Here is a 72,089-nt window from a genome sequence, read left to right as displayed (position 1 = left end):
TTGGGCATGCTGTCAAGATCATCTATTTGAACTACTGTCAGCCACTGTTAGAAGCTACACAGTACGCCAGTTGTTTCCACTCCATAGTTTGCAGTGTACGATAAATAAGAATGCACAAAGGAAGTAAAGATGCAATTGTGTCTCATCTTGCACAGTTAAATGGAATTCATTGTTTCTGGTTTTAGTTTTCTCCTTACCCTTCTTCTATCATGGAATTATTTATCTCAAAGCTTTCCATCAAAATACATAGGGCCAAAATCACAGTTGTCATAAATCAGAATTGCTGTACTTTGTGGAGTTCTGTTTATTTGTACAGCTGATAATTTACTCACACAGTTACTGTGTATACACATAAGCATCCATAGCTAGATGCTATTAAAATATTCTGTGGCCAGTGCATATAAGGAAGATTACAAAACACTGTGACATTTTGACTTGATATTTTTCCAGTGGCAACACAAGTGTTTCGACACAGAAGGTAATCTCTCTACTTCTGGGGTGTACAACGACATTTTGTAAAAAAAAACCTTCATTACACTACAAACTCATTTGCTTTATTATGGTGACGTGTAGATCTACTGTTTTACTATTTCTATTGTTTTACTTGTTAGATTCTATGTAATCTTATATTTCAGCTTCCTTCACTGAGGTACTATTTCAACCAATTTCCCTGTCACATAGGTTAGGTAGGACTCATTTCTCCTAGCTCTTATCTGAAAAGTGGAATAATCTAGACTAGTCATGTAGTTTCCTTTGTAATCAGTGTAAATGGAGTGATAAATCTAGAGGGTGACTCATCTAATCCTAAAATGGTTGAACACAACAGGAGACAAATTGCCTTTCAGAAGTGTCTATCTTTCCTATTTCTTATTAAGGAGGTAACACTGACCAGATAATTTACTTAGATTAGAAATCTAATTTCTAGATAGCAAAGATCAGAAGAAACAAGTTCTTCATTAGTGTTGGTTGGGTGGAGTTTGGAGATATCAGATCACTGTGGCAGAAGAGATATCAGCATGAACTGTAAACCTATTCTTGGCGAAGAGAAGGTTACCATGTGGCAAGCTCCATGGTGCTTTCTCTGGACGCCTATGATCCCAAGAACAGGTCACAGAACTAGCCGTGTGCTGCTGCAACTTCTAGTGGGTCACCAAGGAATAGAGGTCAGAGAGAATGAGCACCACTCGTTACTGATCTCCACCTGGACATTGAGCCATTGATGACAACTCTTTGAGTGTGACCATCCAGTCAATTCCTTACCCACCGAGTGATCCATCCATCAAATCCCTGTATCTCCAATTTAGAGACGAGGATATCAGAGGGGACAGTCCCAAATGCTTTGCACAAGGCCAGGCCGATGACATCAGTTGCTTTTCCCCTATGCACCAATGCTGTAATCCCTTCGTAGAAGGCCACCAGATTTGTCAGGCACGATCTGCCCTTAATGAAGCCATGTTGGCTGTTATCAGCCATTTCCTTATTTTCCATGTGCCTTAGGATAGTTTCTAGGAGGGTCTGCTCCATGATCTTGACAAGCACAGAGGTAAGACTGACTGGCCTGTAGTTCCCTGGTCTTCCTTTTTCCCTTTTTAAAAATGTGGATTGTTTCTTCTCTTCTAGTCAGTGGGAATAAACAAAATCTATTGTACATCAGGTTTAACTGAACTGTGTACATCTAGCTTTTATTGTTCTGGGGGAATTTGAGGATTCCTTTTATTTGTCTATATACAGGATTCTACAATGCATGTTCACATCAGCTACATGTCAATATGAGAAACTTTGAGTAATATTTCCTCTTGATACTTCCAGTACTGAAATGAAGACGTTAGCAGTTATAATCCTTCCAATTTCTTTCTTCGTAACCTATCACACCCACTTGCTTTCTTCCACCAAGAAACAAGTTGTTGGGTGAACACTATTTGTTGGATCTGGTCATGTCAGCATATTACTTCCCTCAACAGTCTCTACGGTTTCTTTGCAAGAGGTTTATCCATCTGCAGTAGTAGGAATAAAAGTTAGTATATGTCAGCTTCTCAGCTGCCAGATAGCCACCTTTGATTAGACAGAAACTAGGAGACAACAGGGAGAAAAATGGGCCAGAGGCAAATTTCTCGCCATAGCTCTGCCAGTTGTATTTGCAAATAATTAAACTATTTCTATTATTTTACAGAAGAGTAATGAGGCACCCAAATGAACTCAGAGAACCCGGGCTATGACCTAATGAGAAGGATAAACTCATTTCCTACAAATAACAGCAAAAGTTGACAAAGCCATCATGCTGATTAGCTACAGTTTGGATGAGCAACCAGGACTGAAGAGATGCGTGGAATCTGGGGCTCTGGGAAAAAATACTCAGAAACCCATCAACCTGTCTATCTTCCCCTCCTATCAAAAATAGCCTCCTGCTGTCCTGGGACATGAGATGTGGCCGGTGACAGTAAAAAACAGGTCATGAATCCTAAGGAAGTCGGCATAAAACTCCACAAGTTCTCCACTACAAGCCATTTGATTAAAAAGGCAAAAGTCACTAAAGGAAAAGTGTTTATGATCCAGCTCTGCAATGAAAGATGTGAAGCCAGGTCAGGTACAAAGAAAGGTATCTGAGGTATTTTCCTTTCCCATCATCAAATTATTCCTGCTGTTCAGTAGTAAATAATATACTATGGTAAGGAGCTGTACACAGAATAGAGATACAGGAACAAAAAGCAGATTACACTTCTGTTATGTTCAAATCTAATTGACAGAAGAACAATGATAGCCATTTCTCCAGTATTTCATAACTTTTTGAGAAGCAGAACTAATGAGGTTTTCTGGAATCAATAGCGGCACTCAGCAGCACTGGTCCATTTGGGGCATGTTTTTCACACTAACCATGGTAACGGTGTCAAGTGTTTCTGTTAATATAACTCTATGTCACTTGCCATACCATGTAATATTTAATGACCTTTCTCAAACATACAATTGCTCTTTAAACTCAGCAGGTGATTTGTGGAATTGTTTGATTGTATCCCTTGGAGCTGGCCCGTCATACCAGCCTAGCTCTTTGCCATTTTCAATAGCACAGGAAGAAACGAACTGGATAAATAGATGGCAAGTGTTCACACAATGCCCAGGCAGTAAACCTAGTGGGATTTCACAGTAAACTGATGCTCAGAAAGTGCAATAATATAAATGACCAATTCATAGCCATAGAAACAGCTGTAGGTTAGCAAAAGGTCTTATGATTGTCAGTAAGTGTATCATTTTAAGCAGTAGATCATTTCCTGATGTTTTTTCCCTGATTGATTCAATGGCTTTATCAGTTTTTAGTGACAATATTTGATTTCTACATCCTTTTGGAAGTTTCAATACAAAATCAGAAGCTTTTTGTAAGACTTGGTTGTCATCCCTCATTCTTTCTTTTCATCTGTGACTGTTTATTTATTGAATTTATTCCACCTACCTTCCAGCTATTAGCTATGTATTGTCTCCATAGCAATCCCTCTCTTCTCCTCAGTACAGAAGCAAAAGGAGAGGCTTGGTAATTGTGATTTTAGATGCAAGGTGCCATTTGAATGTTTTCAGGAGTGCAAACAGCAGGGGATGTGGCATTTCTGACACTTTATGATAACATCACTGTGTGAATTCTTTTTTCCATATTCATGTTTCATCAACCATTTGGAAATTCTCATTTTACTTGACTTAGTTTAACAGTGGTTCTGCTCACACTTTATAAACATTAACAATATCAGCTTAATTATACAATGTTCCTCTCTTCAGGCTGCTTTCCTTGTGCAATTTTACATTTACACCACAAGTCTTAAGACTTTATGAATTATCTTTCCCATAATGTGAGGCAAAATCACTTGATTAAGCTCCCAGGATAACAGATGAATAGGAGTCTCCCTCCCCAAAACACGTGTCATGTCCTTGCTATAATTCTGGCTTTTTTACAACAAACATGGTATTGTCGATATGAAGGAGGTCCACTTAGAAATTTTCTCTCCAGAAATAACAACAGTTAGTACATGTCTTTTTTCCTTGGACAACTCACAGCTAACCCCATACTCATGAGAAAGAATACATTCTCTTTGTGCGTATGTGTTAAGAACCTTATCCCAGGGATTATAGATTCAGCTTCCATGTTCAAGCAGTCTTTGTATCATGACAAAAACGGCACACAACATTTATAGCTTATTATAACAGAGTAAGCTGAGTAACATACACATTTACTACTGACTTCAACGTTGCTAGATAGCAGCTGAAATACAGTACTGACATTATGTCACCATGAAGGTGGTTGTTATTATTATTATTTATTATTTCCAGAATTAATTAAGTGTGGATGGCTCTTTGAAACACAGAAAGCTTTAGGCTATACCTTGGATAGCTTTCAGTCTGGCATGAGCCTTAACTAGAAACTATGGCAGCAGGGGCAGACACGTTTATATATAACAGTGGTGAGGAGCATCTAAGCCAACAAGGATTGATAGAAATTTGATAGAAAAGGCAGTTACTTCTAATATGGAAAAAGCAAGCTATGCCCTATAACTTCTAATATGGAAAAAGCAAGCTATGCCCTATACCCCCCCATAAATAAATAAATAAATAAATAAACAAACAAACAAATAAATAAATAAAAGGACAGTGAAATATAACATTTTCCAACTAGAAAGAACTGCAGGGGAAATTAATTAGAGACTATGAGCCAAACTGAAGTTCAGTCAGCATCATAAGACCTACTTTTAAAAAATACAGCAAAGGGTACTGTGTTATTAAACACTATACTTATTTCTCAAAGTCTATACAGTTTTGTACAGTCAAACTAAATGAAAAGGAATATTTACCAGTAAGCTTGTATTTTCTTTGCTTTGAGGTAAATAAAGTCCATTATCAGATACTCTGTAACTAAAGAGTTTGCTGAATTTCACTGAAATTCTTTAAATGCTCCTTATAAATTCAGTGAATTCAGTGGGATCAAGATAAGGGTCCAAATAAGATCTTTTTATCTTCTTTGTTGAAAAGTACTAAAGTGTGGGGGAAACCTTTTTTTTTTTTTTCCCCCCCGCTATCCCTCTATCTTTCAGTTTATTCTTCTGCAAGTTCCACCAATTTTTATGTGTTTTTGCTATACTGTGGTTGGAGAGGTCTCTATCAATCAATGAGTATATTAAAAAATAAAAATAAAAAAAAAAAAAGGAATTATTAATCTGTCAGGTTCCTGTCTGATTATTTATTGTCAAAGAGTTGTTGATTGCTTTATGACTTCTTTGTCTGTTTTTGGCAATGAACTGATTCAACAGCACTTTCATAACAAACACACTTCCTACTATCAGGGACCCGTCACTCCACAACTCTGCACGTATATGAGGAGTTGATAAGCTTCTTCCGCTGAGGACCACATACCAGGGTTCTGCAAGAAGATGTAGCTCATTTATTTATGTTCTCGCCCTAGCAGTCTCTCCACACAAGAGCTCAAGAGGAGGGAATGCACCTGGAAGAGCAGAGCATTTGGAAGCAAGCCACTTTTAACAAGCAGATTTAACTATCATTTATCTTTGCTGTTATTTAACAGTAAGAAAGGCTCCATATAAAGCTTTAATCTCCTGTGTACTTACTGTGTTAAGAGACAGAAGTATTTTGGGATAAATCTCAGATTAGTTTTATTAGGCTTAGGAAAAAAAAAAAAAAAAAGAAAAACCCACAAACTGACAAATAGCAGCCCCAAGAGATCAACAAATATCAAATTCAGGAAAACCATGCTGGTAACAGACATTGGTGGACAATTTAAGTTATAAAAAACATTTCTTATTAAGCAATACCTGTTCAATGTTCAGTATTGTTTTGAAACATATTTATTTTTTACTGTTCTCAGACTGTTTTTTGTATACTTGTTCCACAGATTGACAACATAAATCTTGGTAAAAAGAAAGAGTAACCAAAACTAGCTATCCTCAAAGCAGAACAGACTGCATGACCGCCTTTTTCATGATTCAAGCACTAAAAAAAAAACAAAAAAACTTCATGATAAAATTAACGACTATAATTCAGTTTATACATATTAAATACAGGAACCTGAGGGCAGGAAAATCTTATTCTTAACACAATTTATAATTAATTTCTTAGTAACACTACCATTTGTGGATACAGAAATGTTTAAGGAAAAAAAATCAGCGTGAATAATAAAATATTGTCTTTAGTCACACAAAATCAAGAACCTAATATCTGCAACACTGATTTGTATAAATAAACCGTTTACTAGCCTCAGTTACTAAAAATAAGTTTCCTCGTTGATGTGTTTTAACATGACTGTCCACAACAATATTTGTTAATATTTATTGGGGAACATAAGGGGCCTATTATTCTCAAAGGAGGAATACCATAAAAGGATCATTCATCTGAAATGATGGTATGTCAGCAATTAACATTCTTGTTCTTATCTTGGAAGTGAAAGAGCAAATGTAAAGAAAGACAGTGAAAAATAATAGAAAAGTTAGCAAGCAGGCTTGTGACATAGCTCCTCTGTACCAGATTAAAAAATATGTATCTGTTTGTAAAGTCTTAGCCGCTTACAGTATAAATTCAGTTCAGTGAAATGCCACACATAGTTTAAGACCTTATTACCATTTGGAGTAGAGAAAATTCACACTGCTGCGATGAAGTGTTTACTGATGCAAGTGTATTTTTTCAGATAGATTGTTGATGTTTTTCAGTGAAATTACTGCTTTAGCTTAAAGAAGAACAAATAAGCATTAACTTAAAGTACTAAGCAACAATTTTGCAGTTGAAAAAGCAGAAAAAAAACACAGAGGTGGCAGCACGCTAGCACAGAGCTAAATAATTGGGATTAGTGGATTCTGGAATTCAGTTCTGTACCTAAGTTATTCTATAGCTATTTTAGAGGCACAGTAAAATATTTCTCAATGAAAATATGCATATTCCATATAGATCAATAGCATATCTTATCACCAATCGGTTGATTCATTAAACATTTACAATGCATTGCAGGTTTTTTACACAAACAGGTGTCAAAGTTTGAAGAAGTCCCAGATTCATACTTCAGCCTAATTCAGTCTTCTTATTAGTATTTAGCTTTCAGACTGAAATAAAGATTTCTAAATTTGAGTAATAGAAAAGTAGATGAATTAGAAAATTTATCAGCATACTGAAAATAAAAGATTTTTTTTGTCATTGTTTTTGTTTTTTTGTTTCAACTCAGCTAAATATGATTCTCATTTTGCACAATGCCGAACGCTTCTGTGTTGGCTGATCGTGGCCCATCTGCATCATATAACTGTCAAAAGCCTGTCTTGGCCTTGGATCATGTTGAAAGCAACTATTGTACAATGGGTCAGTTGCCATTTTTATGTAATTTTCAGAAAATGTCCGAGTCCACATTTAAATGACTCTATGATACAAAATTTCTCCCAGCATTCAATCAGGCTTTTGTATTGCTTTGAATAGGCCCTATTAAAAAGCAAAAATATATGAATAGAGATACCCCACTGCCTGCTTCAACCCACTGGAAACTGTAACATTCTTGTGAATAAACATTACATATACACATATATAAAGAGGAAGTAAATATGAAAGAGTACAGTATGAAAAATAGCATTCATATTCTAGTAGTCTAGGCTGGTTTGGCCATGGCAGTACTGCAATACCTATTCCTAAGAAAAGTGAAATCTTTGCATGATACCTTTATTGTTCCTCACCCCTGAAATCCACGTTGTTTGGTCTCTTATTATGGCCTTAAATAGGGCATAGCAGACTATGAATGTTTATAAGTTTCTCAAAGTGTGGACACTGTTAGAGGCAGATACTCAGACACAGACCTTTCAAACTGTGCTGAGGAGCCAGTTAGCCAATTCTGCAATCTAAGCATGGCACTGCTCACAAGCCTTCCTTGAAGCATGGGAATGCAAAGGTTTTTTTCTATGGCTCTGTCAACCCAGAAATTGCCATGCTTTTGACCACTGCACACTGTGGGCATTCCCTGCATAAAACCAAAGCACTGGTAGTGCTGGTAATCGTGTCCTTTGTCTCTGAAATCTCCACAGATTTGCATCAGGTGTTCACCCGTGATGCCAAAACGGGAAAGTGCCCAGTTGTAGGCCCCATTATCGCCCAGTTATTGTCTCCATGGTTCTCACTGTCATATTTATCAGTTATGTGTACTAGCCTCTTTGGGCATCAGGTCACAGACTGAAGAGTTGGCCTACTCTGCACAACAATATAACTGCAATATTTGTTAATGCCAATGCCAGCCTCTGTTCTCTGTCAGTCACTGACATTTGAAACTTCAGTAAGAATCAAAATTCAGGCGCCAGATCCGGTTAAAGGCTTGGTAAACAACCCTGTATTGTGTGCTCGCACACTCATACTTCTCTTTTTCAGCTGCATTTAGGTGGCTTTTAACCAATAATGTAAATCAGGCTTTGAACTATAACTGTAAGACCCAGCAGCTGTTAAGCTAGTAACGAGCTTAGGAGGAGCTCAAAGGAAAGATGAAAGTTGCTGGGTACCTCCACCATGTTTCATAATGAATAAAAAAGTCCCTTTTATTGAAATCACAGATTTCTGTATCACAGCTATCTGTAGCAAGTCACACAGCTTCAGTTTAACTAAGGGACCACTGTGCTGTACCAGGAGTCAGCTTCCCTTATGGGATCTTTCACAAGATCACATTGAGGCGATTTGTAGTCTCTAATTAGAAGATTTGCTACAGCTCATTTCCAAACTATTTTATCACGGATATGCTTACATTAAGGGGTTATAAAAAAAAAAAAAAAAAAAAAAAAAGAGTACCTAGTTTGATGTTCTATATATCACTTACCCTTAAATTGTACACTTGTCATTTGAGATAACTAAGTTTCAGTGGCCTCCTCAGTGCACCGCCTGGTATGAGAGGACTGCTCTGAATCTGTGGCGTCCCCTCTGTAAAATACAGCTGGGCGATGCCTTCTGAAGGGGCTGTCCAAGGCACAGCGAGGCACAGGGCAGCCAGCTTCTTCTGTTGCCTCTCAAATTCCTTACCCTTTTTATTAGAGAATTCTCCCCAGTCATTTTTATGACTATTTTTACATTTGACTATTTTTACACTGACTAGATTTTCAGTTTCCTCTTTTGGTAGGTCCACACTAGCTTTTTATTTGGTATTTCATTATCAGTCTAACCAAAACTTCAAGAAGAGGTAAAACACCTGTTCATAAACTTATTGTTTAGTTATGTAAATATCATATATATATATTTTTTTTTTCCCTCAGCTGCATACTTTTCATTAGTTTCTGATCTACTCTGAACCCAGTCTTTCCTGGAGTCATAACATACCACAACACAATGAATCCTACCTTATATTCTTAAACATAAAGTTTTGTGAATGGCTGGATTAAAGCCTATCTTCTCACAACTGGCCCAGCATTATGATTATCTAGGTCATTCTATACAGCTTCCCTAGACTCATTATTAGTTAATGTTTTGCCAGTCTGTGTGTCATGTGGCGAGCTTTATCAGATATGGTATGATACTGAATTCAAAGCTATCAAGCACACTGTTGAACAGAACCGAAATTAGTCCTGTTTTCTACAGAACGCTTCTACAAATCCTATACATCAGTGAGAATCTGGACATAATATTTATACAAATGTCACGGATGACAAAAATACTTATCTATATAAAGATTATATATTATATATATATATACATTTTAAAAATCTGTCAGCTCACTTCTAAATATCTCTAAGGTCTGAATCATGGATAAGGCATATTGCTGCAATTTCAATTTGAATGTCATGGAATACTTCCTCAAAAACCTTACGGATTTTCAAAAAAAAAAAAAAGATTTATTTTTGGAAATAAAATGCAGTAAAATGTTGATTGCAATTGGTTTTATTCCTAATTTTTTGTTCATAAGAAAGTGAATTACGTATGTCTTCTGTCATTTTGTCCAGGATGTTTTCAGGCTAACTAGCTTACAACACTGGGGCTATCCTGGCCCTGCTGAGCTGATAAGTCAGACATTCATGAGCTGCCACTGTTTCATAAGTAGCTGATAGTGGGTCTGAGTATGTTGGAAAATGGTCAGAAAAGTGCAGCACATAACCTCAGGTGTTGACATTGGTGTTTAAGGATCTCAAATTAGAAAATGGCAACATCTATTTAGGCCCTACTATTTTAGTGTTAATATCAGATTTATTTCTTATAATATTTCCTTATGTATGAAATAATTGCTACTTTTTAGTATAACTAAAAAGGTACTACTAATAAGTACTTACTAGTACTGTGTATTGTACTAACATATAGTACAATAGCATCAGATTCAGTTCTGTAGGAACTGAAATTTGTAGAGATGTACTATTTATACATTAATTCAACTTGGTTCAGAATCTCTCCTGAAGTACAGAAGCAAACTATAGCCCAAACATATGCCTATTTTTTCTATCAAATCAAGTGTTGTGATGGGACTTACTCTTAGTTTGCTCCAATATACAAAGGAAGCTTAGATAAGTGATAGAGAAGGCTTCCTTGTGCTGAAGGAAACCCACCAAATGGGTCAGTTTAGAACTTAAAATTATGAGCACAAGGCTTTGCTTGTTTGTTTTTGTTTTGGGGTGTGCACGTGTGTAAAAATACAGTTTGTGGATTCCAAACCGTTTTGCACACTGTGTATCTGGTTTCAGTCCTAGACAAAGTTCAGGGGAACGCTGCCCATTGCTGGCAAGCCTGCTCTGAAAGCAGAGCCCCAGGCTACAGCCTGGGAGACCAGGATGTGCTGAGAGGCTCCGGAGGTGGAAACTTGTGAATTGCCAAGCTGACATTTGCAGCTATTCACCGAGATAGCAATTCTTATCCATTAGCCAAGGAGCTGCTAAGAATTGTAATGGTTTCTTTCCTGAAATCCTTTGAGCAGTGAGCCCTGCAAGCCTGATAAGGAGCACTGCAAGCCCAAAGCCCTAGCAAGTGACTTTTTGCAGCCCTGCACTGCCCCCGGGAAGGGCAGCTGCTCAGTTACACCATAAAGAATAATATCACGGCGGCATTTAAACCTCAGATTGTCTTGTCGCATCTTCCTGTTTTTTTTCCAAGGCTTTCTGTTCTGCAGCTGATGACCCACTCTGCTGCTGGAACGTACTTGCTTGGGCCTCCCCTGGGGACCAGCTCCTGCCGCCTGCTCCAGCTGCAGCTCACTGCTCGCTCTGGCTTCACAGCTCGCCTCCGGCCTCTCAGACCCTTTGCCATCTTTACAGAGATCTAGATCTTCCGTCCCTAATTCCTGTTTGCAATGCGGTCCTCCTGATTTAGGGGGATTGTTTGAGTTCCGACTTTCTTGTTCAAGTTTCTGCTTTTTTAACCTGCTGCGTGCCTTGCGGACCACTTTGTGCTGCTGCTGGCCTGTCTGACCCCGGGCTGACTTTCGTTCCAGGGCTGATCAGTAGGGCAATGGTCATCCCGCACACAGCGCGAGCCTCCTGCAGTAACAAACAGTACTCAGTCCTTCCTGTTTAAATTCCTAATAGCTCTTTCTCATATAAAAATATTTCCTGTTTTTGTTCCCTTAGATACTTCTATCAATACGTAGTCTTCTTAATTTGGGTTCCTCAAATTCTTTCAGCAGAGGCTCACAACTCAGTTTCATAGTTCTGCTTCAATTAGGGAAGTATCTGGGTCTTCCAAATGCCTCTCATGAGGGAAGCCGAAAACAGCATCCATTTTCCTGCGAATAAAGCCTAGATACTGGCCCAAACTCAACATGACGGAATAAACTGCGTAGAATGGTTTGTCAGATTATTCCATCAAGTGATCTCATGTCACAAACGAGGAAAAATTATTTTTGCATGCGGGGGAAGGGAAGATATTATTTTGCTAAGCAAGGCTTTTATTTCTAGATTCTATTAGCACTTTCTTCAACACTGCGGAAATCACAGTTAGCAACCAAATTTTACCTGTATTGATGACAACATTCTTCTTTCACTAGAGTGGATCGAGGATTTGGAATTATGAATACTGTTGACAGTGTTTGGGTAATATATATTAATATATTATGTCCACTGCTAGCCATAGTGTTTTTAAAACAAAATATCACTAAAGTATTTTCTCATTTTGGAAATAGATTTTATTCCTCTTTCAACATTACATTTTTATGTTTGTGTTACTTGATTTTATTCTCTTAATGCACTTGATTCTGCAAATTTTATTCTTGAAAAAAAAAAACTCTGCCACAAACCTACTATATTTTGTTTTCCTTTTTTTTGTGCGTGTGAAATTTAAATGACGGAAAAGACAATGGATCAACAGAATGCTCCAACAGAAAACTTCTTAGCTTTCAAAAGAATGATTACATTCAAAATATAATTTATAATACCAGACACCATTAGATATAATGTATTATTCAGCTAAACACCATAATGGTATTCAGTTCATGATGAAAATTAAAAATTAATAACTTTGCAACCATTGATTTTCTGTATTCTGCACGTATTGAAAAAAAAAAAAGTGAACCAGTTACTTGAAAAGAAGTAGCAGTTCATTATTGCTATCAGATTTAAGGACATTAAACATGTAAACAAACAAAATAATGAATAGCATAACCCTCGCAACTTGGACTAATACGATATTAACACAAAAGTGGAGCAACTTGCAAGGCAAACAAAGGAACACCAAAATGTAACCCACTAAGGGGTGAGTTTGCTTGTTACTGATCAGAAGGTGAAGGAAGAAGTATTAGAAACCTTTATTTCCTCTAATGAGGAAATGTGTTTTGCTCTAGGTAATAATTTCATATGAATAAACAAAATGCAACCTATCTTGCCACAGAATATCCTGCATACTTATTTGCATTTCTGTCATGACAGGAAGTATTCTGGTTTTGTTTTATTTATTTATTTATTTATTTTTATTATTGTTGTTGTTATTTATTATTTTTTTAGGTCATTCAAAGAGAAACTGAAGTGAGAAGATTACTCAGTCAACAGAAACACAAAATTTTAAATAAAGATGGCATTTACCTTAGGTGTTCTAATTTCAAGTCCTAAACTCAGAGAATCTCTCTTTCCTCTGAAGCTGTTTAGAAGCAGATTTTTAACAAAAAGTTATAATGCCTTTCTGAATTTATATAGTAAAATCAATGTTTTTGCAGTAAAAACAATATAGTGAGCGTCAGCATAAACTATTTAGATATGCAAGATTCCATTTTCCAAGATGTCAAGCACCCTGGCTGTAGATCAGGAATGCACTTAGACACATGTATAACTTGAAGCATTTGAGAATGCAAAGTAGAAAGCCTGGCTGTAGTGATGGACAGTACTGATAAATTAATAGTACGTAAAGATAAAATTTCCAATGACTTCAGTGTAACCATGATTTGAACCACGTTTCTACTAATAAACTGCTTAAAACAAAAGTTTGTTGGTAGCAGTAATATCTTTATTTATATTAGCTGGCGTATCTGGGAAACAAAAATGACAAGCTCTAGGGCTCACAAGCCCTTCTTCCGAAGCAACAGATTTCAAAGTTAAGTACAGGAGTAAAAGTAAGCACAGATGCAAAAGCAGCTCTGGATTGAATCTGGGACCTTGTATGAACACAAACAGCATGAACATTTTGAAGATTCAGCATATATGTAAGCACAAAACCATGGCAAAGGCCTTCCTTCTGACTTGCTTGATATTACCGTTAAGTAATAGTTATCAAAAAGAGATGGGCAGTTTTATGACTTTGTTCCTTCTCCATCTTTTGTAATCAAGAGTTGTTGTAATCATAGTTATAAAATGCCAAGTTCTAGTACTGAGCTTTTTGTCATCATGCCTGGAGAACAGCAGTACAACCCCCCCTTTACATATATTCCAAAGTTATTTTACTTGGCATTTCCGTGGAAAGGCTACTGCCATAACCTGCACTTAAAGTGGCTGAAAAAAAAAAGGAGGACCGTTTACTAAAAAAATGAAAATAAAAATCTTATTTACATGCAAATGTCATGTACCTTTCATGTGCAAGAAATGACAGAACGGCCGAGGTCAGAAGGGACCTTTGAAGATCATCTAGTCCAGCCCCCCTGTCAAGCAGGATCACCTAGATCGCATTGCTCAGGATGGCATCCAGGCGGGTTTTCAAAATACACTCTGATCAATAAGCTTTACCAGCTATTTATTTTAAATTTGCAATTATTGAAAAAGTCACTTAAACTCCCTAGGTTATCATTCCTATTCTTTATTTTGTTGTTTACATGCTTTGTCGCCAAAATGGCTGCTGCATTTATACTATATTTTTAACTAGGAACTAAAACCTTGTATTAATATTTTATAGAATCTATTTATCACAATAAGTGATGTTCATATGCAATTTTCAAATGCAGTAAAAGGAGACAGATTATTCAAGCTACCTACTCATAAGAGCAGTCTGTTATAGTACATGTGGAGACATTAGATACCTCAGCCCAAAAGCTGTTTTATTTTTGTGTAGTTACTTTGTGCTTGCATGAGAGAAAAATGAAACATTACTGCAGTAATCTTCCTGAATGTGTCATCTACTATAACATCTTACATAGTTGTTTCACTCACTGTACTCTCACAGATCTTGAACAAAGACATCTTAAATTCATTAAAAAACATCTCATTATTTTATGAACTAGGATTATAAGAACAAACATTATACTAATATTTTTACATTAAGGCTGGTGTACTTCCTACAATTCAAAAATCAAAACAGTCACTCCAAAAAAGATTTACTATAGCTTTACACAAATAGGTTGTTATCTACTGTGTAATTTTTGCTGATGCAACAACTACACTTGGATATACACATTCATATATAAGGCATGCATCTAATTCTTGCTCACATGAAATAGCATTTATAAACACAACACTTCGTGGTTCAAAGTGCTGTTTCATACTTGCTGTTTCATACTTGCTGTAAACAAATTTAAAGTTATCCAGACCTATAAAGAAACAAAGAATAATATAACAACCCAGTCAACATCCCAGAGGCACATATTTCATAGCATTACACGTTTAGCTGATTTTTATTTTATTATTTATTTTTTTAACGTATGGTTTGTTTCTCCTACAAGTATGCTAAAGACATAATGTTCTAAACTACTACAGAATTTTTGTACAGGCCTCAGTAGTACAGAATCAAATGTGTATCTGTATGTGCATCTCTCTCTCTCTCTTTTACATTTATTATTACTACAAACATTTATTATTAACATACTCAATTGTTCATTGGGTTCTTTTGTTTGTTTATACTATAAAGTCTATATCTTGATTACTTCATTTGCAGCTCAGAGTTTGGACAGTAGCTTATGTAGCTTCTTGAGCCAGAAATATTCAGACTTATGTCTAACAAGATGATCTTTCAAAAGCATGCAGATGGCACAAAAAGAAATCCATCTTACTAAACGTCTTCTTCTGGCTCTCACTTACTCTTGTAAAGGACTTAATTATAGTATTTTGAATATTAAAATCATCAACTTACAGGTAACTCACACAACTAGTTAGAAACCTGATCTTGTGGAAAGGTTAACATAACATGAATTAAATGTCAAATGCCCCTCTGCCTCATTGCTGAGTCTTCTGGCAAAACACATGCAAGTCCACCTTCAAAGACCTCTGGATTACACTGTATGCATACACAAAGCTGATTCTCCTCGCACATTAGTATAATTAGCCTTGACTTCATTAAAATTAACAGAAGCCCTGTGTATTTCAGGGCAGCTGTGAGTACTAGGTCATGCATTGTATCTAATAGCCTACATGGCATATGTCTCTCTCCATTCCAGCCGCACCACCATAGCACAAAAAAAAAAACGCCTTAGAATTTTCTTGCAGTATCCCAAGGAACTGGGAGTAATTACTTGCATCCATTGCCTCCATATTAATGAGCAGTATTGGTGTTAGCATACTAATGAGTTCTCGCTTAATCAATTCAGCATTGTTTAGCTATGGCATCCAAGATCATCTGGTCCAACCATCCCCCTACCACCAATGTCACCCAATAAACCATGTCCCCAGGCACCAAGCCCAGCCATTCCTCGAACACCCCCAGGGACGGTGACTCCACCACCTCCCTGGGCACCCCGTCCCAGTGCCTGACTGCTCTTTCTGAGAAGAAATGTCTCCTCATTTCCAAACTAAACCTCCCCTGGAGTAACTTGAGGCCATTCCTTCCAGTCCTGTCACTAGTTATATTGTGAGAAGAGGCTGACCCCAGCTTCCCACACCTTCCTTTCAGGTAGTTGTAAAGAGCAATAGGGTCTCCTCTGATTAGAATATGGTGCCATGTGGGATCACATCATTACATGGGATACCCCTAGTAACCTGGAAAAAAAAGGGGGTTAGTAGAATTGTAAATTTAAAGTCAAGAAATTGGCAAAAACCAAAACTGCAATATAAACATTTAAAGTGACACAGTAGTATGGAAGAGGATAGCTTGCACTTAATGTTGGTAATATTTTGTTTTCTTAGTACAAAAAGAAACTAAATAAATTAGATTAAAAAAATAGATTAGGCATTGAGCTTTAATTAAACATATAGTTACTTTTATTTTTTATTATTTTTTTTTTCCAGAAACGATCTTACTTTGGTCTTTCCACTTTTCTAAAGATAGCAATTCAGACTCTTCCCCTTTTTCCTCTATTTCTTCTACAATAACTGTATTTAATTTCTCAGATGTGATTTTGCATATTCTGTCTGGGTAAAGACAAGAGAACTAAAAGGTGTAAGGTGGCTGAATCAGATGATTTAAATTAAAATCTGAAAAATAGCAAAATAGAAGTCTGGAAGCTTCTGAATTATTATCCCCATAACACAACATATACACTCTACCAAACACAAGAAATTCTATCTATTAAGCACATGCAGTAGCAGCTGAAGATAATCTTACAGAAAAAATGAGCCTAAGAGCAGGTGATGGGGACTCAAAAGGAGGTCATAACAAACCACAGCTATTTGCAAGCAAAACAACAAAATCTCTTGAAATAATCCTCTCTCAGGAATGAGGCTGCAAAACAAACGTGGCTTCTGAGTATTCTACCAACTTGCCAGATGAAGGGAAAAAAGCTGTATAATTCTAAATATAGGGATGACATATACTATTTCATGTAACTGTACTGCTGTGAAACAACTCTAATCAATGTGCTAGAGCAGTTTCCTGACATTTTGAAATAAAACTGATAGATGGTGTATTGCCCAAATTCAGACTATATTTAACTACAGTTTCTTTTACTTATACAGCAGATTATTTTAGATTAAAGGAAGATACTTGAAAATCACCACAAGTGAGCCTCTGCCACTAAAGACCTATGCTAGCTCCAGATGTAGATTCAGGCCTGCACTGCCCTACAAGTTAACATTATGTAAGATGTTATTTGTGGAAAGTATTGCAGTAACAAACTTTATTCTGAATATTGGCCAAAACAGTACAATTACTGTTCAACTTTCTTGGGCTCTCCAAAAAGAGTACATATTATTCCATGATCCTGAGAGTTTCTACTGATGCAAAGCAGCTCTGGAATATAAACGGGTATCAGTTGAAGCATTACTTCATAACTAGAACTAAAAACTGAGATTGGTGAACATGGCTGAAAAGATCTATTTTTTTTTCTTTTATCTTTTTTTCTTTTATCTTCTATTAAGAAATAATATTTGTGAATCATACGTAGGCTGTAATGAGTACTACTTCTGTTCCTGTAAAATTAAAAATCAGTACAAATTGGCTGCAAATTTCAACACAAGTAGCACACACGTCACAGAGAACATATGCAAGCTTCAGCAGTAGTTCTAGTTTTGGGAATGTTAATAAACAAAAAGGTACATCCTATCCACAGGATTGTTATAGGAAAAGGTAGTAGAAAAGTCCCCAGTTATGAAATACAGTGTTTTTAAGATCAATAGGGCCAAAAAGAGAATTAAGTCTGTTTATACTTAAGACTAGTTAAGAGTGTAAAAAAAGTGGATACCATACAGTTCTGTTTTCTTGCTAATGGGTGATAAAAAAAGACGAACTTGGGCCTATTAAAGTGCTAAATGGGCAAGAAGGGTACAGAAAGATCTGTAACAGATACCCATAGTAAAAAAATATAAAAATATGTGCAGTAGGCGTGATTAAATGAAATAAAATCCGTGCAAAGTTGGCGTGTCCTACTTGTAGTATCTCCATCCTTATAACATCTTCTTCTCTCATTGTCACATATTTCTATTTACCAAAGTCTTTCCTCACTACTTTTTTTTTTTGTTGTTATCCCTTAATCTGCCTGCTTTCACTTGCCAGTATCCCAACCACGTGTTGTTTATTTCAGAAATAATTCTTTATCCTTTATTCCTAAATCAGGAAACTACCCCCGAGCTTATTAATTTTCCTTACTTAATTCTTTCCTGACCAGCAGTTTTCATCTGTCACTTTGCCACACGAGGAACCCTAAGCTAAGACTAGCTTATCATATATAAGAGCTGACCTGTTATATGAAAACCCTGTGGTACCATTGTGGAAACTTGCACAGGAGAACACAAAATGGGCTGTAGCAGGCAGCTTTTTGCTCTGCCCAGCAGCTACCACTGTCTCATGTGAGTCTGCCTGAGTCTGCCAACCGCTGATCTGTCTTCAGAAAGTACTTTGCTATGACCAAGGCTGTAGGCCCTGGTAAATGCAATTTTATGAACTCCTTTGGTACAGGCAGCCTTATACTTTTCTATATCCTTTTTCCCTTCTTCTTGGCATAAATATAATTTCATTACCTTACTATTTTTTTCCATTCTCATGTCACTCAGTGCCCTCCCCCCACACCCCTTTTACATCACATTTTGTCTCAGCAGACAGGCCACTAACCAGCATTACACTCTACCCATTAGTGCAGGAGGTGTTCCTACACACTGCTGTTGCCTTTTAGCTGTGTCTGACTGTTCTGTCGCATGCATGAACCATTCAGGAGGGCAACTGGTTGGTGGCAGAGAAAATACTTGAGAAAATGCAGAGAAAATCCACCTCTTGGCTGCCCAGACACTCTTCAGAGAAGTAGCACAACCAAGAACAACCAGATAAAATGTTTCAGAGGTCTTTCGAAGCCATAATAATTAATGTTGTTCAGGGTCTCTTTAAGAAAGGGTTGCATACATGCTTTTAACAAGAAAATGTTAAACATATTTAATTCACAGCTTAACTGATGAGCCTTATGTACTTCATTTTGTGTCACTACTTATGGTATAACCAGGGCCAACATTCAAAGATCTGTATAAAGAAAAAAATCCAACACACCCAGGAACAACTGTACACTTGATACACATTTTCATCAAGGCTAAGCATTATAAGGGAAAAAACTAGTTTAACTAGTGTAGTAAAAGCTGAGCCTAACTTAGTCTTTGCATTCTCCTGCTAAAACATAACCTGTGCTGACAAAATTATTTTCTTTTTGAGCCCATTCTGTGAGCAGAAAGCGTTGAGATCCTATAGAAAGAAACAAACCTAAACACTCACTGGAGAAGATGAACCTTAATTTATCATGCTTGTTTTATAGACTTGTACGTTATGAGTCTTGAGCACATTACTTGTACGTTATGAGTATGAGGCCGCACCTCGAGTACTGTGCTCAGCTTTGGGCCCCTCAGTACAAGAAGGACACTGACGCCCTGGAACGTGCGCTGAGAAGGGCTATGAAGCTGGTGAAGGGCCTGGAGCACGAGTCCTGTGAGGAGCGGCTGAGGGAACTGAGGGGTTGTTGTGTCTGGAGCAGAGGAGGCTCAGGGGAGGCCTTATTGCTCTCTACAGCTACCTGAAAGGAAGGTGTGGGGAGCTGGTGGTTGGCCTCTTCTCACAGGTAACCAGTGACAGAACTACAAGGAATGGCCTCAAATTGCGCCAGGGGAGTTTCAGGTTGGAAATGAGGAGACATTTCTTCTCAGAAAGAGCAGTCAGGCACTGGGACGGGTTGCCCAGGGAGGTGGTGGAGTCACCGTCCCTGGGGGTGTTCAAGGAAAGGTTGGACGTGGTGCTTAGGGACAGGGTTTAGTGGGTGACATTGGTGGTAGGGGGATGGTTGGACCAGATGATCTTAAGGGCTTTTCCAACCTTAATGATTCTGTGATTCTAAGAGCCAGTTCCAGCCAGCTCCAAAAGGGACCTACTGGTGGCCAAAGCTGAGCCATCAAAAAGACTGGTTGCCCAAGCACCAGCACACTGCTTCTCCCTCCCCCTCTTCAACAGAAGAGGGGGCAAAAATATGACGAAAAAAAAACTTATGTGCTAACATACAGACAGGGGGATCACTCACTGGTTACCATCATAGACAAAAAAAAAAAAAGACTCAGTTTAAGGAACATTAACGTAGTTTATTGCATGTTGCCAAGGTACGTAGAGCAGCCTCCGCAGACCACATCCCCCTACCCCACCGGGGGCTCCTCCACGGGCTGCAGCGTGGAGATCTGCCGCGTGTGGGACCCACGGGCTGCGGGGGGACAGCCTGCTCCACCAGGGGCCTCTCCACAGGCTGCGGGTGAACGGCTTCGAGGCCGCCCCTGCGCGCAGAGGGGGGGGCTGGTCCGCCGGGACGGGCGGCGAAGCGCTGTGAGGCGACCTAACGCAGGGCGGGACATAGGCCACCGAGGCCGTGCCCGATGACAGCGGGCTCCCCGCTACAAGGCGACCCTCAGCCTCCGGAGCCCCTGCGTCGGGCGGTGGCACGACCCAGTCTCCCCCCCCCCTTTCAGCACAATGGAACCTCCCGCTCAGCACCACCACATCCCCACCCTCAACCGCTCCCCCCCGCCGCCGCGGGCAGGTGAGCGGGGCCGCGCGGTGACGCCACAGAGGCGCGGCACGACGCGGCCTCTCCTCCCCGCCCCGTCACTCATCCCTCTCTCCACCAATCAGCGCCGCGCCCCGCCGCGCTCGCCCCGCCCTCCTCCGCGTGCACGCGCGCGCTCCCCCCTCCCACCGCCCTGTGGGCGGCGCGCGCGCGGCCGGGCGCCTCCGGAGGGGCGGGGGCGGGGGCGCGGCAGCTCCGCGGCGGGAGGGATCCGGCGGTACCCGGTGCCCGGCCTCCAGCCTCCGGGAGCCCCGCTGCCTTCTCCGCGTTTCCCCGGGAAACGGCTTCGGGGAAGCCCACCCCAGCCCCTCGTTGTTTTTTTTTTTTTTTTTTGAAATTAGTTGATTTTTTATTTTGTCCTCTGTTTTTATATTTTTCTTTCTTTTTATTTTTTCATTATTTTTTTCTCTTTTTTCTTTATTTTTAATCCTTATTTATTTATTTTATATATATATATATATATATATTTTTCTCTTCCTACTCTTAAACGTGCCAGGTGAACGCTTCCGTGCGCTGTAGCGAGGGAGGGGGGGAAGGAGATCGACATCGCCCCCCTCCCCCCTTTTTCTTCTTCTTCTTTTTTTTTTTTTCTTTAATTTCCCTTCCCCGTCGAAATCGAGCAGCAGCAGCAGCAGCCCCCATCCCAAAATGGGCTGCACGCTGAGCGCCGAGGACAAGGCGGCGGTGGAGAGGAGCAAGATGATCGACAGGAACCTGCGGGAGGACGGCGAGAAGGCGGCCCGGGAGGTGAAGCTGCTCCTCCTGGGTAAGGGCAGGGCGGGGAGCAGCCCCCCCCTTTGTTGTAGGGTTTGGGGAAGGGGGGGGCACCCCTTTGGGGACCCCCCCCGTGGACCTGAGGTGGGCGAGGACACCCCCCTCCCCCCCCGAGGGATGCCCCCGGGGGCGCTTTGGGGTGGGGGGAAAGGGTTCAGGGCTTGTTGTTTGCTCAGAGGAGGCCCTAAATCCGTCACAAAGGGGCTACCTGCTTAAATTCGGGCGGGGGGCTCCGTGTGCATCAGCTGGGAGGGGTTCAGAAGGCTGTGGGGTGGGGGGCGTTTGGTCTGGACGCTTCCTGAAGACCTTACCTGGTATCAAGGGGGAGGAAGGCAAGGCGTCCTGCAGCTTCTTGCATCCTTTTGGGAGTTGTTTATGTTGCTGGAACCCGACAACGTAAAGTAAAACCGTGATGGGGATTATAAAACGTGTAAAGTAGCGAATCGCGTTATACACCATCATGTGTTTTGGGGTTTTGCTCATCTGTACTTGGAGCTACTTGTTTTGTGTGTTTTGACTGGTATGGTGATGTGGAGAGCTAGAAGTAAGATTGCTTCTTCAAATTGCTATAAAAGAAACAAGGAAGCAAGGTTTAATTAGAAATATCTTTGTGCAGGACCCAAACTGTTGTGCAGCTTGTGGATGTCTGAGTGCTGCAAGACTAGTATTGTACTGATGTTATAAGGAGATAAGGAGTCCTGTGTGATGTGCTTTATGGTTAAACCAGACTGAGTTGTAGCCTGGAGCTAAAAAGCTGTGGAGTTTTTTTGTTTTTTGTTTTTTTTTTTTAAGGTGCCCTTTTCCTCCTGAAGCTACAGTTTTCTTAAAGTACTACTCAATTTCTCACTGCTCTTGAAACTTATTTTCCTACAGTGTTCATCTACAGTGGTCTATTTACTACCAATGCCATGTACCACGTACAGTTTTTAAGTAACTTCGTTCTTCTGCAAACTTCTAAAATAGCCCCAGGCAGGTACAGGAAACTGAGGCACTTTCATGCGTACATGCAGAGGTGAGGCAAGCCTAGTCTGGGAAAAGCAAGCATCCTCAAACGTATGTATAGTTTTAAAATCTTGCTTTTGACGGAAACAAGGCTTTTCTCTCCAGTTTGCTTTCTAAGCTGTTGGTCGGTAGTGTGCCTCTTCCTGTGCAACTTTGGAAGCCTCAGACTGTTGCATGGAGAGGTTGTTGTCCTCTGTTTGATCAGTAGTAGTAGTGCAGAAAGTGTCTTGAAGGTGCCAAAGTAATTATTTGTATGTGCTCTGGCAAGGCGTTTAAAATGTTTTTCAGATTTTCACTGTTCTGTTTTTAGAACTTTAAGTACATGTAGTTTGGTAGTCATTAAAATATTCTGTGGATGTAGATAAAGTCTCTTTTTATAGGAAGATGCTTTAAATTCGAGAATTAATTTTGTAACGGGTTTTAGTAGTTTGATGCTCTTGTGTATAAAGTTATGGTTTTGTTTTCTAAAATCTTTCTGATACAAAAAAGCTTCTGAGGAAGTTTTTTTTTTTTTTTTCCAGAATCTCAGAAAATCATAGGATATGAGTCAAATGCATGTATTTCCCCACAGCTCAGTTCGTATAATGTTTCCCCCTCCCCTATTAAAATGAGGTGTGAAAACTAACAGGTTAACTTCTTCTAGGACCAGTGTTCAAATCATTCTTTAAACACAAAATTCCATAAATGTTTACTGAGAGTGAGGTTTTGTGTATACACCCATGGATACGTCTGTGTGTTTCAGTTTTCTTGGAATGAAAGTTTTCCTGTTAAATTTCCTTGCAACCGTGTCAGATGTCTTAAATGTTATGCAAATGCTTTATGTGATGGTAAAACTATTTTAAGTTACTTCCACTAGAGTCAGTCTCTTCTCACCACTCGCTTTCCGAATTGCTTGCTCTGCCCATATGTCATAGTTGATCATCAACTTGGTTGTATTCCTGCATCTATTTATGGGCTTGTTCTGCTAAAAAGATACCGGAATAAAAGGAAAAGTACAAGTTGTGGTCTGCTGGCAGGAAAATACGTGGTGTGAGAAGCATCTAAAATACCTTTCTTATGTAGAAAAAGAATGTGTAGCTATAAACGTATTGGCCCAAGGAGAAGTTTTACTCCAGCATCTGTAAAAGCTGTACTTTTGTATGGTCATTAGAGAATCCTACTGAGACTTGAATTAGTATGTTCAACTGGAAGATATGGTTATAATTATAATCAGTCTATTTCTGGCATATAATGGAGTAAAACTAAATTTAGAAGCTTTTCTAAAGGTTTCTCTGAAATTTCAATGATTTGAGAGAGGTATAACATTGCTGTGCATAAACCATGAGTTTATGAATAATATCACTGATCTATGTTAGATTTGTATTTTGTTGTCTTGTCTCTAGGAAGAAGCAGCCAGACTTACTCTGTTCAAAGTCCTATTGCTTTGGATTATCTAACTTCTTTCGTCCTGTCTATAAATTGGTACCTCATTTGGTACAAATTTGACTGTAGGTCATGCATCAGTTCTTGGAATAAAAATACTAATTTTGAAACACTATCCATGTAAAATAATATTGTAACCTCGTAATTCTGTGAGCTTTAATGTGATATGCTAACAGCAGGAGAACCTTTTCTGTAAAATTTGAGAGTCATCCTCGTTATTAGAAGCTGAACATGAGCACATAATTTGTAAGCCAGCTGGCAAATGTGTTTGTACATGGAGCTTGGTGATTTTATTTTACTTTTAAATCATTAAATACACAAGCTTGTTTCATTTAAATTCATCTTGGATCAATGTATCTCCTATTTGTGATGAAGAAACTTACATTTTTAGACTTCCCATGAAATTTAAGTGCAGTCTAATATGGTGTCCACTGCTAAAAATTTAATACACAAAGCACTTTTTCTTAAGCACTTAACATTTGTATCAAGTTGACCATTCATATACCTGTTTCCTGATTGAAGTAATATTACTTTTATTGTGTTTTTGTTGTTGTAGTTTCTTACAGATAAACATGTATATACTGCTTTTCAGAGAAGTAGTTCACACTAGGTATATCTTCTATCTTGGCTGGCTTCCAAGGGAGGGAGGCAATTGAACCATGTTCTTCCTGTCTTCTGATTCCCCATCTTTCTAACTCTTGGTGTTCAGAAGAAAAAAAAAAAAAGCCTACAATGATGCTTGCAGAACAAATGTAATTCTACTCATGTTAGGAGATGGTGGCTCTCTGTGACTGGTCTGTGTGCTGCATTAATATACATGTGATCCAGATCAGGTGTGGATTTGCAAGTGCATTTCTGTTGAATTAGCCAGAGCACATAAGACTGAATTTATGCCAACTGCAGGAGAACAGGCAGTACCTCATTTAGAAGAAAGCCTTCTGGTATGAGGTTAACTCATCAAGTTTTATGAATGCATTCAAACTGGCAGTATGAGTTTATAGGATTAGCACATCTGATTTGTGGATTATCACATTTCTCACCTAATACAGCAAATCAAGTGTTCAGGCTCATTGAAGAAGGCATTCAGGAAGGTATTTCTTGCACATTCTTTAGGAGTGGATCCTGGGAACCAGGAAGCAACGGATCACATTTGACAACTGCAGTTCTGTGTCCTCTTTCTAGATAATCATGCGTCCAGATTTTAGTTCACCAGATACTTCTGTACTGGTGACCAGCTCAGCTACTTCTCCATTCCTGAACAGATACTCGTGATTCATACTGGAACAATGTTGTCATGTTCTTAACCTATTTTTCAGTTTAAGGCAGAGTACTGCTCTTAATCTTTTTCACTGCAGTTCTCCCTGATGCTTAAGGCATTAACTAGAATTACATTCAGTTCTAAACCTTCACGTCTCAAGCATTTTTTCTAGCTGCTTTTCTATTGTTCCAGACCTGCATGTCTCTTAGTCGATTGACTCCCACTGCATACTCATCTTTCCAGCAGCAGCATCCTCACAGTCTTTGCTTTCCTCCAGACCTGGCTGCACCATGGGGAAGAAAGAAGTGCTTTTTGTATCATTCCTTTTCTTGCCTTTCCTCCAGTGTATTCTTTCTCCACACTTGAAAACCTAAAAGAATTTAGAAGTCTCCATTTACAGAAGCTCTCAAGCCCTGTTTTCACAAACATATGTTGCACCTTTCAGAGGTGTTGACCGCATCTTTGTTAAATTATGCCAGCTTTGATTGTACTGGTCTAAAACATTCCTGACAATATCACCCATCTTATCTTCAAAGGCAGCTGTCTATCTATAGGATATTTACGAAGGATACCTTCGTAAGTGGTTAATGTTACTTTTTGTTTAAAATGGAATATTTCAATTGGAAGGGATCTACACAGAACATCAAGTCCAACTGCCTGATCAAAAAAACCCAAAAGTTAAAGCATATTGTTACCCAAATACCTTTTGAATGCTGGCAGGCATGGAGCATCAGCCACCTCTCTAGGAAGCCTGTTCCAGTGTTTGACCACACTCACAGTAAATAAACTTTTCCTGGTGTCTAACCTGTAGCTCCCCTGGCCCAGCTTTGTGCCATTCCCATGTGTCTTATCATTGCTTATCGTGGAGGAGAGATTGGCTTCTCCTTTTTTTCTTCCTCAGGGCACTGCAGAAGTCAAAGAGGTTACCTCTCAGCCTCCTTTTCTGCAGGTGAGACAACCCAAGTGTCCTCAGGCTCTCTTCACAGGACATGCCTTCCTGCCCTTTTACCAGCTTTGGGAGAATATATAGTGGGAGAGTCACTTATTTTTGACTGGCTGGCTATGCTGTGTTTAATGAACCCCCAAAATGCCCTTTGTTCTCTTGGCTTCCAGGGCACACTGATGGGTCATGCTGACCCTGCTGTCACCAGCACCCCATGTCCCTTCCTGCAGGGCTGCTCCCCAGCCATTCGTCTCCCACTCTATGCCTGTGGCCAGTGTTACTCTGTCCCAGGTGCAGTACCCGGCATTTACCTTTGATGAATTTAATGCTGTTGCTGATTGCTCAGTGCTCCAATCTATCTAGAGCCCTTTGTAAGGCCTCTTGTAACTTCAGGGAGTCAACAGCAAGTCCCAGATTGGTATCATCATCAGCCTTGCAAAAAATGCACTCCACTCCCGCATCCAGATCATTGATAAAAATGTTCAACAGGACTGGCCCTAGAAATGAGCCCTGGGAAACATCTCTAGTGACTGCCCACCAGCCAGCTGTAGCCCCCATACAGCCCTTTGAGGTCTGCCATACAGCCAGTTCATCACCCAGCATAGCATCACCCTCTTTATCTCACAGATGGACAGTTTGTCCAGAAGGATACTGTGAGGGATGGTATCAAAGGCCTTACTGAAATCCAAAAAGATTATATCCGCTGCCTTCCCTTCAGCCACTAAGTGGGAGGCCTTGTCATAGAAGGAGACCAAATTACTAAGGCAGGACTTTCCCTTCATGACCTCATGTTGACTATGCCAGATAATAGCTTTGTTCTTTAAGTGCTTTTCAACATCCCCCAGGACAATCTTCTCCATAACTTTCCCAAGTACTGAAGTTAAACTAACAGTTAGTGCTTTCCTTTCCTTTTTGATTTTGTTTTGCAGACTTTCTGCTATCTAATCTGCTTAGATTTAGGTGCTTTCTAGGAGGAGCTCTGAAACAGCAGCTCTCTTGAATTTTAATATGATATGGCTGGACTATGGCATCAGGATGTTATTTATGTGGACCTTTATATCTGACTTGTAATTAAATTGATGTAATCCTCAAGCCTTAGTACTGAGTATAACAATTTCAAAGGATAAAGTCAAAATTACTATATTTCTCATAGTGTAATAATTCCCCTTGTTTTTGTGTAAGGAGGCTCATGCATGTGCAGAAAACACAGCCATTCAGTCGTGTTTGTATAATTACAGTTTGGGTTTTTATACTCGTCTCTTTCTATTTTAATGCTGGTGTAATAATTTGCAACATCATAATATTGGTCTTTGATGTGCATATAGACTTCTTTACTACAATGCAAATTATTTTCACTGTGAAAGTTTCTTTATAAAATCACCATTTATGATTGCATTGTGATTTTAATTCTTTAACATCCTGATGAAAAATTCACTTCAGTACAGCATACGCTGAAAGAAATGGCTTGCACTGAAAGAAATGATTTTAGAAATGCCTGAAGAGAAACTGTGTATTTTGTACTGTGCCATGATACCAGCAGTGGTGACTGTCCTTTTTTCTCTCTTGATTAAAAGGTGTAGTTTATAGACTATATAAAAATTAATTTAACTTTTGTATCAACCATTAAATATTTCTTGAGGGGGGTTTTAAGAGTTACGCAACAATTATTTCCAGTGTTTATGCTTAAGATTATTTTCCCCTTAGTTGTCTTTTAAAAACAGCACAGTGGTTTTTTTTTTTTTTTCTTGATGTTTTTTCCCCCTCTTGAATCAGAAACCAAAAAAGCTCCAGTAAGGTATTTTTTAGTAAAGCAGTTCACTCCCTGCATGAACGCTGCCTCAAGACAACACAAATTCTGTATTGCACTACCTTAATTGGTTTCTTTTCACCTTTTCTGGCAGCACAGTTTATTGTACCATCATTGTGCTGATATGACAGCTTACTTCAGTCCTATAGATTCTCTTACTGAAATGATCTTGTATTGAAGCTCACCCCCTTTATGAAGAGCCATTTTTAACTAACTGCACGTTACAGTACAACTTCTTGCACAGTTGTGTTGGCACTTGAACTCAAGCTTTTCCTGTAGAGTTAGGCCATGCTGATTTATGTAATCGTATCCCTGAAGTACCTTGTTCTACTGCTGCTGTATTTTACCCTGTAGTTGTCTTGCTACTCTCAGAAGGAAGAAATGAGTAGCGGGCATATCCTAAAATCTGGCCAAATATATTGAAAGCAAGCCATCAGTCTGCTTCAGAGGGCATGAAATTCTGAAGTAAGTTTTGCTGCTGGGTTTGATGGATGTCTGCAGTGTTTCCTGTAATGTGCTTTCTGGCAAATGTCAAGGTAGAAAGCTGGAAGTAGAGAAGAGAGATTTAAGATGTTCTGTTAAGTGTGAAAATTTTTCTGCCATGGAAACACTGCCATAAAGATCTGAACTGACTTGATAATTAGCTATTACAAGGCTTTTTCCAAAATGTGTATAGGAGAGCCTGTATTGATGGAAAACTTGCTATTCTGAGGCTGACTCTTAGTCACTGACCAGCTTTACTGAGCTCAGCTGTTCTATTTATTGCTCTTGTTTGTTCAGTGTCCTACTGTTGTCTCAGGCTTTGTGTAAATTACTGTTTTGTTATTCTCTAAATGGAGTTCGGTTGGCTTCACCTGAGAGATTCTGTATGCAAAAAAAAAAAAAAGAAATATTTAAGCTCATAGTGTGTATAAAGGGTAGTTTGAAAACTTGGGACTTTAAACTTGTGAGAGCAGGAACTACCATGGGAAAAAATGCAGTTTTTGAAGTGGCTCAACTTAGAGGCATTTCTGAGTTGAAGGATAGTTAAGATACTGCAATCTATAAGAAAACAGAGACAAAATAACTTTTTTTTTTTTTCTGAGACAATTTTGCCTACTAGGAATGTGTGCTTGTGCAATAAATAGAAAGGCTGAGGCTGACAGGGCCCTCTGGGTCCATCTGGCCCAGGACCATGTCCAGGAGGCTTCTGAAGATCTCCAAGGAGGAGACCCCACAGCCTCTGGGCAACCTGTGCCAGTGCTCAGTCACCCACACAGCACAGAAATGCTTTCTGATGTTCAAATGGAACCTCCTGTGCTCCATTTTGTGTCCATTGCTTCTTGTCCTGTCAGTGGGCACCACCGAAAAGAGCCTGGCTGTCCTATTGAAGTGAGGCTGACTGGCCTGTAAAAAGACTTATATTAAACATGCTTTGTTTTCCTTGTCCATTGAGTTGGTTTGGTAGGAGCAGGCAGGACAAAGTAAATGAGAATCAGAATGGGAAATGGAGGAATGATATAATGTCATGCTCTGTCTTCATGTTTGTACCTGTCTGCTCATAACCCTTTCACAGTGTAGTTGTAAGCAGTATTAGAGTCGGGAATTTGAAAGATGTTTCACAGTATCATGACTTTGTCATTGGAATTTGCAAAGCTGCAGAGCCAGCTTGAAGATCTCTGGAACTGTCTATAGCTTGAATATGTTACAAGAGGTAAAGTATTATGTATCTGTGTATGCTGTCCCAGCAAAATGTCCTAAAAATCATCTAGTGTCACAGATACCCTCATGGATTATTCCTAGCAGGTCAAGAGAGGTGATCCTTCCCATCTACTCAGCATTGGTGAGGCTGCACCTGGAGTGCTGCATCCAGTTCTGGACCCCTCAGTACAAGAGAGACATGGGCATACTGGAAAAGGCCCTGTGAAGGGCTGCAAAGATAACCAAGGGACACGAGCACCTCTCCTGTGAGGAGAGGCTGAGAGAGCTGGGACTGTTCAGCCTCAGAAGAGGAGGCTCAGGGGGATCTCATCAGTGTGGATAAATGCCTGAAGGGAGGAGGCAAAGAAAACGGAGCTGGGTTCTTTTCAGTGGTGCCCACTGACAGGACAAGAAGCAATGGACACAAAATGGAGCACAGGAGGTTCCATTTGAATGTCAGGAAGCACTTCTGTGCTGTGTGGGTGACTGAGCACTGGCACAGGCTGCCCAGAGAGGCTGATTTTTTTTAAAAAAAAATTCTCATAATATCATTCTTTCAATATCTGAACCATTGGGGTACTTCACTTATAGCATATAAAAAACAGTTCTTTAAAAAGACTTGTTAACAAATGTTTACATTAAACATAACTTAAAGCACATGAATTGCCTTCCTTCCCTGGCTTTAGTAATTGAAGGACCATTGAACCTCTGAGTAACCCCATTTCTTCTCTATTTAGGTATTAACTTGATAAATCAAGTAGAGGTGTTGATGTACATCTGTATGTTTATATGAGAGCTATGCATTTGTATTAAGAGATGCACGTAAACTGCAGTATTTGATACACCTACATAAATTGATACTGAAATTAGAAAATCCATTTTATATAACTACTCATTTAAAGGAATCAACGTTTGAATATATAGTGCTTCAATTTATGAAATAAACTGTACATTGTTACTTTTCCATACATGCTTTTTAGAAATGTGTTATTGCGTTTGAAATGTATAATATGCTTAGCAAAGGTACCTGATTGCATTTTTTGGTGAAATGTAACTGTATCTAGGCAACCAAAGTGGACAGGAAGTCCCTACAATCATTGCTCTAAACTGATTGCTTTTAAAGAAGAAATCAATGTACTGTAATGAAAATTCCTGTTGAAACTGTGCAGCAGGTTTATAATTCTCAGTATCTTTTAGAACTTAATATGGTCTGGGATTTGACATGAAAACACTGATTAGAGGCACAGCTGTTGGAGTTAAATGACAACCTGTACCCCATCATTCTTTTGCAAGGTTTTAAAAATAATTTATCTCATACATCTATCTATCTATCTAATTTTCTTATGTAGATGGAGCTGATGAAATTTGTTTTGCTCATAATATGAATTGTTGTGCATCTTGATGGAGAGGAAATTCTGAATCTCTGTGTTTTTAATAGGTTCCAGGAAAACTAATGATGTTCTTGCCTAGTTTCTAAATCCATATTGGAATGCTGCAAATAAGCAGGGTATGTTGTATAATAATGTAGTGACACAAGCAATTGTGCCAGTCTAAAAACTCAGTGTTGCTAACAGGAGAGAGCTCTTGCAGCATCTGGCTGAATGGTTTTACCCTCTCCCTGGCACTTTTGAATGTTCAATTCAGTTTTATGCTGGTTTAATAGTCAAATTGGCTATCCTGTTTTGACTTAGTTTGCTGCTGGAGTGGTCAATTTAACTGATAATAATAACATAACGGTCTGCCGAGCACCTGGATCAGTAACTGCAGAGTGAGCAGCAGAGGTACGTGCCTGATGCAAATGGAGCACTGGAAATGAGCAGCAGTGGTTGTAGGGGCAAATGGGTACTGAAGGAGATTCTTTCAGTTTCTGCATTTCTCTGTCACAGTTTACTGTACAATTCAATTAACAATCATGTGAAATTGTGTTCACCTGCCAGGTCCAGTTGATGGACATGTTGAGCTCATTCAAAACCCACTTTTATTTTAGAACATTGCTGGAGTAGAAGATAGTGCCAGTCTTTTTCAAGAAGTGTGTTGATAAGAGCACTTGATTGGAAAACGGAGGTGTGAGTTTTGGTTTCCTTCCAAGTCTAAGGAGAGTCAAACCTATGTTTCCTTATTCTTCTGAATGCTGTTTTAACTTAGAGGTTGTAGTCTTGATTAGGAAGAGTCATTTTCTGCCCAGTGCTTCCTGCAGAAGCCAGATGGTAGTGGGTAAGAACCATAATTACCAGCTCTGTGTCCAAACAGTGGAGTACACAGAAGAATGGAGATAGTAGTCTCCAGTTAAAACAGTAAAGTCGTACCAACATTATAAACTGGGTACAATGTGATTGGAGTATTGAAATGTAATTTTAAAATTGGCTGTGATTGGAGGTAAAATGGCTTGCAATAACAGAACTGGGAGTAAAAGAGACAACTGTCTGGATTACTTACAGATTCTGGTCAATTAAATGTAATTTTGAATTCCCATTCATTTCAGAATCTATCAGTGATGTACAGTACGAGAGTGACTGCAAGTAGGCTGCTAAAGCTCGTTTAAGTATTGTCTGCATTTTTGATGCATTAGATATTTCTTTAAGCATTTTGAAAGTGGATTTCTCATCTGTATGCTGATTCAGTTACTGATCCTTATTAAATCCGGTAGACTCTTAGCAAAACCATTAAATGCCTTCTAAAGCTCTTAAAGACATTAACAAAGATTCCTTCTAATATGTTTTAGTGCCTCAGTGTTTGCTAGCAAATGCTGTCATTTTATTTCCTAGATGAGAAGCTACTTAGATTATTTTCTGTCTGCTGTTCTGAAACATAGGGCCTTTTGGTGTTAGAATAGATCTAACCTTGACAAAATACTTGTTTGAGGCTAACAAACTGTTATTTATGTAGGTATCTTATTTCTCACTTCTGGTCTTGTTGGGCGTGACTGCCTGTTCAAATGGGTTGAAATTTGATAAACTGCAAAGCTTTCTCAGCTTTATTTGAGACCAGTTGTTTAATTCAAAGTCCATTTAAAAAATAGATTTTTCTTTCAGTAGCGTTAACCAAAAATAATATTCTGCTTGTAGGGAGCTTTGTGTGAAAAATACATGTGTATGCAATCTTTATTTCTTCTGGTTCAAATACAAATAGGAGTTCTGAATGTGTTTTTTGAAAAATATCTGTCTGGATAGCTAGACCTTTTCATTTAGTATTTCATTCTGTGTTGCTTGTAAGTCCCTACAACTTTTTGGTAGAGACCTTTCGGTCATGAATTTAGATTGATGGTCCATGTGTTTATTCTCCTCATTTTTATGGATCTCATAGTCCTCAAGCTATACAAGATGAAAACCTCTGTAGACATGGGTGAAGACTAAGAATTTGTGTGAACTAAGATTTATTACGCTACTTTTAAAATAATGGGGTGACCTTTAGTATAACTGCATTTGCCCTGGTATAAACTTTGGCAATACCCATTTATCTCATTTGCAAATGATGCCTTGGTGTCGCATGACAAATAGAGCTTTAAAAAAACAACAAAGAAAAACAGTTCATAGTTACATGAGAGATCTCTTTCTGTTTTGTTATGAATGTAACCACCTTGCTTTCTGATTTTCCCCAACTGTTTGTATCATTACACGGTAATCTGAGGTAGCAGGGACAATTGGAACTGTCACAACTGTAGGTATTACAATAGCGTTGTTCTGAATCGCAAGTGGAGCATGAGATGTGAATTCCAGGTTCTTTTGTTATATGTCTCCACCAGAATAACTGGCATAATGTATACCTCTGTAGCAGTTGTGATTTTTTTGTAAAGTTTCTTTGGTTGTGATTAATGATTGTCTTCTTAATAACAGGCATTCTCTCTGGTATCTCAGTCACTGAACTTCCCATCTTTGCACGTGTTTATAGCTCAGTGAACTGTAAAAGACCATGAAGGCCAACCACACTGTCAAGAAAAAAGGTCAGCGTGGACTTCAATATGTTTAATGATATGTATTAGGCGTGCTGTACTCTGCTGGCTGAATTTGACAGTAGCCGTCTTGATAAACGTAAGACCAGAAGGGGTGTTTTTTTCTGTTGGAGCACTTGGCATGTAGTGGGGTCATACAACACCCACTCAAACTCACACTCTAGAATATCTTTAATCATATCCTTTCATAACATGACTTCAAACTATATAGTGATTATTGTTTCTGAGCATACCAATATGTACACTCAGAAGATAACCACTTTTAGTTATGCTTTTTAACTAACGAACAAAAGTCTTTAATTTTGAAGAGTAGATCAGTTATTTGCTATTCCATTGAAAACACCAAATGTCTGGGCTTTGAATTTTTAGGAGATTGCCAATTCTTTCAGAAGATAGTAGCATGGAGGCCGGCCTTTGATGCATTTAAGTAGTCAACTAATAGTCTTATCGAGCTGCTCTTGGCATTGCCATGTTAGATAAACTTGGAGCTACGAGTCTTTCACCTGTTGGTGGTGTGGCATTTAGCGATCGTGTGCTGTTTGATAACTGTTTTAATTTCAATTATTTTGGTACTAAACTAATGAATATGGTCTTTATAACTCATATTTTTAAGGTAGTAGTAGCCTACGTATCTAAGGAAGTTAAGGAAGTTTTAGATTATTGGAGGTATTTAGATTATTGGAGGTTTGGATAAACATACAGGATGGTGACATGAGTTACTATGCAATTGCTTCTTGACATAACATTTCATAATATCAATTTTCTTAAGTATACATATATACATATTATAGTGACTGTTTTGCTTTGTATCATTGATTTCAAAGATCCTACTAAGTGTGGTACTGAAGGTCTAGGGAAGAAATAACCAGTTCTGTAAAGGCACTTTTTAGAAAAGAGATAGTGGATTGTAGGTTTAAATAGTTATTCTGCTCTAGAAATAAACCAGCATGTGGCTACTGAAACTTTGAGAATTTTGTCAGTTCTTTCATCTGAGTCAGTGTCACAATTTTAGAATCTGTCACTCTTACGGCTTCAACCAGTGATGTAATCTGGGATTCACACTCCATTACTGCATTGTTAAGTTACTGAAATATTTTCTTCCAGATAACACTCACACAGCTTCATTCTTAATTCATTCAAAATCTGCTGACATATTCAAATTCCAGTAGCTGCAGAAATTTCCAGACTAATGCCACTTCATAAGTAATGAGTACCCTTTAAGAGAAGACCTTTGGTTGACTCCATTGAGATAGTTAGGAAGGGGGAAAAGGAGCACAAATTGTCAGCAGTTGTAGCTGCCACAGAATTAGAAGAAAGCAAGATGGTAGTGGATAAGAAGCTGGCAAAAACAAGGACCAGCAGGAGGGAGAGACTTTCTCCAAAGCCTGAGATGCCCTTACAGAACTGTTTCAACACTCAGATGTCTCTATGCTAACACGCATAGCATGGGGAATAAACAAGGAGAGTTAGAGATGCATGTATACCTACAGCGCTATGACCCCATTGGCATTACGGAGACATGGTGGGATGGCTTCCATGACTGGAGCATTGGAATGGAAGGATACAGGCTCTAGGAAGGACAGGCAGGGGAGACAAGGAGGGGGCATTGCCCTCTGTGTCAGTGAGCAGCTGGAGGGCATGGAGCTCTGCCTGGGGATGGATGAGGAGCTGGCAGAGAGCTGATGGGTCAGGATTAGAGGTAGGGCAGGGATAGGTGACATTATAGTGGTGATCTGCTACAGGCCACCTGATCAGGAAGACCAAGCAGATGAGGCTTTCAATAGACAGACAGAAGCAGCCTAACATCCACAAGCCCTGGTCCTCATGTGGGACTTCAGCCACTCTGTTATCTGTTGGAAGGACCTCACAGCAGGGCTGGAATGCGTTAATGATAACTTCCTTTTCCAAGCGATAGAAGAGCCAGCAAGGAGACGTGCTGTGCGAGAGCTCATTCTTACCAACAAAGAGGGGCCGGTGGGGAATGTGAAGCTCAAGGGCAGCCTTGGCTGCAGTGACCATGAAATGGTGCAGTTTAGGATCCTGAGGGCAGGAAGGAGGCGGCACAGCAAGCTCACTACCCTGGACTTTGTGAGAGCTGACTTTGTCCTCTTCAGGGATCTGCTTGGTAGAGTACCATGGTACAAAGCCCTGGAGGGAAGAGGTGCCCAAGAAAGCTGGTTAGTGTTCAACGATGCATCCCAACAAAGAAGTCAGGCAAAAATGCCAGGAGTCCTGCATGGATGAACAAGGAGCTTCTGGACAAATTCAAAACAGAAAAAGGAGGCCTACAGAGAGTGTAAGCAAGAACAGGTAGCCTGGGAAAGATACAGAGACATTGTCTGGGCAGCCAGGGATCAGGGTAGGAAAGCCTGTTAGAATTAAAATTGGCCAGGGATGTCAAGGACAAGAAAGGCCTCTATAGTTACCTCAGTGATAAAAGGAAGGCTAAGAAAGTTGTGGGCCCTTTCCAAAAGGAAATAGGAGACCTGGTCACCGGGAGTATGGAGAAGGCTGAGGTAGTAAATGACTTTTTTGTCTCAGTCTACCGGCAAGAGCTCCAGCCACATAGCCAAGGCCCCAGAAGGCAAAGGCAGGGACTGGGAGGATGGTGAACTGCCCGCTGTAGGAGAAGATAAGTTTGAGACCAGCTAAGGAACCTGAAGGTGCACAAGTCCATGGGACCTGATAAGATACATCCACAGTCCTAAGGGAACTGGTGGATGTAGTTGCTAAGCCGCTATCCATCATATTTGGGAAGTCATGGCAGTCCAGTGAAGTTCCTGCTGACTGGAAGAGGGGAAACAACCCTGTTTTTAAAAAAGGAAAAAAAAAAAAAGACCTGGGGACCAACAGCCCAGTCAGTCTCACCTCTGTGCCCTGCAAGATCATGGAGCAGATCCTCCTGGAAACTATGCTAAGGCACATGGACCTAGAGGTTTTGGTTGATGAGAAGCTCAGCATGAGCCAGCAATGTGTGCTTGCAGCCCAGAAAGCCAACCACATCCTGAGCTGCATCAACAGAAGTGTGGCCAGCAGGGTGAGGGAGGTGATTGTTCCCCTCTGCTCTGCTCTCGTGAGACTCCTCCTGAGGCCTTGCATTCAGCTCTGGGGCCCCCAGCACAAGAAGGACATGGACGTATTAGAATGAGTCCAGAGGAGGGACACGAGGATGATCAGAGGGCTGGAGCACCTCTCCTATGGAGACAGGCTGAGGGAGTTGGGGTTGTTCAGCCTGGAGAAGAGAAGGCTCCGGGGAGACCTTCCAGCGGCCTTGCAGTACCTAAAGGGGGCCTACAGGAAATCTGGGGAGGGACTCTTTGTCAGGGGGTGTAGTGATAGGACAAGGGGGAATGGCTTTAAACTAAAAGAGGGTAGATTTAGATTACGAAGAAATTAATGGCGGGGGGTTGGAACTGGGTGATCTTTAGGGTCCCTTCTAACCCAAACCATTCTATGATTAAGAAGCATAACTGTCAATGTGGTTTCAGAAAGGGTGAAGGGGGAGCACAAGACAAAAATAAACTCTTGTGGGGAGTATAGAGAGACCAGAGACCAGTATATTTGTGTAGACGCTGGTGTGGGAGAATGTTTCAGTTAGTGGTCAGCTTGTCTAGTGGATACGTAGAAACAAGTTTTCACAGTGTTTTTCTTGTACTAGCTGGCACGTAGGTGTTTTTGAATATAGTAACAATGATTAACAGCTTGAGTTCTAATAGAAGTCTCATTTCTGGTAATGTTTCATGAAGTGATAAATTCAAGAGGTGATATTTGCAAGCTGTCTGGCAACTCTGTGATGTTGTAAGAGGTTACTGTCCCCATAGCAGAAGCAGCAGAAATCACTGGGCATTCTGCTTGTGCTGTCCTCAGGGACAGCTGAGGAGCAAGCACCATTCACCTTGTATCTGCTGCTGTAAAGTGGTAATATCTGGTGGAAGACTGGGTAGGAGAGTTGTGGGGAAAAGGCTTTACAGTGGATTAATCCAACAATTTATTTATTTAATATAAACTTTGCCTGTCTATTTAAGTTGGTCTGGTGCAAGTCTTTTGCTTTACATTCTGAAGAGCTGACAAGCACGCGTTGAAAGTTTTATATTAATTACTCGTGTCCATACTTGAACTCTTCTCTGGAAACATACAAGACTATTCTACTTGTTTGTAGGTTCTGTTCCTTTTCAGACTGATTTGGTAGTTCAAAGCCAGCCTTGTTCTACTCTTCAGTTTTTATCTAACTCTACCAAGTATTTCTTTCACTCAAATTTAATCCACATTTATTTTTGTGTTACGTTGCCAGGAATATCTTTATATGATTAGAAATGGTTGCACTTAACAGTTGGTTTCTTCCAAAGAGGGATACTATGTACTTGAAATAGTTTGGACTGCTATTTATTTTGGTATACGAGTAGCTTCTTCAGTAAGCAATTATCAAGTCCTTCACAAGTTAGAAATGTTACTGTCAAGATCTTAGAGCTTAAAACCATCAGTTTGTATGCTTGAGTTCATAAAACATTTGTTTGTGAAATCTGCAGTTCTGGAATACTTATTATGTGGGCAGTGTGGGGGATAATAAATCATGAGATACTGAGAGTAGTTTAAAGTAACATTTTTGCTGACCTGTTATTTATAGTCAAATTACAAAAATACTTTTTAAAATTATTTTTGAATACAGACATGCTCCATTTAGAAAGCAAATGAGTATTAAACCTGCTTATAATGATGTTTGCTAAAATTTCACATAGTTGTCTTAATATTTTGAGTAAGTTATTGTGTAATTGGCCCGATAGCAGCTTGGAGAGCCAAACACTGCTTTAGCTGTCTCTTAGATTTGAGTGTTGGTAGCCCTACTCAGTTCATTCAGAATGCTATACGTGCAATTGGTCTGTTAAATACTTTTTTTTAAAAGATATTTCCACACAAAGAAACCTCATTTTTTTTCTCTCCCCTCTGTTTCCAAAGCTGAAAGTTGGCTTCAAAAGAAAAATGACAATTTAGTGTCTATATAGTAGGGTTTATGCACGAAACGTGGTTCCGTTTCCTATGTTCAGTTGTTCTGATGGAGGTGGACATACTTTGTTTCCACACTGTCAGTTTGCATAATGAAGCATAAGGATCTATCTGCCTTCTGGCAAACAGGTATAATAAGAGTACTAGACATAGGTGATGTACTGGATTATGTCAATAAAAGCTCTGAAGACAACTCTGTGCTTTAAACGGGATTTTCATAGGATATGTGTTGCCCTCTGACTTGTCTTACTGAGGAGCTCCTATGATGTATTACAGAGGACACCAAGTGCGCAAGAGAGATGAAAATACTCATCAGTTCCTAAAGCCTTCTTTTGTCAAAGTGGAGATGACCTGACAGTTAACATACTTTCATTCAAAACCAAGCAAACAAAAAATCCCCACCATTCTTTCAAGTTTGGAACTGATAGACTGCTGCTTTTCTAGTCAGAGCAGCACTGCCATCTCCTTTTATCAATCATTTTCTCTTATATTATTACTATTCTAATAATATTTTTATATTACTGTCTGAACCAATAAGGCTCTCAGTGTTAAACTTATTGGCAATAGTGAAGCTGAAATCAAATATGCCAGTACCAGAAGTGATAAATAGTATCCTTTACTAGATGATTGAGGAATATACATTCAAGTTTGTCTAAATTTGGATAGGGTTTCATTGTGACAGTATGGCCATCTCTGACATTTTATGTGCAGCTGTCACATGCAATATTTAATTCTTCTTGCTCCTGTGTAATACTTCCCACAACAGTTCTCATTTTGCTGTACAGAACACACTGAGATAAAGGAAAGGATATTTTATATCAGTGCAGCTCTGCATCTATCTGAAAGCCTGGCTGAGCTCTGCTTTCTGGAATGCAAAAATAGCGAATCTCCTTTCAGTATGGGACAGTGAGTAAGGTGTCATTTTCTGACATATTTTAGAAAGGTCATTAGTAAAACTGCAGGCAATTTAGCATGAAGCTTTTAAAAAAAAAAAACAAAAAAACAAAACTCCACACCCAAGATAAAAACAAGAACAGCAGGAAAACAAACAAACAAAAAACACTATTTCTATTTTACGGTAAAGTAGGAGAGTGCATTTTCCAAGAGCTCATTATTAATGTTAGGTGCTTTGTAGTAAGTTGCTTAATTTTTTTTCATATGTATTATGGGTGTTTGTGGTTATGTCTTGAGGTTACAGTCTGTCTTGGGACCAGTACTGTTTAATGTCTTTATTAGAGACTTAGACCATGGGTTTGAGTGCACCCTCAGCAAGTTTTCAGATGACACCAAGCTGAGAGGGGCAGTTGATACACCAGAAGGAAGGGATGCCATCCAAAGGGACCTGGATAAGCTCGAGAAGTGGGCCCACGTGAACTGCATGAGGTTCAACAAGGCAAAGTGCAAGGTGCTGCACCTGGGTCGGGGCAATCCCAGACATGAGCACAGACTGGGAGAAGACCTCATTGAGATGAGGATTTGGCGGTTCTGGTTGGCAAAAAGCTCAACATAAGCCAGCAGTGTGCGCTTGCAGCCCAGAAGGCCAACTACATCTTGGGCTGCATCAACGGAGGCGTGGCCACTAGGTCGAGGGAGGTGATTGTTCCCCTCTGCTCTGCCCTTGTGAGGCCCCACCTGGAGCCATGCATCCAGGTCTGGGGCCCCCAGTACAAGGAAGGATGTGGACCTGTTAGAGCAAGTCCAGAGGAGGGCTACAAAGATGCTCAAAGGCCTGGAGCACCTCTCCTGTGAAGAAAGGCTGAGAGAGCTGGGGCTGTTCAGCCTGGAGAGGAGAAGGCTCTGGGGAGACCTCACTGTGGCCTTTCACTACTTAAAGTGGGCGTATAAAAAGGGTGGAGAGGAACTCTATACTTGGGTAGATAATGACAGAACAAGGGGAATGTTTTTAAACTTAGAAGGAAGATTTAGGTTAGATGTTAGAAGGGAATTCTTCACTCGCTGGGAGGTGAGGCACTGGCACAGGCTACCCAGAGAAGCTGTGGATGCCCCATCCCTGGAGGTGTTCAAGGCCAGGTTTGATGCAGCCCTGGGCAACCTGGTCTAGTGGGGGTTGTTCCTGCTCATGGCAGGGGGTTGGAACTAGGTGGTCTTTAGGGTCCCTTCTAATCCAAGCCATTCTATGATTCTATGTTATTTAATGGGCTTTTACAAGAACTCTAGGTATTTGGTACAATTTGATGCTGACACTGTAGAGAAAGAAGGGTAATCAACTTGAGAAAAACTGAGTAGAAGGCGTTATAAAATAACTTATGATTTTATGACCGGTCCTGACAGTGAGCTGCTCAGTTAATCAAATATGATAAATTTTTAACAGAAAGCATTTCACAAGGTAATGTAATTTAAATGCTGTAGTAACATTTATCTCCAAAATTTTTCTTGAATACAGAGATATAAAAGGGAGATTTGCTTTTTTCACATGATCTGAATAAAGGTATTAAACCAAAGCGAAACAAAAATCAGTTTTATTCATGAAATTAAACCATTGACACCTATTTGTGCTGAAGTGCACAATTAATTATTTATAGATTAAGTATTAATTTAGTTTATAAATGCTTCCGGTGTCACAGTAACGAATAACTTTCATAATTGTATCTTTGCGAGTGTAACGTTGGTTAAGAGGCCTTGTCTTCTAGTTGGTAGCTGTTACAAGTGTTGATGTTGTCATGATGCCCCCTGGTTCTTGGAAGGTATGCATCAATTTTTGCCTACTCCAATAAAACTACTGTTCCTGAATCTGTCTTGTTGTCAAAATGTGTGGTATTTATCAGTAACTTGTGGAGGTTAGTGTTTGTTGTTCTTGCCTACATTTCTGTAAAGTGCTGTTTTCTGTTTACATGAATATCCTGGTACTGAACTTCTGTGGCAGTTCAGAATCTGAGAACTGTTGCTACTCTTTATAGAGTAGTATGTATGTCAAAACCAAGCCTTTTACATGGACATTAGAAGTTTGTGTAGTGATAGGGCAAGGGGGAATGGTTTTAAACTAAAAGAGGGAATATTTAGATTAGACATAAGGAGGAAATTCTTTACTATGAGGGTGGTGCGTCATTGGACCAGGTTGCACAGAGAAGCTGTGGATGCCCCATCCCTGGAAATGTTCACTGTCAGGTTGGATGGGGCTTTGGGCAACCTGGTCTGGTGGGAGGTGTCCCTGCCTGTGGCAGAAGGGTTGGACTGGATGAATTCTAAAGTTCCTTTCCAACCCAAACCATTCTATGATTCTGTAACCTCAGCCTAGTGGCAGGGGCAGAGTGAGGAAACCTTGGTGCTGTGCATGCACTTTTCAGCAATAGTTAAAATGTTGGTGTGCTAGCAACACTGTTTTAACCGCAAATCTGAAGTACAGCACTATCTGGGCTGTTATGTCTCTATCCCAGACAGACCCAGTAGCTCAGTACAGCAGCTCAGAATGTGGCTTACTTTCATTTCATCAAGAGCTCACTGCTGACTGTTCAGGTCATTGATTCGGCAGTCATTTTGTGTAAGCCAGTTCCCAAACCCATTAATCTCATGCCTGTATTGTTGAATGGGTTATTCTGTGCCATGTGCAGGAATTTGCATTTTAGTGTCTCGAGGTTCCTGTCTGCTCTAGTTTGTTGAGGACCCTCTGAGTAACACCTTTGTTCTCCCAACACTTTGACTACTTCCTGACCTCCAAGCCTGATGTTGCCTGCAGACATGTTGCAGGAGCATTCCATCCTGGTTTTAAGGTCATTGATGAACATGTTAAACAGTGTTAACCCAGTGTCAGCTTCTGAAGATTCTCTTCTGTAACTGACTTCCAGTTAGATTTTAAATGATTGATCACTAGCCTTTAGGTATGGCTGTCTATACAGGTTTTCAGACACCTCGACATCAATATTTATCCAATTTGGTATAAGGATACTATGGTAGATGGCATTGGAATCCCTACTGGAGACAAAATAAATAAGATCCTTTGGTGTTTTACTTCCACAGAACCAGCTGTTTCCCTATAAAAAAGTTATCAAGTTAGTTGCACACAGTTTGCCCTTGATAAATCCTTCCTAGTGTTTCCTAGGTAGCTTATTGTCCTCTTTGGACCTGGAAGTGACTTCCAGGAATATTTGCTGTATCATTTGTCTGAGGAACGAGGTAAGGCTGATTGGCTTTATAGTTTCTCAGAGTTCCCTTTTAGCCTTTTTCTTTTTTTTTTTTTTTTTGAACATGAATACAGCCTTTACTAGTGATTCCCTTTGGTCACAGTGACCTTCAAAGATGTTAGAAATTCCTTTGGTCATATTGGAACTGGACAACTGGTGATCTGTTTGCATTACAGAAACTTTTCAGAGTTGAGTGATTTCTTGTTAAAATGTCTTGATTTTGAAAACTTCCAGCTGGAAGCACATTTTGAACTACTGAAGTTCTTTACATTGGTTAGGTACTTGAAATGTAGAAACTTACTTTAAATGCCTTGTCAAAGATGAGTAGAAGTCTAATGAATTTTCTCACATTTTTCAGGAGCTGGTGAGTCAGGGAAAAGCACAATCGTCAAACAAATGAAGTAAGTATGGTAAAATATATTTATAGAGAATTTTTTTTTTCTTACTTGAATAGAGAATTTATTTATTTTCCTTCCATAGGATTATCCATGAAGCTGGTTATTCAGAAGAAGAATGTAAACAGTACAAAGCTGTTGTCTACAGTAACACCATTCAGTCCATTATTGCTATCATTAGAGCAATGGGGAGGTTGAAGATAGACTTTGGTGATCCAACCAGGGCTGTGAGTATTGAAGTACACATGCACATATAAAGCGGAAATATCCATTCATTTTCAGTTTTTGTCCATTGTTATTTCCTGGAAAAAATCTCTTCCTATCTAAAAATCTTTGTAGGTTAGAAGGTTTGATAAAAATGAATGTCATTTAGTTTTCTATCACGGCACAGTGCTCTACAGAGCAATCAGCTCTTCATTGATTCAGAACAACTATTTGGTTTAGATACAGTTCTCCAAATTGTATCTAAATTGGGAGAACTAAACACCTGAGTCTTAGGGCTCTTTTGAAAAAAACAACAAGCTGTGTAGTCATACTTCTTAGTAGGCAGGTAGGCATCTAGCTGTTCTCTGCACTTCTCTATTGACTCGTAGGCACAGTAGTGCCTAAAACATTCCCACCTCTGGACTGAATCCCGTTTCATACTGATTTCCAATGTGGATAACTTTATTGTACTCTAAGTCACAGGCATAGCCCTGCTGCTGGTATCCATTCTTTTCATCATACCGCATGGATTAGGAATTTTTCCCAAGAAATCAGAGATCTTTTTCTAGGCTTTCCTGTGCATTTTGAATCCAATTTCATCCACTTACTGGAGATAGTCTTCAGAACTGATCCTTTTTGCTTATCATCTTCTCAAATCCTAACCCTGTACTCTTACCTGTGGTGAATCTGTTTGTGTCCCTGTCTGGCCAGGGGTATAGATGCTCTAAATCTCTCTATAAAATGCTTCCTTAATTGTTTTTGCTTGTGCACTGTTTGCAGGAGTCCATTCTGTGCTGCAGTGCTGAAATGTATCACCAAAGTTCCTAATCTGAACAGCACTGTAATTTAATTCAGGATTTGTGGCTTTATTTTCTTTGCATAGACGTTAATGAGAGAATAGGGAGTGCCAACCAGTGCAGGTTTTGAAGCACAAACTAGCCAGATAGCAGCTATCTTGCAGGAGGGTTGGAGGAAGAAATTTTGCTCTTAATGCATTGAAATAAATATGTAAGGTAGTTGGAGGGATATCTTGTCATAATTTAGTTCTTTTCATTGTGTTAATATTGAATTACAGTTGGGGGGGGAGTCTTGAAAAATAAGAAATAGTATGCAGATGCTTCATTCTTGATAAAGTCTTGTGTTCAAAATCTTACTGATGGCTTAAAAAAGAGCGTGACCTCAATAACCGTGCTTGATGCATTGGGTATGCTTGTCATAAAGACAAACATTACGTTAAGTGGGTATTGAAGTTGTAAATGAAATCTTAAGTCTGTTTGGTAGTCATATGTAAATTATTAGACAATTTTCCTTTATGTAAATTATTAGACAATTTTAAGTCTTTCGTCATTTTTAGTTTATGTACATATGTTAATTCCACCTGAAAGCTGCTTAACTGTAAATGTAACTAGTAAAAGCTTTGTGTTGTTTTGTTATTCCTCTCTAGCATTGTTCTCATGTTTTCTGTTGTGTCTTGAGACCAAAGTTTGCCAGGGCAGGAGTGGTATCTTAGTGCATGTTAGTTCAGTATTTGTTTGATGAAGTCCTATCTGGAGTCTGGCAGCTAACGTTTGGAAAACGCAGATGGTAGATTCCTGTTACTAAATACGTGTTAAAAGAAAACAGAGTGAAGAGTGAGTTTAGGTGTGATCAGCTAAAGTAACTAGCAAGATTTTGAAAGCTGTGTATGGTATCAACTTGAAATAATCTGTTTGTCAACTTCAGAAAACGACATAAGTGATAATGCAAACTTTTGTCAGGGATGGTTGTGAAATAACTGTCTATCCCCTAGCACCTAGGCAGGTCTAGGTGATCTGCGTTCTTTTTACAGAGCAACACTGCTGTTGAAAGTCAGTATTAGACTTGAATGGAAGCAGCCTTGTTGCAGTATGATTAAAGGAAATTTTCTGTCATTGGTTAATAATGAAAATAGGACTCAGCTGTTACATCCTACATCATTTATGGTATCTAGTACTTGCCATGATTAGAAAAGGGATATGAGGGTAACAAATAACACTTCTTATTTTAATGGTTGGGCTTTTGGAAATAGAAACTAATTCTCTTCCTGCTCCCTCTTCCACCCTCGCAATAAAAAAAAAAAAAAGCCACAATATTAGAGAATGTAGAGACAGAACTTACAGAGCTATTTGAAACAGAGTAAGTTTTGCATGTAAAGTCAGACCATGGCAGGTGTGAAATGACATTTTAATAGTTCATGACAAGACTGGCTGACGGTTTCCAGTTTCTATCATGTATTGTAATATATTGGCTTTTCCTTCAAGATCTGTGGTTTCTATCAGTTGTAGATCCTTGACATTTTCATCCACAAACAATATTCAAAACCAGAATTGTCATTGAAGTTTCTTTTATGCGGGCATATTGTTGAAGCTACAGTCAGTGAGATCTGACTATCCTACTCTTTGATCTTTAATACTCTTTCGTTTTATGCAATTATTATTGCAATCCACTGAACTCTTATTAGCAATTTTTCTTGTGGATGTACAAGTAATCAGTATTCTGTTCATTTTTTGACAAATGTCCATTTTTAGAATTGTAGCTTTCACAAGACTTAGGTCTTAGTTACCTGTTGTTTATATGTATAACTACTTGTTTATACACACAGATAGGTATAAATGTCTTCAAGTCTACCTTGAGTTGACTGAACAGCAAGCTTTTTGTTTCCAGGCTGTGAATATCAGTGTTACTCAATCTATCTGCAAACAATTTCCCTGTTAGCTGTCATAAAATCATTGACTATTTAAGCCTACAGCAGGCAATCTCTTTAGAATAACCATTAGTTTCTATGTTTATCCTGAAAATGTTATTCCTCACAGCTTATTGTTTGAACAGCAAAGGTGATAGAAACTGTTTTTTTCTACAGATTTGCATCAGTATCTATACTTGCTATTCTGTGAGAATAACTTTACATGTTGCATTTTTAATTCTCTTCTTTCTTGAAATTCTTTAAGTTCCCAGCTGCTTTACCTAAACCCCTCTCTTTTCACCTTTCTCCTTTTTCGTCTGTTCTTTCTTTTATTTATTAGACAAACAGTACATGCCGTGGGTAGTAGTTACAGGCCACAAGTATGCTGATTTTGCTGGCCGGCACACCTTGGCAATAGATCACATACAAACTGTAACTACAGTCAAGAAGCTACTCCTATGAAAATATTAATGTGGATATGTTTTTCCTCTACCCAGCTGCTGTCTTCTTTTTCCAGTATCTTACAGATCTAACATTTTTAGTCTCTTTCCTCAGTCAGAATTGGATAAATTAGACAACTATTCAAATTCTGTTAAAGGAGACTGCTGGATTGATATCCTGTACTCCAGTAGCCTCATTTTCAGAGGCAGTCATTATATGAATGCACAAATTGCTGTTTTTCTTAAAAACAAACCAAAATATGTGACCAAACAAACAAAAAACCCACTTGATTTCTTGACATGGAGTTACGAAGAAAACTTGGTGTATGTTGATGGATATGTGTAACTGATTTATCTGGAAAAGTTTTAAGTATATTTCTCTTTACTAATGAATATTTGTCAATTCCAAACAAATCTTTTGAAGTTTACACGATTAATGTGTATTCTGCAGTCAATATACATCTGCATATCCAAAGGTTCTAATATGCATTGTAACTGTTCTATTCAGTTTGTGGCATATGCTAAGCAAATAAGGTCAACGTTAGACTTCAGCACAACATATGTTACTACTTCCATTTATAGAAGTTCATTTCAAGTGACAAACTGGTCAGAAGTTTTGTCAGCTTATGTGAAATTGAGTGGCCTTGTCTTTTTATGTTGTTGAAAAAAGGTGGGAAGTCATATTCTATGTAGAAAACTAATTGTTTTCTTTCACATTTTTTGTTTGGTTACATTAATGTATAGTGGGTTAAGTAACCTACTCCTTTGCTGAATGTGTAATCCTTAATCCTGAGTGAGAGGAGAAAGTAGTATACCTTTGTTATATTTCTTAATGTTTGTCTCTCCATTTTCTGTTTGCACATTAAAGGATGATGCTCGTCAACTCTTTGTGTTAGCTGGAGCAGCAGAAGAAGGATTTATGACTGCAGAGCTTGCTGGCGTTATCAAAAGACTGTGGAAAGACAGTGGAGTACAAGCTTGTTTCAACAGATCTAGAGAATACCAGCTTAATGACTCTGCTGCCTAGTAAGTACTTTGTGACAGACAATACTTCTGTTTTCAAGTAGTAGTTAAAGGAATAAAAAAGAAGTCTAACCTTTGAGTAATTCTGTTCCCATACAAACAGAAATTTAGAAGTACCTAGACAAAGATTTTGTCTGCTTGGGTCAGAATGGTGCACATAACTTTTGCAAATGGAGAGGAGGAGGTGTGGTATAACTGAATTTAAATCATTTGGAGGATGACTTACCTCCGCTGTTTAGTTTTTTTTTTTAATAAATTCTTCTCAAATTTCATAAGAAAGCTGGTCTTTTAATCATATTATTTTGTCCTGAAAATTGCTAACTTCTGGTTACAGTAAAGGGAAAACTTAATATCTTGTCTATCGCTATGCAAAAAGCACTAGTAAGATTTGTATTGTTATGAGAAACTTCACACTTCTTGGTGTGCATCACAATATTAATACTAATTATTAGTGACTGGAGTTTAATATTGTAAAAAATGTGTAATTAGAAATTCCCGATATGAAGTTATATCGGTCATATATTTAGCATTGTTTAAAAATATTTATTAATTCTGGCCAACATACTGGGTTGTCCTTTTCACACCTGTTATCAGTTCCAGAGTAATTAGTTTTTGCTTTATACTTCAAAGAAAATTGTAGTTCACTAGGAGGTTACAAAAATGAAAGTCTTCTTCTAGTTAATACAAATAAAATTGGTAAATGTGGAACCATGTTTACATCCTGGGATTTCATAATAATTGTTTTTATTGGGGTCAATTGTATATGTTTTCTTCTAGGATGAAAGTGTATCTAAAACTTCAAAAGAAATTAGCAGGAAAATAATCTGTGTCTTATCTTTTCTGTCTTACCTCAGAGACAGCTGTTCATATAAAAGTCAGGTACAATGTAATGAATAGACCTAGGACTTCTGTGATTCTTTGCAATTATCTGATTACTATTTTAGGAATAACTGAAAGCAGTGTTTATTTTTACCTTCAGTTACTTGAATGACTTGGACAGGATAGCACAAACCAGCTACATTCCAACCCAGCAGGATGTTCTCAGGACTAGAGTGAAAACTACAGGAATAGTGGAAACTCACTTTACTTTCAAAGATCTTCACTTTAAGTATGTAAATTTATTATATTGCATGTCTATCTGTCTGTTACGGCTTCTGTAAAGTTCTTGTGGATACACTTTCAGTAATGCAATTTAGCAAATTTTGCATAGCCACAATTTTGATTATTTTTCTCTTAGTTGAAAAACTTCTTCATGCTTGGCTCAATTTTCTGAAGGCAAATGGGAGTCATTTGAAATCCTATCATAACTCATAATAAATATGGAGATATTAAGTAATAAATTCTTTGTTTATATTGGGAGCTTTTTGTAAAGATACTTTCTATGTAAATCAAATCTCATAATACTCAATATTGTATTGCATTAATATGTAGCTGTTCTATCAGATTTTTCCATTTAAATTCCGTTGTAGAACTGGAGGCTTGTAAACATTTGTTGCTCTTGTTAAAAAAAAAAACACAAAAAAACTCCATTGTCATGGAGAGCTGAATTCAAAACTGAATGGTAGTTTTTTAAGGTAGTACTTTAGTGATGAAAGACCGTGATTTATGTTCCCTGTGATGCGAGGTTTACAAAATAATATTAATGCTCTGAACATTTTATGTCCTGAGACATCCATGATGAAAGCAAAGGATAATATAAATGTAATACTATTGTAACTACTCCTTATTAGCAAGAATGAAGAGAAATTTCAGTAAAAATTGTATTGTATGTACATTTTAGATTGTGTAGGCATAGTTGTCAGAACATCTATACAGTAAATTTGTTCAGCATTGTCATGGAAAATGCTGTTTTTCATGTAATTGCTTAGTAAGTGTTGTAATATTGATGCTTCAGGATCACCAGTACTGTGGAAAATATATTTTGTTTCTTAATTTTAGGTGTTTAAGTGTACACATTTTTTTTTCCTCCATAAAATAATAGCTCTTAAAGTGTTCTGAGGAATCCTTTTTTTCTTATTTTTAAGTTCTTAAGGAGTAATCTTGGAAATGTTTTTGACAATGCATTATTTTTGGAACATTTTAAATGGGCAATAAGAATGAGGATTATCACCTGCATAACATTATACCTAAGCAGAAGAGCTTGTTAGAGGTTATAATATTTCCAACAGATTTTGATAAGAAAGACAAGCCTTTTTTTCTTTTAATGTTTTCTTCTCTACTTTATATACTTTTTAATAGAAATCTAGTGACTCAGAACAATTTAAGATTTCTAAAAATGACAAGTTGCACCTGATGGGGTTCAATTAATCTTATGTGGTACACTAAATCAGTTGGTTTTCTATGTTTGTACCCCATACCTCCTCTTACAACCTGGGGAAAATAGGAAAGTGAGATGATCAAAGATGCATTCAGTTTTAATAAAAGTGAGACTTTCCAGATATATATCTTATCTTTTTTTGGTAACCACTCACCCTACCTTAAAGTATTAGTAAATAAGAAGTCTTCTGCAAGGTTGGGGCTTGGAGGGAGAAAACAAACAACTTGTATAACCTTAACAAACTCAAAAATCACAATAAATAACTGGTATCCTTTTGATCTATGTCACATTTTTTACGTTTTGTATGGGTACTGGAATCATATTCTCAGATTAAATAACCTGAAAGAAGCAGAACATGTCAAATTTGGCAACACTAGTTACAAAAAAACAATGTACTAATGAAATACCTTGCACAAGCCCTTAAATTTGCACAGTTGCTAATAAACCCTTTAGAAAGCTACCTATATAGCTAAATAACATAGATTAGTAGGGTGATGACTGGAGAAGCATCTTTAGTGCTTTACATTTAGTTCAGTGAATTAATTTGTCTTAATATGGCATAGCCACCTTGCAATCTCACTGGAAATGTTTTCTTTCTTTAAGTAAATGAAATGGAAAGTCAATAAAGCATTTCTTTAATGACGACATTCTTTAGATAAGGGAGGTAGATTTGGCTGTTACAAACTTTCTTTCAGCACTGCCTTGTGTTTCTTGTAGTTCATTGCAGACAAATTTATCTTGAATAAACAATACATGATTCTTTTGAGTAGCTGAACCATTGACTGCAGTATGAGTTCCTAGTACCTGAGGCAAAGAATGGGCTTGCACACAACACTCACATTAGGAGGAGAAATCTGTAAAGCATTTGAGCTTCTCATTCTTTAAAACTTTTAAATTTGTCTGCAGATTAGGCAGCTGCTGTCAGTGTTTGTGTGCTGGGACTGTGACCTAACAATCTGTATATACAGACTTCTAATGGAGTAGATGCACGGCTTAGGAGCTTTGAGACCACTCTGTTTGGAATGGCTAATTATTTGGAAAGATACTGCAACCTTATCTTTTTTTGAAGAATTTTGTGTGCCAAATAATTCTTCTGTGCCTGTCTTTCTCTGTACTGACATAATATGTAGAAGAACCCTCACGACAAAAGCCGAACCATCAGGCTCTTACTGCTTTCTGTTGAGATGTTCACTGTCAAACTGGTGCCAAAACTTCACCTAGCACTAAGTTTTAGCATATAAAAAAATCAAAGATGAGTGCAAAAAGGTGTTTTGTGTAAAGAACTGGACATTTCAGTGCGCTGTTAGAAAGACAACCCCAAAAACAGACATCATTGGTAAAATAATGCCACTGGTGAAGAGTCTATTCTGAACTGAAACAAAGATTTCTGGCTAAAATCAGCATCTTACGCTGATTTTGCCCATATATTATATGGGCATATAATATATTATGCCCATATAAACTGAAAATTACACTTCTTTTATCTTCTGGAAGTCTTCAGTCTTATGCATTTTCCCTCACTTCCCAGAATCCATGCTGGCAGTGTAGTCTGCACGAGTCAAAATGATGGTTGGCATAAGGACCATGAAATACCATTTCCTTGTAACTAGGAGGAAAAATTCAATTTTTGCATAATAGAGTATTTGCTAAGCAAGCTAGAGAAGTCACACGGTGACCTTTTCACATTGTTTTGAAGCTGGAAGTAATCGCAAGAATTTGAAACAAGACTTCTCATTCTGTGACAGGAAAGAGACAGGTGATAAAGTCTGTATTCTGTCTTACCTGAGAAGATTCAGCTATATACATTTGTTTCAGGACAGCACTGTTATCCTCTTTTTGATGAAGTTATTTATTTATTTATTGGTTTAGTTCGTTATGTCTGGCTTGAAAAACACTTGAAGTACATAATGATATGAAAAGTTCAGCGTAGCTCAGAACAGTTAGGAAATGGCCATTAAAGTATGTAGATAGCAGAGAAAAGCAAATTGTTTTATACAGTGGTAATTTGGTGATCATCTGCTGCTAAGTTCTGGAGTATATGGTCTTTTTCTTTTACTCTATTTCAGTAAAGCTGAGAATTCAAAAAAAAAAAAAAAAAACACCTTTATAGCTCAGTTTTTCCACCTAACTGCATTTCCAAAAAGTGTCTTTATTAGCGGGAAAATTATCATTATTCCTTATTATTTGATGCCTATTTTGTCTTTTAAGAAGAGCATTTTAAAAATTGTTGTCTCTCTTAAAAAAATTAAAATTCTCTTTAAATGTGGTCAGCTGAAAAAATCAAGTTGAAATTTATTTTATTAGAGATGAGTTGAAAATCATCAATTTTTAGAGTTTCTAGGTTAAATCTGAAAAAATGAGAAATATATTTTATATTTAGATTTGGATTCAGAATACTGAGATAACAAAAATAAAGTGTTATTTGTGTCTAACTTTCTTAGTGTAGCATTTTTCTCCTGATCACTGAAACAGACAGCTCTGCTCTTGGATGTAAAGAATTTTATATTCTTGACCTTTTATTACTTAAGACTTTTCATTCATTTGGGAGAAAGTTTGAAAAACTTTCATGTAGTTTGCACTTAGTTAAGTTAACATTGTGTATTTTTATTTTATAGATTACAATTAACTTCATTAATAAAATTATTTGTAATTGTACAAATTATTTATAAATAAGCAGTTTTATATACCTTTCAAGTCACTTTCTCATGTCTTGTGAAATGTATAGTAAAACTTTTTAAGTTTTTTTTTTAAGGTTGTTTTATGCTGAGATGTTAAATTGAAATAAATGTTGCAGATTTTATGTGGTTTTTCAAAATTCTTTGATCAAGCTTGCACAGCTGATGATTTCAGAGGTTATCACTTAACATTCAGAAAGCTGGAAATTCCAAAGTTCATTTCCTGCTTTGTACTTCTGTTTTACAGAATGTTTGATGTTGGAGGCCAAAGATCAGAGCGGAAGAAGTGGATTCATTGTTTTGAGGGTGTTACGGCAATTATTTTTTGTGTGGCATTAAGTGATTATGACTTGGTTTTGGCTGAAGATGAGGAAATGGCAAGTACCTTGGTGTTGAAGAAAAGAATAATTGTTACATAGAAACTGGATAAGTTTGAAAGGAAAGATCAATATCTCTTACAGTAATACTCCTTTATAATATATAGACTTTGTGTGAAAGGTTTCAGAGAAATGGTGATAGAGTGTGTGCTTTCAAGTTTCAAAAATACTTCCTCATATTCTCAGGCGTACTTTGAGACAAGTGTTCTTTTCAGTTGCATTTTTTCGTATTCCAAAGGATGCAGAAATTAATGAGGATGTCAATAATACATATCCTAGTCTTTTTAAAGATGCTAGCAATATATTATAAGAAGTGGCTTTATCTGTTTCTTCTTTACTACGTTTTATTTCACTTCCTCAGCCTTCATGTTTTTCTTCTTCCTAAATGTTTTACTGAATTCTCTTTCCTTAGTTATAGAAATCTTTCTTTTTCCTTTCCTATGCTTTCTCTTCTTTCAGGATGTGACTCCTCCCACATCAATATGCACAGAGTGTATGCTTTTTATTATCTGGGTAGTTGAAAGTGATGCTAGTCTGTTGTGTGTAAATCATTAACAGACTCCTCGTGTTCTGTAGCCTCTTGCAAAACGCTGTTGGGGGAGGAAAGAAAAGGGAAAAAAAAAAAAAAAAGAAAAAAAAAACACCTTCAAGTCAAATGTTGTCAAAATAGGTCATATCTGCTATCCTGCAACTTAAATGGCTGGAAGCATTGCCAAATTAGTTAGGTGTTGGATAATTTTTCTACAGAGTTATTTTATTTATTTTTTTAAACCCACCAACCTGCTCTTTTAATTCTCTGCTTCTTTGGAACTACTCCTTTCCTTATGCTGGAATCTTGACTACATGCAGAATTTAATTTTCAATTTTCAAAAGATCTAATAAGTGTAAGGCAAATTCAGGTTACTTGGAAACCGTTCTATAATATCCTTACTGCAAAATGTCAAAACACGCTAAAAATTCCTATCATATTAGAAAAAACTTAAGCCTGGAAATGAGAAAAGAAAAATCAAAAAGTAGTTGCTTAAACCCTACTCACAGAATCATTTATGTTGGAAAAAACCTTCAAAATCATTAGGTACATGAAAGTGTTCTGTGGCCTTTCTGTATTTCTCTTGGTAAAATATGGTTCTGCATGCTGGAAATTTAGTTTTACAACTTACCTAGTTAATCTGTGGCTAACAAAAGATACGTATCCTGATTTTACTACTGAAGTCTGATAAAATACAGTAAGATTTTTTTTTGTTTGTGTTTTGTTTTCCAAATTACAGAATCGGATGCATGAAAGCATGAAGTTGTTTGACAGTATCTGCAACAATAAATGGTTCACAGACACTTCTATTATTCTCTTCCTGAACAAGAAAGATCTTTTTGAAGAAAAAATCAAGAGGAGTCCTCTCACTATTTGCTACCCTGAATATGCAGGTATTGGGAATGGGCAGATGTCAAGTAATTTCCTTATTTTTGATGCACAAATTAGGAGGAATTTATTAACTCTAGGTGTCCAAATTATTTCAGTAAAATACAGTTTAGGTTGGTATAATGTTTTTTATGAATCACAAATAAAATAGTGTTGAAGTCAGATTAATCTTTTCAACCAGATGAAATAATGCTGGTCCACTGATAGCATTTACGTTACTGCTGCAGTGCTTGTCAACCTAATCTGTTTAGCCCATTCTTTATTCTGTTGTCCTCCTATCTTTTGTACTTTTTTTTCACCGAGCAGAAATCCCTGAGCATACATGAGAGTTTATTTGAAGGGAGAGTATGTGTACATATTAGAAGTAGTTGGCTTATTCAGGAAATACATAGCAAAAGATTATTTAATGAGTCTTAGACTATTTATGTATCATTTTCATTGTAACTTTAGACTGTTCTATTGTACGGAAAATATTAAATTAGAGTCAAAAAAAAAAAAAAGGCTTAGGAGAAATATATATACTATTTGTTTGTAACTCAATGGACCTTGGGTAGAAATAAACAAACCTGTTAAAAACATAAAAAGTGAAAGTGAAGGAAGCAAAATATCCTAGTCTAGGGAACAGCGTTAATTCAATAATGATTTGTTCCATCTACCACTGCAGTAAATACTCTTCCTGCAGTCCCTAGCCTATAATTGTTAAAAATGTGTCCAAAGGGTTTCCTACACATTTTGTTGTAAAGCAGGGACTGTGAAATTACTTAAATCAGCATACTCCTTTTTAGGTTTAAGTAGCTATTTATTTAAGTTACTATTTGGAAATAACTTCCATCAAAGATATAATATACATCTTGTTCTTCCTGTTTGAAACCTGAGTAATTTTTTCCTTCTAGGATCAAACACTTACGAAGAAGCAGCTGCTTACATTCAATGTCAGTTTGAAGATCTTAACAAGAGAAAAGACACGAAGGAAATCTACACTCACTTCACATGTGCCACAGATACAAAAAATGTGCAGTTTGTTTTCGATGCTGTAACTGATGTCATTATTAAAAATAACCTTAAAGACTGTGGCCTATTCTAGGAACAGAGAAGAGATTGTTAATTGGTAAATTATATGCCTGAAAAAAGGACTTAGGCATTTGGAACATGCCCATGTTGTGTGAAACTTGCATAGATATACTTAATTCTCTATTTTATTTTAGGTTTGAAGAACGACTTCGCACAATTCTAATCTGATTGGTTTCAAGTTGAAAGAAATACAAAATATGTTGTGCTGAATGATAGATCAGTACTGTACTTGCCTGTTTTAACAGCTTTATTTATGTTTGTCTTGTAAATTTAAGTAATTAGGTAACACTGAGATGTCTTTTGACTGTATGTAAACTTGTAGTAATGTATTTGTATAAACGTTGAACGGAATATTTTAGTAACTTGGTGTCCTCTAAAATTTCCATGGTTTATGAAGATACTGTTAGAGGAGACAGACACTTTTTGCCTTTGGATTATTTAAACATCTTGTAAAATTAAATTTTCTTTTCATCTTGAGGGTGCATGCTGCCTTATTACTTTTGTTGGTAATACTGTATATGGCGTTAGCTTTTTTGATATTTAAACAGCCTCATACACCTGCTCACATTTAAAGAAACGTAACCAATAAAACTTGTTTTTTTTGCCTTAAGTTTTGAAAAAATGTTTTTATAAATTTAGGGTAAATAAAATATTTTTAAAACTTAAATCCACAGCTTATGAAATCTGGGTTTGCAGTCTTTGCAGCACAAATGTGGCAACACTGAGAAATTGAATTTAAGGTTCAGCTATTATTGAAGCTCATGGAAATGCAAAAAGGAAGTTGTTAATAATACACTTGTAGAAATAAAAAAAAAAAAGAAACTGTGGTTTTTACTCACTGGAGTGAATGGTCTATAAATAATGCCATTAACAAAGGCAGGACTTCAGAGTAATATGATTTTTTTTTTTATTCTTAAGAATTAAAATTGTGTTCTCCTTTAACTCTTTGCTATCTTCTGGTAATAAAACTAAAACTATTTTGATAATTTAATAACCACAGAAATAGTAAGTTCTCCAACTAGACATGGCACAATGTTTTCATGAATTAAAGCAATTTCCTGTTGCATATAAAAAAGAATCTTCATCATGTTGAGTAAGGTGATTCAGTTACTTTGCAGATACTGATTTTTTTTAAATTTAGTGATATTTAAAGTCTCATATTCTCTTTAAATAATAAGTTAAAGATTATGATTTTCTTCTGGTTGGGCTTTCATTATGTGACTTGCAATCTTAGGTATTTGTCATTCATTGCCTTATGGTTAGTGCCAAAACTGATTTTTATACCTATTTTAAAAGGAATAAGCTTCTATTTGTAAATAAGTTCATGGATGGTTGTCTCAAATGTATGTCATCTAGGAAATACAAACATACCAAACTTGGAAGTATGATTTTCTATACTTGTTTGGAATATTCCAGGCAGCTACAGTACACTGTAAGTTCTTTTAGGATAAGTCTTTGAATCTGTTGCTATTTTTCTATATTATCTTAGCTTGTATGTTCTTAGAAATGTTCAACCAAAATATTCTACTCATTGTTCTGTTATTTAATTTTTAATTGTGCATTTGTTTCATTTAGGCCTCAGCTTAAGTAAAACTGCACTTCTTATTCTTTGATGTTTCCTTTCTTAGGTACAGGATTATTACGTGTGTTTCAAATGAAAGGTTAGAAAGGAATTTCTAATTTATTACTGGAGGTTGTTAAATATATTCATACACTGAGATCTTTCAGCAGTTATGGTAAACAGTCTGTATATCCTGGGCTGCTTTTAATTGTGCTTTACAGTTCTGGATATGTAACTGATTTTAAATCTCATTGAACTACTTTGTGGAAATTGTATTTACACCTACGTTCAAGTTGGTTTTTGTACTTGATGTAAACAAAAATTGGGATTAATCAAATTGCATAAATAAATCTAAATTTTGTGCCTTGCTTGAAAGAAATGTTCTTCCTTAAAGATGCTGATAGAAATATTTCTGCATCCATCCTATAGAGATAACTAGGTAGTAAAAATTCGAAGATACAAAGTCAAAGGTTTTTGCAAGAAACAGAAAAACAATAATGAGCATAAAATCGTCATTTCAGATTAGTTCCTAAATATTTTTCCACTACTGCTGTTCCTAGCAGCTTCAATTTGAGAATTTTGGGAATTTCATAATTGGTATTTTCTGCAATATTTATGTCTTAACACAGAACAAAATTCTGAAATACTTTTGTTTTTGAGTCCAGGAGGATGAGCTTGTCTTTTCTGACTTGCTGAGTTGACAGCTGGTATGTTTCCTTATGGATGCTCTCTCTGTAGTGGTTCTTTGTCTAGGTTTATAAAATGCCTATACAAAAATTGTTCATATTCAAATATTAAAGGCCAAGTATATAATTGATCACATCCATTAAGAACTTTCCAAAATTAGGTTGTTGATAGAAACTAATTTGTTAAATTTAATTTGAGAACTCCTGTATGTTAATAGTGATATGATAAAAAGTTATATATATATATATTTTGCTGACATATTCTAATAATTATGTGTACTGAAAACAAATACTTTCTGTTCTGAATTTGTCTAGCTTCGTCTTTCAGCCCAACGGATCTTAATAATAACTAAGCAGACTGTTGATAGAAATCCTTTCTCCTTTTTAGGTTGTAATTAGATGATAATGAAATAATGCCAACACGAATATTTCTTACTTTTGACTGATCGTATGAACTTGCCTGAGCTTCATAGATTTTAACTATATACTTTTTTTTTTTTTTGATGTTGGTACATGCTGCAGTGGACTTGTCTTAACTACCTTGGGCAAAACTGTTTGAGGATCGTGGATAACAGAGTTGATCATTCTTTGTCCTAAGATGAAAGCTGTTTATCATCTTAACCTGCCACTCCAGGAAGAGCTATAAGAGGACTTACACGCAATGGTGGGAGCTACATGCTTAGTTTTCACTGCAGTTATAATGGGGCTTCACTCTATCTCTGTTCTGTCAGCGAGCTCATTCTCAGTCTGAGAGTCCGAAAGAAAGAAAGGAGTAAATCTTGCTGGTCTGAGGACAGTCTTGAGCCTCACCAGTCTGAGCCTCTGTTCTCTTCCAGTTCTTCACTCCTTGCATTTTTTCTACAAAAAAAGTATCCAGGCAAACTGCTTTTTTCTAGCATTAAACAAGGAAGCTCCTTCTACTATCAGGGTATTCCTTCAGACTATTTTAAGTTATTCACAATTTAGTATGTATAGGGAATTATAGCCTGATGGAGGCTTCTCCAACCACCAGGGTCTTGTGAACTTATTGTCCGTGGTTGAAATCTCTAACTAAAACACAGCCATCATTAAACATTGTTATTTTTAAGAAGGTCAGTTTTGAGGAAATGGGGTTTGGAACATTTGGTATGTGACTTTATGATGCTACCTATTGAATTTGATAGAAGATTGTTTTGTCTATGAAGTAGTTACTACATTCAATGACAGAGTCCAGGATCATAGTGTGGGAACAGAGTAGTGTTTGCTGGATTTCAGCTCCTGTTTTGATGTACGCAATTAGCAGCTTCATTACTTAAATTCTACGTGAAACCTTAGGGGGGAGGAAAGAAATCAATCTGTAGCATGCTGAGCAGCATGATAGCAAGTATGCATTTAGAATTGGGAAGAATGAAAATAAGTTTCTGTTTCAAATCAAGCAAAAAGGAAACCCTACCAAGACATTAGGTATCCTACGGCGTGGATGTCTCTTGAAGTTGTTATACCTTGTATTAATAACTATTAGCCTGTGGGTCAAAGAGTAATGCCAGGATTGCAAACTTCAATTCTTTGACTATTTCACTTTGAAAAAAGTAGCAGGTGCAACAAAAGGCTGTAAGGAGCTTGTGCTTGAATAGTTCATAGCTTGTGAGAGATTGCACTCATGAGGAAGATGAGACTGGCAAAACAGGAACTGGAAATTTGAGGGGAACACATCATGTACATGTGAGTATCTTAATTACCAGTCATTATCTATACCAGAGGGTACCTGTAGTTTTTGAAAAATAAAATAAAAATGCTGGTATTGTGGGCTCTGAAAAACAGGAATCTTAAAAATTCAAGTTGCATAAGTGCAACAAAACCATTTCCAGCTCTGATTCTAGAGTTCTTGCAAAGAAGCTGCTTTGACAGTAGGTGGAACAAAACATGGTTAAGACCAAATATGCTGTCAGCGGAAGTCATCGCAGCCCCACAGAACTTCCCGTTCCCAGCTCACCTCTTTATCCTCCCACCTCCTCTGTCTGTCTCTCCATTGATAGAGAATTCTGGGAAGAGGTGTTGCCAGCGTGCTTTCCTGCTCATGGTTGGGCTGTCCTGCATGCGGATGTCTCACGAATGGCTACTTTGAGTCCCGTGGAATATGCTGATATTTAATTCTGCTTGCAGACATCATGCAAATGTCTGCATTGGTAATGTAGGAATATGCAGGCTGATTTAGTAAGTGTACTTAAAACTGCACGTGTGTATTTTGGAAAGGATGAAGAAAAGTAGCAAATCAGGAACCCGAGCAGGTGTAGTTTAGTTTCGAGTCTGATCGGAATGACACAGGGCACATCTTAAACACCTTTTACAGATAAGTGTCCTCATTTCTGCAAGAATCAGAAGGCACTGTGAGACTCTAATGTACAAATAGCTGAGTGGGGTAGACATTTCAAATCATACCAAGTTGTGTTCAGAAGGGCTAGGACGTGTTAGAATATAGTAGCAGTTGCCTGAACTGAAACAAATAATCCATTAGATTTGCACATACACTCAAAGGTGTAATTATTTAACTCGAACGGTAATGTCTTATTATGAAAAAATATTTTGAAGTGTAGTTACAAGTTCAGACTACTCCTGTTTCAACATACTGATTCTTTTGAAATGGGATGAAGAAAACAAAAGCCAAAGCTATTCTAAAATCACTATGAAACTAAGTTATACTTGTTTTGCATGCCGGATTTGTGTGTGTGTGTGTGGGGGGGGGGGGGGGGGTTAAAACAAAGGTGCAATTATTCCCATTTTGATTACATAGATCACGAACTTGAAATTATTTACCTTTGGTCAAAAGCATTATTAATAAAACCAAGATAATTTTCCATGAAGAATAGTATTAAATTTTACTTGATGTAAATTGGCAAAGGTTAAATTTCTATATATTTGTGTATTTATTAAGAAGAAATTGAGGTTCAACAGTGCATAATATAGAATATAAAATGGAACACCAACAACCAGAAAAAGTATATACAAATTATATTCAGTGACTCTATTGTAGCAAGCGTATTTGAACTTGTGTTTAAGATGTGATTATTTGTCCTATGTTTAGTATCTTAAGATATTTGGAGGTAAACTGGAGTAGTTCATCACATCCAACTTCTAGTGATCTTTCCAGTATTTTTAATCTTTAACAAAAATATTGTTTTAATCCTTCATAATTATAGAAATGTTACTTAAAAAAAAAAAAAAGTTTGTCAAATACTGCTCATGGAAATGTGAGTACATTTTGTTAAATTCTGAAGTTGTTGCTTGTAGATACTGCCAGTATCTTTCCTAGCCAAGTTACATTGCTTCAGCTTAAATATCATTAATTTGCCTTGTTTTTCTACTTATAACTTAATTCCTTAAGAAATTGTCAGTCCACGGCCTTCTGAGTCTGTTTAAGGAAGGGATGGGAGAAAGTCATAAACTATATCATCTACTGAGACTAAAAACATTTTCAAGACGTTTGTAGTCAGTGAGGCATATGAGATTGATGTTCTGGGAAAGCTTTAAAGAAAATACTCTGTGATGAACTTGACAGCTGTGTCCAATATTTGAAAGAAAGCAGCTCTTGGAGAGTGATGTGGCATGAAGTCTTCTGTATGTGCTTGCATCTGTTTTTGTTGTGGGGAGCTCCAAGTGGGAGGAGGCACACCGAGGTATGTACAGTCGCTCAGCTGCATACCTGTTTCCCAGATGAGGCTGTGAGATGCATGTGTATTTAAAGCCCAGAAGGCCTGATCTTATAAATATCGAGGAAAATGGCTGTGCTCCTTTCCACACTGTCATCTAAGGTTCGTTCAGGGTATTTTTGAGCCTGAAAACTTTTGAGCTGCGTGCTACATCTAAGGGACGTGTCACTGGTGGCAATTATACTCGTTTAGGGCTTCGCTCCAGCCTGCCAAAACTTCATAAGCAGGAATAAAAAGCAACCCAGTAAAAAGCCATTTAGAAGAGGTCCCCGGATTCTGCTGAGGAGGTGGGAAGAGAAAGAGAATGTTCCCATAGGAGAGAACAGAGGTTGCGGGGGGTAGCTGCTACTCGGATATCTCTTAATATTGTATTTGAATGCTCTCAGACTTAGTACAATTTTACAAGAAGAGGTGATGGCACCAGGGGAAAGTTGTTGGTACACTGAATCTTGAAACGTTGTCATACCCAGATTCTTCACCCTAGAAGATCTGTTTTCCTCTAGTTAAAAGTCATGTCAGAAAGAATAAAATGATAATATAACTGCAGTGTGATAGTCTTAAATGAGTTTTTCTTCACAACCAGAATTTTTAGTGGTGTAGAATTTCAAAGCTGATCTAAGAGATGAATCCCGAGGCTGTTAAATGAGTTTTATAGTGTTTTAAATATTAAAATGTGGAGATAGGGACAAGCTATTGCTTTTAACTTCATTTTCCCCCCAGTAAATCTGAGAAAGGAAGATTAATGGAGCATTCGAAGTGCTCGGTGTGAGCCTCTTTGCAACCAGTGCTGAAATACAATGCTTCCACGGGCTGTAATGGAGGCAGAATGAAGAATTTTAGTCTTCCATGGAATTGCAATGAACAGATAGTGCTTCCTGGTAGGTCTGGTGTTTTTATCTGTTACAGTTGACATCTTTGATGAAGAGAATAGACATAAAAATGGCCCCATTTGAAAAAAAAATAAAAAAAAAAATACCAGAGTGCAAGTGTTAAGGTCCTTTGAGGCCAAACCGTGATAATGCTGTAGAAGGTTTGTGTGCATAAACAAACTTTCAGTGAAGCTGTAAAAGGAGTTGCTCTTTAATCACTTTCAAAAGGACTTTAGGAAACAATGAGCAGTTTTTGACAATGTTTGTCTCACTTTAATGTTCAGCATCTCGAGTTAAAATAGTTTCCCAGATCTCAGAACCGTAGAATGGTTGAAGTTGGAAGAGGCCTCTGGAGGTCACCTGTACCAATGCCCCTGCTCAGGTGGGACACCCTGAGCCCAGGACCACGTCCAGGTGTCTTCTGAAGATCTCCAAGGAGGAGACTCCACAGTCTCTGCGGGCAACTTGTGCCAGTGCTCAGTCACCCACACAGCACAGAAATGCTTTCTGATGTTCAAATGGAACCTCCTGTGCTCCATTTTGTGTCCATTGCTTCTTGTCCTGTCAGTGGGCACCACTGAAAAGAGACCAGCTCTGTCCTCTTTGACACCCCTTCCTTCAGGTATTTATACACACTAATAATATCACCCCAAACTGAACAGTCCCACCTCTCTCAGCCTTTTCTTATAGGAGAGTTGCTCCAGTCCCTTCTTTATCTTTGTGGCCCTGTGTTGGCATCTGTGGTCACCTATCAGCTGGCATGTGGTAATGAGTATGTGCCATTAGCCTGTGGCAATTGCAAGGTAGTTTGGCATATTTAAAACACAGTGAAACTTGTACATCTAAGAAGAAACAAAGGAATGATCAAAAAGGAAATAATTTGTAAGATTAAAGTTATGAAGATTAGGTGACAAAGGTTTGCATGCTTCCAATAACAATTATGTGCATGATTGTGTTATGCCTGCATTTCAAAAACTCATTTATGAAGTAGATTTATGCTGAATTTTTGGTGATAGCACTATACACAGAATTGAGGAGATGATGGCAGTAATAGTGTTACCTGTAATCCTGCTGCAAGGTCATTCAGCTGGCAACTGGGATACCAAAGTTCAAACACAATCTGATTTCTGAGGTGACTGAATTAGAGAAGTGCCTTCATGTCTGGGCTAGTAAATACTCTGAATATAGTTCTCTTATTTCTTACTCTGAAATAGTTCTCTTATTTCCACAAGGGTTAGAATCTGTATGTATCATTTACCAATCCTAATCATGCTTTCTTTCACAACAATTTTTGTACCAAGTAAAATAATGTTGATTCTCTCTGATCTCAGAAAGTTAGACGTTTGCTCAGATTCTTGCTCTGAATCAAAGCAGACGTCAAATTTACTTGCCGATGTCTTGAACAATTGTCCTAGCCAGCTGTGTTATGTTGCATAACATTACAGCTGTCCTCTCTCTTCACCTTTAAATGGTAACAAAATCATCCTTTTATACTTCTTTTTCTTTTTTTTTCCCAGATGCCATCTTATTTACAACAGCTTACAACATCTAATTCAGTTTGAAATTAATTTATGAACTATTTTTGGAACTACCAGCAAGCAGGAAAAAGTTACATACAGAGCTTGCTTGAAGACTAATCTAGTTCTTGTTTGTTGAGCTGCATGGATTCAGCCTATGAGACTTTCTTTACAACATATGTTTTTTAGTCCTTCAGTAATTCTTGCAATTCTTTCCTGTATCAGTTTCCAATTCTCCTTGAGTATCTTGAATTGCAAGGCTATTTATAAGTGAAAAGAGTTTAAAAGTGGAAAGCATTTTTTTTTGAATTTTCCTTTTTGTAAGATGAATGGGAGAAGAATACAAAATGAGGGTTTTACCAAAAAATACCAGTTTGAATCATCTCAACAAGGCTTCAAAATTTTCCATTCCCAAAGCTTAAATATTACTGCAGAGGACTGTAGATTGCTAAACAATTTTCTATACTTTTTTTTTTTGAAAACAGAAAAACATATTACCATAGGCCAAAATACCCCAAACCCTGTCTACCCCATGCTATGAGACCAAGGAAAGATAGATAAAAATCAGAATACAGCATTCATTTTAGAAGAATTCATTCATATCAAGGAAAGACCATCAAGACCAGGAGTTTATCTAGATAGCAGAACGCTACATTTGTGCAGAGGCATGCTGCTTCCCCACAAGTCTCTTGCCTGATCTGATTTTGACTGAAGATCCTCACTAATGCATTACTTTGCCCAACTGCCAACCATTTGTACTGGGATTCAGCTCCAGAGGCATGAGTTTCTACTACTTGGTTCAAAAGGTAATTCCTAGGAAGCTGGTTTCTTTTGGCTTTAATTCTCATAGCTCCTCAGAACACTTTCCTAGGTGGGCAGTGGCCCCGGAGGAGTAAGCTGGACTTTTACTGCAGATCTTTCTTAGGGACAGTATTCTGCAGGGAAAATACTGTAGTTAGTGACTATACAGGCTTCTGTACTTGAAACACAGCAAACAGGTTTCTAGCACTTCATTATACCAAAATAAGGTATGTTGTTAGCCATTGTATCAGCCCAGCTCTTCACTTGTATTCTCAGTAGGTCTCCAGTGATGCATCATTCTGCCCCTCTGCACTGAATTCTTTGAAAGAGATACAGAGCTATGGTGAGAAGCTAACAACCTGCCATCATTTACCTTCCTACATCCATTAGTCTTTTTAAATCTGATTTTATTTCCGCTGTCAGGCAGCATGGAGGGCATGCCACAGAGCCACATAATCATGCAACAGCATAATCAACATGCAAGTTGAGTCATAAAGATTCATTTGGTTTTCAGGTATGAATAATGGAGCAGTAAAAGCCAGATGACTGAACTCAGTGCTTTTGTGGGGCATTTGAATGGTTTGTTTAATGGATCGTTGCTTTAGATCTCAGCTAGCAGTGGCTGGCTGCTGCTTACTAGAGGATCTTCAGCTCAGTAGGGAGATAGTTAATTTTGTGGCCTTGGTATTTTGAAATGCTTTGGGGAAAAAAAAAAAGAAAGAAAAAAAATTCCTATGTTGCAAAGTGTTTTATCATAATTCTACCTCTCTTCCAGATTTGTGATCTTCTGTGATATATGGTAAATGCCTCAAATATCCATCCTTCCCCAAGTATGTCCTCATGGCCCTATTCTAGGTTTAAACATTTCATGGGTCAAATTTACAAGAGTTCTCCCCACCCCACCTCCCCTTTTTTTTTCTTCCAAATTCTTCTTTGTTGTTGATCTGTTTTCTGTGTCACTGTATACATGATACATGTCAACAATATTGGGAAGAATAAAGCACGGATACTAAACAATCTTGGTGATACAATGATTATTTTGCACCACAACGATTAAATGTTTTCTCCAGAGTTTAGAAATGTTATTCATGTTTTCTTTTTCTGTTTTGGGACTCTACTTAAGGATTTGGGGGCTTTTTCAGATTATTTTTAAATGCAGGCTGCCTGAAATCCCTCTGTAGCCTATCTTGGGCTATTAGCTCATGAAACACAGACTTTGGTAAAAGCTGAGTAGATTAATGAAACTGTGAACAAGTGTACGTTTTCTACTTGTTTAAGAGTTTTTTTTCCCCTCTAGTTATTTATGTACTGTGACAATAAATGCACTTGCCAAGTAATACATTTGATTTAGTGTTTTGTTGTTGTTGTTTTTATTATTAATAAAAGAGGTAGGTAACAGGAAAGGCAGTGAATGGATCTTGGGGAAGAGGAAGCAGCTGGGGATGCCAGTGGCTGTGGGATTTGTTGTAGCTGAAAAATAAGATTTTAACGTCTCTGTTGTGAATGCTATTTTTAATGTTCTGGAGAGGAAGCAGATGGAAAGAGACTGACGGTTCTATGCAACATGGAGAGATAAAGAATGAACCCTTTTAAAGCAATATGTAATCCTTACTAGTAAATCTCTCTTCTGTAATGGTCTCACTGTGATGATCATATGGACATACGGGCAGCCTCTGGCTGTCCTCCGTGCAACTCCTGAGCTCCTTGCTGCATGTATGATCAAAGAAAATTTTGGCATGTGTTTTTGAGTACTTGCTAAGGTGCATTTTTAAGTGTTTTGTGCACAACTATCAACTCTATCACGTGGTTTCACAGTCCTGGCACTTGTAAAAGTGCAGTTCTCAGTCACCATTGCCCTGCTGATGGAGAAAGGCACCTCTCAATTCTCTGCTGATGGTTTAATGGTGGTAGTCTGATCCAAGGCAGTGGATTGTGAAATATAAAACCAAGCTGATTTGAAAGGATTTAGAGGACTGCCAAAATCAGACTGCTTATAAATCTTTTAGCTTAAAGCAAGCGAACTCATCCTGAATTGGAGTTGCCTCATTTCCTAAACCGATTACTTGCTCTAACCAAGAACATAAAATCCTTTTGGCTTTGTTTCCATAGATGATTATTTGAGGTGAACTATCTGGAATAGCATTTCATAGAGACAAGATATGGGTAAGATCCAGATCCACAGCTAATTACGATGTGTGAGAAGTCGTTCCACAATGAGAATCACAGCTGGGGTAGCTGGGAGCACGTGCAGTTCTTTTGGCGACATCATGATTTCCCACTCAAATAGAACTTTCCTGCAGTAAATGAGCCTGAGGGATTAGCCTGGTCTGGATCGGGATATGAATCCTCTTTAAAAAAAAAAACACACACAAACATCAGAGCATTCATCACACTTCATCCCTCAGCATTGCAATTTGGTGTCTTGTGTCTAGGGTATTTTCTGGAAGAACAGAATGAAAGTTCTTCTCTGCTAATGGAAATGACATAGGGTGATTATTCTATAACTGAAAACAAAGACTAAAACAGGTTTCAATGGAATCTCTCAAAGACCATTTTCTGGCATATCTAATTCATTATAATAAACGTCTTGCTTCAAGTTGCTTGTAAAGTCTGTGGCAGAACAAGTGAATATGAGATAATCTTTCAGCCTTACTCTTTAGGATGTCTTCAAAATTGCACTATTATTCCTCAGTCATTTCTAATGTCTGTTTCTCTGACCTGTAATATAGACAATGTATTTATTGCTTAATTATTCATATGGCTTGAAATGGTACTGAGCCTTTCTTTGTAAAGGCATAGAATAGAAAAGTAGTCCAAACATTCCAAGGAGACAGATTTGGACTGCTTTGAAAATTAGATATATAACCTTTTTTTAAGAAAATGTATATGCCCATTTAGAAAGCAACTCTACCTAAACTTTATCTTATGTTAATCAGTTTTATCTTATTGTCTCTGACACAAAAGATAGCTGAATTCAGATTAACTTCTCAGAAATATATTCCATAGCTTCTCTTCACATTTTGGTTCTTCAGTCCACTGGTAAGTTGGTAAATGTTATGTACTCACAGTGCTTACAATACAACCTGACAGTAATCCTATTGAAGTAAAACTGAACCTCTTTTCAAGGATTCATAAAAACTAATACTAAAAGAGTTTGTTGCTGAAACTGAAATTGCCAGACCCATTCCAGCCTGAAGTGCTTTTTATGTGCTTTAGAGAAAAACAGAACAGAACACCCCCAATACACCTTAAATACAGGAAGAAGCCGAGGAAGGTTGTGTCTATGCTATTGTTTATTGGCATCATCAGGGAGTGGTTTAAGTCCTTCCCCCAGGTGTTGTAGACTAGCCTGTGACCATAGCATCCTGACTTTATGTGTTCCACAGTGGCTCGCCTGCTCTGTACCATGGCTCAATGGCAGCAAGAGCTGTTGTTTCTTCTGGAAGGTCTCTGGTGCTCCCTATGCTCCTAGGTCATTTGTCTATGTGGCTATGTCTGCTAGTGATCAGATTTTTTGGGGTAAAATCCCTGGTGCTAAGGATGCATTGCCTAAGTTCTGTGTGTTTCAAGGTATTTCTAGCTCTGCTCTGCTCTGCTCTGCTCTGCTCTTTTGGCCCAAGTGCCCCTTAGCATCTGGAACATGGTAGGTGCATTCCTGGTTCAGATGTTGTGGGACTTGTCCATGGTGGGAACAGGGAAGTATGACTGGGAAATTTGCTTTGGAAACACATTCTTGATCCACAGCAAAACTCTAACGTAGACACATCTTACACTATCCACTCTAGGTAAGAGGCTATGCATGCTGCTCAGCCACAGTATATCGCTGGCACAGCAGCAGGCATCAACCTGCTAAAATTACCTATGCCTGGTAGGCATGCCCGTGGTCTGCAATTACCATGCCCAGAGCTCTTACTTCTGCTGAAGGAGCATACAATCTCCTGAGAACTCATTCTGTTTAGAGGAAGGTTTTCTATTCCTTCTAGAGACGTTTACCATTGTCCTCTGCAGGGTTTGGAAATCCTTCACTTGCACTGGTCAGTGAGGAATCAATTGAAAGTAAAGAGGATGTAGGTCTGTTTGTGTCCTAAGCCTGCGATGCCACATTTCACTTTTAGTGTTGTTTGGTCCATAACACTTACATAGCTGATGTTATTTAGTTCAGGTGGTGTTATCACAGATCTCTCAATTGAAAAGGAGAATACATCCTTTTACGCTGCTTTCCTAATATACTTACAGTTGTGTTAACTAATAATTATCATTTTGTCATTTTCCAGGCCCTATGAACCACATTGAATGCTGTGAATATCTGTAGCAACAGCTTCCATTACCAATTGACTTTTATACCTCCGCCTTTTTTCCCTGAAAATGCACTGGCACGCTTCTTCCTGTACACAAATCCATGCCCTTTGTTATCATTTGGCTCTACCAGGAAACCAAGAGGCTCATGCACTTGCTTTGAGAGGGTTCTATCTTCTCGGTGTTGACATGCAGTGTGTTTTCTGTCCTCTCGCCAAGGATAAGGATGCTGTGGGACTGCATTCATGCCAGCCATGCAAAGTGCTTAAAATCATTGTGAAGGAAACAGCTGTGAGCTGTGGTGCACACCTATGAATCCTTCATGGGAGAGGTCTTCGGCAGGCCCAGTCTTGTCCCAGTCTGCCTCTATCCAAACATCCACTGCAATGGGTTCCCCAGGGCAGTGGGCACGGCACCGAGCCTGCCAGAGTTCAAAAAACATTTGGACAACACTCTCAGACACACGGTCTGATTTTGGGGTGGTCCTGTGTGGAGCCAGGAGATGGACTCTATGATCCTTGTGTTTCGCTTCCAACTCAGGATATTCTGTAATTCTCTGATTCTCTGATCTCTGCCTCCTAGCCCAATTACGGATTCCACTCACCTGGCCTGTTGCTGTTTCCCTGCCACTGATATTTTCTCTGTAATGAAAGCATGTTATACACACAAAAATTCCTATAGTGTATGAAGACTCAATCTCTTTTGCTGCTAACAAGTAACTCACCACTCAGCTGTATAAATAAATAATAATATATATTTAAAACAAAGTGTAGGCAGTATGTTCCCCATGTAGGAGAAATTGCTCTTTATTCAGACCATATAATCCTCATAAAGCTCATCCTTGTTCTTCTCCAGGGCTAGGAAAAAAATCTTGAAAAACTCTCTGGTACGTATGCTGGAAGGCTGTTCTTTAGCCACCATCAAACCTCTACAGAGGATATTCCTCCTCACTACTGCCTCCCCTCTAGGGAGATTAAAAATATTCCTTCCTTGTATTGTAGATGAGATGACCTAATGACTACAAATAAACCTACTTCTGTTTGGAGAGCGAGTGGATGGCAGCACCCTGCGTTCGGTTTAGGGGCTCTCTCTGTTTTGTTAGTAAACTAGAGACAAGAATCTAAAGTGAATTCTCCCCTACCTATGGGAAATGGCTGTTAAGTTGGGGGAGTTGGTCTGTGTCTACTGTGAGAAGGGTTCAATGATGTTAATGGTTCATCCCTGGATTTGTTGTTGTTATTCTGACTGTATCCTACTATAAAACCAGCAAGCTAAGCCAAGGCTTACTTCATTTCTCTCTGGAAGTGTTGTCTGCAAACATTAATACTTGATATCAGAGCATGGAGGCCTTTTTGTCTTAGCAGCCTGAGGATAGGGCAGGGGGATGGAATGGGGACAGTAACTGGGGCTTCTCAGCAGCCCCCCTGCTACCAAGCCCTAGCCACAAAAACCCAATACACTCCCTTACTGGAAGATGTTTGTTTCTGGATGCCCACCGTTTAGGTGCCAACAGCTGCTTACTCTCCCATATGATCTGTCCTTTATGTGTAACCTGTGTTGACATTTCCTCCTGCCCCAAGCGAGCACAATCAAAACCAAACATGCAGTAGGGCTTAGTTCCTGCATTTTGTCCTACCATAAAGGGTCTGGGGATGAACTGTTTATGACTGAGGCAGAACGAGGGGTGATGCAGTGGTATTTAAGGACTTCTCTCTATAGCCTTAGCACTCTCAGAGTGAGCCCTCATAGAATATAGAAGATCTAGGATTTCCCAAACCCAAGGGGAACTACCATGGAGATGTGCATTATGGTTACTTTGGGATGCCAAAGAGCTGCAAACATGAGAATCTGCAATTTCTGCCCTTGTCTTGATTGAAGATTTTTTATTTTTTTTTTTTGGAACTGAATGGGGTGAACAAAAAGCCAGTGAAATAGTGCATACATCCTGTCAAGAATTTTATGGGGGATAATATGGCAGAACAAAAGCTGTAGACATGTGAAGAAAATGAAAAGGGCAGGTTTCCTGCTGGAGCTTTCTGAATTCAAGCCTTGTGAAGCAGGTCTATATCTCTACTACAGGACATGAGTGCATGTCCTGAATTTTGCTGTGCTTTCATAACTCCCAATGTGAAGCACGCTGTTTTAAAAAAATAAGCTGTGACCCCAATTTCTTTACTTTTTTTTTTTTTAAATAGAAACGCTATTAAAAAAACAAAAAGAATTATATTGCTCTTTTCAGTCTTTGGTGTTTAATTGCTTTATATAAATCCACCATTTTAGTTTATTTAACTTTGTTCTTCAGTGGCAAATAACCAGTTAGATCAATGGGATTTAGCAATTGCACTGTTTTCTCCCTGATAGAAACATTCAAGGACATTGCTAAAATAAGCATCCTCTTCCTGCAAGGCTGTGAATATGGACTGCAAAAATGCAGCTCTAAGGGAAGTGTAATAAGTTACAGGAAATCACTTCAGCTGTAGTTGTTGACAAGCAGTTGGTAATGATGTCATCTTTCTAAAACATGGATTAGGTCCCAAGAATAAAGGTAGTCATTTTCTTTGCTCCACCATCCTATACTTGAATGAGATGATCTTCATTTAGCTATTGGGCTGAGCAGTTAGGGATAGGAAGGCAGGGTTGTCTGAGCTTTCTTCTGGGGCAGCTACTCTCATTTTGGAAAAAAAAGCATGTGCATTCATATGCATTTTTTCTTCAAGTGATAAAATCAATGATAAAACACATACATTTAACACTGTGTTTCTTTTACCAATACAGCTAATAAAACTGTGCTTTTGCAGGTCCTTATTCCATTCATTTTCCCAGTTAATTTAATGAAATCGCCTGATAATATGAGTGACTTGTCAGTATTTGATTTGGGCTGTTAGAATTCTTATTTACTGTGTAAGAATAGTAGAGAGAGAGAGGGAGGGAGCAAAAATTACTCTATTGTCCTGATAAAGGAAGTCCAGGGTCTGTTCAATAGAGGTACTCAGGATCCTACTTTTTAGAAAACAATTATAATGATTTTAGCAGTTGAAAACCTTTTCCTTTCAAGTGCCATAACTCAAGCTAAAGGTACTGGTTTCAAGTGAAACTTGTAACCCAGAGACAATTTAAGTGGCTACTTTAGCAGCCAATGACATTTTTTGTAATAGAAGGATTTGCAGTTCTAACCTATATTACAATTTTCAGTGAGTTTTCTTACTTTTTCTGCTCCTTTGTTTAAATGTGTAGATGACTACACACTAGACTCCTAATAGAAGAGATTAAATTTCAGTGCTAAAGAATCTCATGTTTTTTCTTGTTTA

The 72,089-nt window shown here is 38.1% G+C and overlaps 1 protein-coding gene across 1 annotated transcript; it reads left to right on the top strand.

Moving 5' to 3' along the window:
- Window positions 1–20,909: 20,909 nt before the first annotated feature.
- GNAI1 (G protein subunit alpha i1) lies at window positions 20,910–57,305 on the top strand. The gene is made up of 8 exons (XM_080577230.1): window positions 20,910–21,536; window positions 43,104–43,146; window positions 43,226–43,367; window positions 47,354–47,511; window positions 48,488–48,616; window positions 52,748–52,877; window positions 54,146–54,299; window positions 55,188–57,305. The coding sequence occupies exons 1-8, from the start codon at window positions 21,419–21,421 to the stop codon at window positions 55,376–55,378; spliced, it is 1,065 nt and encodes a 354-aa protein (XP_080433356.1). The 5' UTR covers window positions 20,910–21,418; the 3' UTR covers window positions 55,379–57,305.
- The last annotated feature ends 14,784 nt before the right edge of the window (window positions 57,306–72,089 follow it).

The sequence above is a fragment of the Anser brachyrhynchus genome (assembly GCF_964034855.1).
Source record: "Anser brachyrhynchus genome assembly, chromosome: 1".
NCBI lineage: Eukaryota > Metazoa > Chordata > Aves > Anseriformes > Anatidae > Anser > Anser brachyrhynchus.
The sequence above is the reverse complement of the archived record's forward strand: the minus strand, read 5'-3'. Positions and strand labels throughout refer to the sequence as shown.

Bases quoted from the DNA above. Each gene is read 5' to 3' on its own strand.
- GNAI1 (XM_080577230.1), top strand. From the start codon at position 21,419: ATGGGCTGCACGCTGAGCGCCGAGGACAAGGCGGCGGTGGAGAGGAGC. The intron at 47,512-48,487 runs GTAAGTACTTTG...TTTTACCTTCAG, and splicing joins CTTAATGACTCTGCTGCCTA to TTACTTGAATGACTTGGACA. The intron at 48,617-52,747 runs GTATGTAAATTT...TCTGTTTTACAG, and splicing joins TTCAAAGATCTTCACTTTAA to AATGTTTGATGTTGGAGGCC.